Source organism: Arachis ipaensis, chromosome B9, assembly GCF_059453495.1.
Source record: "Arachis ipaensis isolate K30076 ecotype BB chromosome B9, ASM5945349v1, whole genome shotgun sequence".
NCBI classification, from domain to species: domain Eukaryota; kingdom Viridiplantae; phylum Streptophyta; class Magnoliopsida; order Fabales; family Fabaceae; genus Arachis; species Arachis ipaensis.
The window spans coordinates 42,480,994-42,553,082 of record NC_142444.1 but is presented as its reverse complement, the minus strand read 5'-3'; the positions used below and the strand labels follow the sequence as shown (position 1 = coordinate 42,553,082).

Below are 72,089 nucleotides of genomic sequence, written 5' to 3'. Positions count from 1 at the left end.
TCTTTGTTTAAAGCCTTGGATGTCCAGCCTTAGCTGTGTCATCCTTTTTGGAGGAAAATACTGATTCAGGAATTTTTCTGTCAGCTGTTTCCATGTTCTTATGCTGGCCTTAGGTTGGTTATTTAACCACCTCTTAGCTTGATCTTTTACAGCAAATGGAAACAGTAATAGTCTGTAGACATCCTGATCTATTTCCTTATCATGTACTGTGTCAGCAATTTGTAGAAATTGTGCCAGAAACTCTGTAGGTTCTTCCTGTGGAAGACCGGAATACTGGCAACTTTGCTGCACCATGATAATGAGCTGAGGATTCAACTCAAAGCTACTAACTCCAATGGAGGGTATGCATATGCTACTCTCATATGAAGCAGTAGAGGGGTTAGAATATGACCCCAGAGTCCTCCTGGACTGTTCATTTGCACTTATGTCCATGATGGACAAAGGGATATAACTTGGATTGATTTACCTTTTTAATTATTTTATTTTATGGAAAGAGGACAACTTAACCAAAAATAAAAATAACAAAAATTATGATTTTCGAAAAAGTGAGGAGAGAAAAAGTGGTTAGAAGGTTTTGAAAAAGACATGATTTGGAAAAGATTTTAAAATTTTTTTTTTGAAATAAAAAATCTGAATTTTATAAATATATTTCGAAAATTGTTTTTAAAATAGAGAGAAAAGATATTTTTGAATTTAAAGAGGAGAGAGAAAAACAATAAGATAGCACAAGATTTAAAATTTTTTAGATCTAATGTTCCCTATTTTCGAAAATTTTGGAGGGAAAACACCAAGGAACACCAAACTTAAAAATTTTAAGATCAAGTCACAAGGAAAACTCAAGAACACGAAGAAAGAATACCAAACTTAAAATTTTTAGAAAACCAAACCAAAATTTTCGAAAATTTTAAGGAAAATCAATCAAGAGAACACCAAACTTAAAGTTTGGCACAGGATCTAATAGAGAAATTATTTTTGAAAACTATTTTAAAAAATATAATAGCCAATTACCATGAACATAAACACCACGTTCTAACTAACTGAGCTATAAATTTAAAGTGTTTTAACAAGGGATAAATAATAAAAGACTCTAAACCAAAAAAGGAGAAATTTTTCCTAATCTAAGCAACAAAATAAACCGTTAGTTGTCCAAACACGAACAATCCCCGGCAACGGCGCCAAAAACTTGGTGCACGAATTGTGAATCACACTTTTCACAACTCGTACCACTGACCAGCAAGTGCACTGGGTCGTCCAAGTAATACCTCACGTGAGTAAGGGTCGAATCCCACGGAGATTGTTGGGTTGAAGCAATCTATGGTTATCTTGTAAATCTTAGTCAGGAAGTCAATTATGTTTATCAGTTGAATTGCAAATAAACAATAAAGCATGGATTAAAGGTTACTTGTTATGGAGTAATGGAGAATATGTTGGAGTTTTGGAGATGCTTTGTCTTCTGAATCTCTGCTTTCCTCTGTCTTCTTGTTCACGCACGCACGTCCTCCTATGGCAAGCTGTGTGTTGGTGGATCACCGTTGTCAATGGCTACCTTCCATCCTTCCAGTGAAAACTACGCTCACGCGCTCTGTCACAGCACGGCTAATCACCGGTTGGTTCTCGATCCGGTTGGAATAGAATTTACTATCCTTTTGCGTCTGTCACTAACGCCCAGCCTTCAGGAGTTTGAAGTTCGTCACAGTCATTCAATCCTTGAATCCTACTCGGAATACCACAGACAAGGTTTAGACTTTCCGGATTCTCATGAATGCCGCCATAAGTTCTAGCTTATACCACGGAGATTCTGATTAAGGAATCTAAGAGATACTCATTCAATCGTATATAGAACGGAGGTGGTTGTCAGGCATACATTCATGATTTGAGGAAGGTGATGAATGTCACAGATCATCACCTCCATCACAGTTAAGCGCGAATGAACATCTTAGATAGGAACAAGCGTGTTTGAATGGAAAACAGAAATACTTGCATTAATTCATCGAGACACAGCAGAGCTCCTCACCCCCAACAATGGGGTTTAGAGACTCATGCCGTCAGAGAATACAAAGTTTAGATCTGAAAATGTCATGAGATACAAAATAAGTCTCTAAAAGTTGTTTAAATACTAAACTAGTAGCCTAGGTTTACAAAAATTGGATAAACTATGATGGATGATGTAGAAATTCACTTCTGGGGCCCACTTCTGTGTGCTGGGGCTGAGACTTAAGCAATTCACGTGCAGAGGCCATTTGTGGAGTTGAACGCCAGTTTTTGTGCCAGTTTGGGCGTTCAACTCCAGTTTTTTATCCTTTTCTGGCGCTGGACGCCAGACTTGGGCAGAGGACTGGCGTTGAACGCCAGTTTACGTCGTCTATTCTTGTGCAAAGTATGGACTATTATATATTGCTGGAAAGCCCTGGATGTCTACTTTCCAACGCAATTGGAAGCACGCCATTTCGAGTTCTGTAGCTCCAGAAAATTCACTTTGAGTGCAGGGAGGTCAGAATCCAACAGCATTAGCAGTCCTTTTTCAGCCTGAATCAGATTTTTGCTCAGCTCCTTCAATTTCAGCCAGAAAAATACCTAAAATTACAGAAAAACACACAACTCATAGTAAAGTCCAGAAATATGAATTTTTCCTAAAAACTAATAAAAATAGACTAAAAACTAACTAAAACATACTTAAAACTATATGAAATTATCCCCAAAAAGCGTATAAAATATCCGCTCATCACCTCGCCACCTCTGTTTTACATCCTAGGTGTAAAGCTCTGTGTGGTAGGGTGTTATAGCAATCAACTTTTTGGCACTGCGGCATAAGATTCATGATATGTGGCCATGCATAACACATGTATGGGAATTGGGAGCATACAAAATGATGTTAATATTTGACAATGTGCTTAGTGCTGAAACTGCATTCACTTTCAGAACGAATGATTTATTAAAATTGTTTTGCATGGTGTGGCGATGGGACAAGAATGAATGGGGTGAGTCTAAAAGAGTATGGTTAGGGTGCTATGGTGTACCAATACATGCATGGTCAATGGAAACTTTTCGGATCATAGGGGAGCAGTGGAGGGAGTGGTAAAATATTATACTTTAACGAAGTCGTGCAAGTCGTTCAGTGTTGATCGAATTCTGATTGATACATGTGTATTTGATATCATTCATGAGTGGATTCACATTACAATAGATACAAATAGATTTGATATCTTAGTGAAAGAGATGGATGGAGATGTGTATCGGGAAGAATGCTTTTTCCAAAGATAATGGTTGATGAAAGCGGCAGACACATAGAGACTAGAGAAATTTTGCAGCACGATAACATGATTGGCATAGAAAACCATGGAGTGGAGCAACAAATGAATAAATGGGATCAAGTAGCAGTGCTAATGGCAGAAGAACGCAGGGAGGATAAACAAGACAAGGATAGAAATGTAATTTTATACATTAATTTGAATGAATGGAATTTTAATCATTCGAAGAATAATAATCAACGTGTGGATTCTGCGGCAATGAAGGAAAGAGAAAATTTTGAGGGATTTGTTGAAATCAATCAGCTAGAGGATTTAGATTGCATTATATCGTGATTATGAGGAATATAAAAGGGAACAATTAGAAACAAATAGAAGATGCACTATTGGGCTGAGAGAAAATAAACCCAATAACTTAAAGCTGAGAATTAATAAGCATTTAGAAGGGAAAGCCCATATGAGTGAAGCTGAGACTGGGCTCCCCAACCAGGTTGAATGTAACCGGAATGAAGATATGACCCCTCTGGGGAAGAAGACAATGTGCATCAATGTTACTAGGGCAAAAATTGCACGGCAGCCGAGCGGCGAAAGGGGTGCAAGGAACGGAGACACACGACGCCCAAGCAGCTCAAGGGGCAAATCAAAAGGAGGACCGATGATGGTCCAGGTACAAGCCAACACGATGGAGTAGAATGGTGTTACGGATGGAGGGGCTGATGCCGGTGTTGTTGCTACCAAAATCTTGAAGGCCAGCAAAGGAAAACAACATAGTCAAAAAGTGGTTGAACTAGGCACAAGCAAATTAAATAATACTTAACAAGAGGTGGGTATGGCACAAGATGAAACAGTGGGACGCCGGAGGTATGCAGCAACGACTATAGATGGTTTACTCATGAAGGGTTCCTAAAAATGGTAAAAGAAGAGTGGAGGGGATTAGGTGATATTCAATTCTTAGATAAGCTGAAGGCATTGTCAACACCATTGGAGAGATGACATAAATAGCATTTCAGGGATATAACTGAGAAGATAAAAACATTTGAGAATGAGATAAAGAAGGTAGATATGGTGAGCAGTGGAGTGTATGATGGCATAGTGGAATCAAGGTGAAAGACGTTAGTTAAGTGTTGTGAGAAGTGGTATGTTAAACAGGATATTCACTAAAAGAAAATATCTAGATCTCGACATGCTATGGAGATTGATAAGAACACAAGATACTTTCACAATATTGCCTCGGCGAGAAGAAGGAATAACCGAATTAAAATTTTGGTGGTTAATAGGTGGCTAGTGAGGAATCAGGAAAAAATTAAGGTTGCAATCAGGGATTTCTATAAAAACCTATACCATCAAGAAGCTTCTCCTAATATTAGCTTTTGAGATGGACTGGTTCATCAGATAGAGGTGGAAGATGCTAAAGCGCTTGAGATGATGCCAACGGTGGAGGAAGTGAAAGAAGCATTATGGGATTCTGAATCTTCCAAGGCCTCAGGTAGTGATAGATATAATATGAATTTTATCAAGAAGTGCTGGAAAAAATTGGAGCAAAGTTTACTGCAGCTGTGACGGGATTTTTTCAAATGACAAGGTTATCAATGAACTCTAATGTTACGTGGGTAGCTTTGGCTTCAAAATTTGTTTGAGCAAAGGAGATAAAAGATCTCATGCCTGTTAGTATGGTTAGATGTGATTATGAGATAATATCTAAAATATTGACTAGAAGGATAAGGAGCGTCAAGCCAAGATTAGTTAGGGAATCTCAGAGTGTCTTTATTAAAGGAAGAAAAATACATTATGAAGTTTTGATTACTTGCAAAACTGTGCAATAATGGTTGAAACTAAGAAAGAAGGCATCAATGATCATCACACTGGATTTCCAGAAAGCTTATAATAGGGTAAAATGGTTCTTTGTTGATATTGTGTTAGAAAGGATGGAGTTCGGTAGTAGATGGAGGGCATGGATTCAAGAGTGCATCAGGTTAGTGTCTATCTCTATTATGGTAACGGGTCACCATTGAAACCTTTTAAGATGGAGAGAGTGCTTCGTCTAAGGGATCCACTATCGCCATTTTTGTTTGTTCTTATGGTAGATGTGTTGAATAGGATGATTGTAATAAGGAACGGGAGAATATCTCCACTATTAGTAGGTAGGGATAATATAGAGTTATCACACTTATAGTTTACAGATGATACTATATTATTCTGTCCACCAGAGGAGGAGACAATTAGAAACATCCGCGACTTTTGAGGTGTTTTGAAATGATGTCAGGGTTGAGAATTAATTTTAAGAAGTCCAACTTGATACCAGTAAATTGTAATGAGGAGTGGGTTAGGCAGATGTGTCACTTACTAGGGTGTTAGGCAGCAGCGCTGCCAGTGAAATATCTTGGCATTAACCTGGGAGCGAATCCGAGGCTAGTAAAAATATGGAAGCTAGTAATAGATAAGGTGGAGCAGAGACTTAGCTTGTGAAAAGCAAAGGTCCTTAATAAAGTTAGAAATTGGTTCTTATTAAGCCAATTATCAACAGTTTACTTATATACTATATGAGCTTGTATAAGATGCTAAATGTGGTTGCGCAAAAGATAATCTCATTGGAGAGGAGATTCTTTTAGGGGAAGAAAGACAGGCGGCCTAGTTTAGCCCTAGTAAGGTGGGAGATGGTACAAGCACCGAAGAAATTAGGAGGTTTGGGAGTGGGAGATGCGGTGGTATATAATACTACTTTGGTGTTTAAATGGTGGTGGAGATTCTCTAAGGAGGAGTGTCCGCTATGGAAGAAGATTGTATGCTCATGCAACAACTTGAACCCAAATCAGATGTTATCAACTCAAAAATTACCAGTTAAAGGAGACCCATGGAAAGATATATGTAATCTGCAAATAAAGGATTAACATGTCAGACAAAAGATGATTGATGGTCTTGCTATAGAGATAGGAGAGGGTAGATCAACTAGATTTTGGGAGGATATATGGCTACAACTTGAAAAGTTGAAAGACTCCTTCTGAGACTTTTTTTTTATTTCAAACCAACAAGGATCTATAATTGGAGATTGTGGGTTAAATGGGTTAGAGTGGGTTTGGAACTTTCAAAGCAGGAGGAAGCTTCGTTAATGGGAGACTGAAATCGTAAATCAAATACTTGATGTTTTGCAATCTGTTAGATTGATAGCAGAAGTGCAGGACAGAGTGGTGTGGCAATTTAGTAAGGAAGGCATTTATTCTAATAATTTATTTGTCCAGGTATTGCAAGAGGAGACGCTGGCAGACGATGTAATCAACTATAGGTTCGTGAATGACATTTGGAAAGGACTAGTGTCGCTTCGAGTTGAGTTGTTTACCTGGTTTGTGCTTGTAGGCCGCATCAATACTAAGGAGCGATTGACTACATTGAGTATCATTGACTAAAGTGATAATGTGTGCGTTCTATGTAGGAAAGATGTTGAAACTATTACATATTTGTTTGTTACTTGTGAATTCTCTTGACAGGTGTGGTGTGCATGGTATACTGATTTTGGATGTACTTAGACTGTAAATCCCACAATATTAGCGAATAATTAATCAATAAATTAATTTTTAATAAAAAAATTAAAAATGTGAATTTTATAGTTTAATAGGATAGAGCTAATTAAAACAAGAATTTTGACACTAATTTCAAAGAATTTAGCCCAAGATTGGGTCGAACGGGCCAAACCGGTTGGACCGAGTCCAAACCGGGCCCGTGGACCCAACCAACTCATAAAACAAAATGAGCTCAGCTCATTCTGCCTCATACATGCTGTTCCACGCTGAAGCATTGATAAACCACTATTTTATGGTTTATCTTGTGCTCAATTGAGTGGTTTTTATCTACTCTTTACCCACTTATTCATACTATTTACATGGTTTTACATTTGCCTTCCTAATTATGTGCTTTGATTGAAAATATGTTTCTTTGGACTTATACTTGCTAATATTAATCCTCTCTTATTACCATTAGATGCCTTGATATGTGTGTTAAGTGATTTCAGATATTATAGGGCAGGAATGGCTCAGAGGATAGAAAGGAAGCATGCAAAAGTGGAAGGAATACAAGAAGTTGGAGAAATTGCTAAGCTGTCCAGCCTGACCTCTTCGCACTCAAACGGCTATAACTTTAGCTACAAAGGTCAAAACGACGCGGTTCCAGTTGCATTGGAAAGCTAACATTTGGGGCTTCGATTTTATATATAATATGCTATAGTTTCTCTGATGCTAGGCGATGCGACCGCGTGATCCATTCGGCCGCATCGCAGTGATGGAAATCCAGCGTGGTTGAATTTGAGACCAGCGAATTCTAGGCTATTTCTGACCCAGTTTGCGGCCCAGAAAACACAGATTAGAGGCTATAAAGTGGGAGAATCCATCCATTCATAAGGAGGCTCTCATATTCACAATTTTAGGAGTAGATGTAGTTTTTAGAGAGAGAGGTTCTCTCCTCTCTCTTAGGATTAGGATTTAGGACTTCTCTTAGTTTTAGGAGTGACTCTCAATCCCAGGTTCTTTATTTTTATTTATTTTTCTAATTTAATTTATGAACTTTTCCATGTTAGGATTTGAATATTTTATTTAATATAATTTGAGGTATTTCAGACTTATGATTGCTCTCTTTAATTTATTAATGCTCTGTGTTTATCCAAGTTATTTTCATTTAAGTAGATTTTCTTCCTTTTGGCTTTGGTTAAAGTAATTGGTGACGCTTGAGCTGTCAAATAAAACAGTGGTTGAAATTGGCAGATTCTGATTGAACTAGGATTGCTCTAAAGCTAGTCTCTCCACAGGAGTTGACTAGGACTTGAGAATCAAGCCGATCAGCCCACTTAACTTTCCTTTATTTAGTAAAGGCTGACCAAGTGGGATTAAAATCCAATTCTCATCACAAATTGAAAAGGATAGGACTTCTAGTTCTTATACTTTGCCAAGAGTTTATTTTATAGTTATTTATTTATCTTATTCTTCTTGTGCAACATACTGCTTCCTTACTTTCTAAAACCCCTAATTTACAAGACTCATAACCAATAATAAGAACATACCTCCGTGCAATTCCTTGAGAAGACGACCCGAGGTTTAAATACTCGGTTATCAATTTTAAGGGATTTGTTACTTGTGATAACCAAAACGTTTGTACGAAGGGATTTCTGTCGGTTTAAAGACTATAACTACAACGCGACTGTTTTTTATGAAATTCTTTACTGGCAAAAAATCCCAACGTCAAAATGGCGCCGTTGCCGGGGAATTGCAAACGTGTGCCTTATTATTGGTTATTGTAAATATTTTTTGCTTTTTGTTTGTTTATTTGGTTTTATTTTTGTTTTTATTTTTGCTTTTTCATAAATTAAGAGGTTATTGGTTTTTATTTAGTTATTAAAAAAAATTTTCAAAAATTTGTTCTTAATGTTCATCTTGATCTTCAAGTTGTTCTTCGCGTTCATCTTGACCTTCAAGCTGTTCTTAGTTGTTTTCTTCGTTTTGATCTAAAAATTTGAAATTTGGTGTCATTTTATTGTTTTTCTCTCTCCTCATTAAATTCAAAAATATTTTAATTAATTTTTTTCGAAAAAAAAAATTTCAGATTTTTATTTTTAAAATTTTTATCTTATCTTATCTTATTTCAAAAATCAAATTTCAAATTTCAAATTTCAAATATTCAAATTTCAAAAATTTAAAATTCAAATTTCAAAATTCAAATTTCAAAATTTCAAATTTCAAATTTCAAAATTTAATTTTCAAATTTAAAATTTAAATAACCTTTTAATTTAAATTTGTTTTTATTTTCATTTTTAATTTTTATTTTGCTACTATGAACTCTCACCCCTTTGGCTGAGTCTGGTTACAATTATGTTGCAGGAAGAAGAAATTACAATGCGAACAGGCATCAAGGTTGGAACAATCAAAGATGGGAGGAGTCACAAGGATTTGATCAAACCTCATGGCAACAACCACCTCCAGTGGACTATCAACAACCACCACCATATGCCTATGAACCTTTTCCTCAACATGACTTTGGACCACCATACTCACAAGCCCCTTTCCGCCATTCACTTCCATATGACCCTAACCCTCAACCCCCATACCAACCACCTTATGAGCCATATGAACCATATATAGAACCACCCCAATTCCAACCCAATTACTCACAAGAACCACCACTTCAATATTCATCATCTCCATATCCATCAATCCAAGAGCACTATGATCCTATTTATGAAAGTCGAGTGCATCAAGAGACAAAGGATCGTTTCAAGGAAACAGTGGATCGATTTCAGGCAACCATTCGACAACTGGAGCAAGTAGTAATTCAATGGGTGCGCTCAAATACACAAGGATCAGCCACAGCCCCATGTGAACAGTCTAACGAAGAGCGTAGCATGAAGGAGATATCAGAAACTCCAGTGGATAAGAAAGAGAATGAATTCGTACTAGAACAAGTAGAAGAAGCTATCATTATTCAAGAAGAAGAGTGGGTTGAAGACTTAGGAGATGCAGAACCTCCATGGAAAAGTCCAGTCATAGAACCCCCTTCCAAGACGTTTGAAATTGATGCTGAGGAGGGTGTACAACCTCCAAGGCATATCACAGTTGAAGACTTGGAAGAGGTTGATCAAGAGATAGAGATTCAAGAAGAAGAAGCACAACCTCCCATGCCCTTGGAAAGCAATGAAGAGGAGATTGAATTGGAAGAAAGCTGCCAAGAGGAAGAGGTTGAAATTGAAGAAGCTTGCAAAGAGGTGGTAATTATCAGAGAAGAGCACAAGGGAGTGGAGCTTGCAATTTCATTAAAAACACCTCCCCCTAAGTTGCCATCATCCTTCACAATATTCAAGTGGGAAAAATTCATATCCCTTAGCTTTCTAACCCCACTTGAATATGGGCTACTGGAGACGGATGGTCAACTTAGAGCTCTTTATGATATTAAGAGTAAGAGGAAGATGGCCAGTGGTAAGAATTGTCCTGCAAGGTTCATCATGGTTGGAATCTTTAAGTTCAAACGCAAAGGTTGGTATAAAGCTCAACTGAATGGGTCTAGGAAGCTGTTTGGTCGCTGCAGTGAGAATTCAGATCACCTTTCACCTGGCTGGAAAAATGCAGATCGAGACAAAAACGGGTGTAAAAGTAAAGTTTGGGATCCTGGAATCTGTTCTGGTATTTGTCACCCCGGGAGCCTAAGAATCTGTTTGAAGCTTCTTAAGGGCTTTACATGCTTAGTTTGGGATCCTGGAGGCCATTGGAATCACAAACATTGGTGGAGATTCCTGTATCAGTACAAGCACAAGGCACCATAACACAGGAAGCTCATCCAATGTCCAACTTAAGGACTTTAACTAAAAGTGCTAGGTGGGAGACAACCCACCATGGTATGATTATTCCTTTTTTATTTTTATTTAGTTTTATTTATTTTCAAGTTTTATTTTATTTTATTTTATTATATTGAACCTGGAGTTTTGCATCACATTCATATTAACACTGCATTCTTCATTTTTAAGATTATAAAAAAAAATGCCACGCGATGCGACCGCATCAACGATGCGTCCGCGTCGCAAGGAGAGGGGAGAAAATAAAAACGAACAGAGAGTCACGCTGGAGCGTGGCTGGAGGCGTGCCAATGGCACAAATCGACCCACGCGACCGCGTCACCGACGCGTCTGCGTCGCTGATGCGTCCGCGTCACGTAGGAACTTTGGCCTCCCACGCGGCCGCGTGCCCTGAAAATCGACGTGAAAAAGGGTACTTGGCCGAAAGTTGTGCTGGAGTTGGGCTGGACTCGTGCTGGAAGCCCAAGCCCTCCCACGCGAACGCATGCCCCACGCATTCGCGTCGTTTTCAAAAGATGGCCACCCACGCGACCGCATCAACCACGCGATCGCGTCACCCAGAATTTTGGCAAAAAGAGTTTCGAACAGAGAGTTGCGTGACCGCGAGGCTGCACTCGTGCTAATCGCACAAAACAGGCCACGCAATCGCGTGACCCATGCGTCCGCGTCACCTGACCTTCTTGCGCACCACGCGACCGCGTCACTCACGCGTCCGCGTCACAAGCGGCGCACAGAATATCCAGATCAGCCAATTTTCTTATCTTTTCTTCTCTAATCCTTATTTTTCTTATCTTTTCTTATTTCTTTCTTCTTCCTTTCTTATTTTCTTTCACCTCCATTCTATTTTATTTGCATATTTCATTCATTGCATCTTAATTTTGTGCATATTTTTATTTTCTTTTCTAAATTAATTATTTTTTCTTTGGTATTAAAATTTTCATATTTAACTGTTGCATCTTCCCTTGAATTATTTTTGGGTGTTTAGTGACTTGTTTTATTCTGGATATGTTATATTATTTATATCAATGCCAATCTTTTATACCTGTATTACTTTTTGCATTGACATGAATTTACATTACCTCTCCTTACCCACACTCTCTTCCCTATTGTTGCAAATTTATGCACTCTTGAATTGCCATGTGCTTTTATTTGTTTTCTCACGTACATGTTGAAGCTTCCATGTAAATGAGACCCTTATCATTTGGCATTAACCCAACCATACTTCATTTATTTTCTTATCTCTATTATTGGGTTACCTTTCTTCCCTTTTTCTTTCAGGATGGCCACCAGGAAGAGAACCGGAAGACGCTTAAAAAGGGAGACAAACAAGTTCATCTGCACAATCCTTGAAGAAAAGCATCAGTTGGAACAGCTCATCCACTTGCACATCTCAGCATGCACTGAGGACGGTGCAATCTTTAAGTGTGGGGAGGTCGATACCGATCTCCATGGGTTAGTTACTCTTCTATCTCAACACCAATATTTTATTTCCCTTGTTAGTTGTTGCATTTGCATATTTGATTGCATATTTATTTGATTTTGTGCATTTAGTTACTACTTGGTTAAAGTAATAAATTTCTTTTTAGGACTCTATTTTTGAAAAATTTCACTAATTGAAAAAATTTTTTATGTTAAAACTTGTTTGAAGTTGTATTTGGAACATGGTTTTTGAGCCAAAGAACACACAACCTGTGAGATTTGAGCTTATTTATATGGTTACATTATCTAACCATAAATATTTTATTCCTGTGTGTTTCCTTCTCTATGATTGTAATCTATTTTTTGTTCCATTCTATATGTCCAATATTTAGTTTATTTACATGCTTGCATATGATTGAGGCCATTGTTTGATTTTAGCTCACTTATCCCAAAATTAGCCTACCTTTTACATCACCCTTGTTAGCCCCCTTGAGCTTTTAAATCCCTTCTGTTTTATAACCACATTACTAGCCTTAAGTAGAAAAATAAAATAAGAATCCCAAGTTGAATCCTTGGTTAGCTTAAGATAGATATTGTGTAAAATTTAAGTGTGGGAAATTTTATAGGAACATGGGATGATATGAAAAAGTAGGGAATTAAATTGAATAAGTTATTTAAAAATTTGGGAAGCATGCTCATGTGAAATCAAAATAGTTAAATTACCATGTGCATTGAAGAAAAATATATTAAGTAATTAAATAAGGGGATACAAAAAAAAAAGAAAAAGAAAAGAAAAATGAAAAAAATATATTACCCCAAATGCAAAATAAAAAGAATCAATGCACATGGGACAAAATTCAAAAATAAGTTTGATACATGAGCATGTAATACAAAAGTGGGAAAAATTTGGGTAGTTAGGTAAAGTATTTTAAAATTGTATAAAGTATGTATATGTTAGGTGAGATCTTAGACTAATCAAGGATTCACTTTACTAGCTTACTTAGCCTTATATATACCCTTACCTTTACCTCAACCCTATTACAACCCTGAAAAGACCTCATGATGTTTGCATTGGTACATTAAATATTTGTTGATTGGTTAGATGAAGAACAAGGTTTAGAAAGCATGATTAAAAGAAGAGTAGAATGATTAACCCTATACACTTGAGAGACTAAAGTGATATACACTACCAGTAAGGGTTCAGTGCTTAATTCTATGTTCCCTGCTTTCATGAGCTATCTTCTTACAAGTTTATTTGCTTTTTATTGTATGATTTGGATTAGTGAAATCTGATTTATGTTTGTCTTGAAGAGCTTATTTACTTTTAACCAAGTAGGTAGAAGCATTTCACATGTAGTTGCATTCATATAAATAGGTTGCATTTCATACATTCTTACTTTCCTCTTCATTCTTTTATAGTTCTCTCGAGCTTAGCATGAGGACATGCTAATGTTTAAGTGTGGGGAGGTTGATAAACCACTATTTTATGGTTTATCTTGTGCTCAATTGAGTGGTTTTTATCTACTCTTTACCCACTTATTCATACTATTTGCATGGTTTTACATTTGCCTTCCTAATTATGTGCTTTGATTGAAAATATGTTTCTTTGGACTTATACTTGCTAATATTAATCCTCTCTTATTAACATTAGATGTCTTGATATGTGTGTTAAGTGATTTCAGATATTATAGGGCAGGAATGGCTCAAAGGATAGAAAGGAAGCATGCAAAAGTGGAAGGAATACAAGAAGTTGGAGAAATTGCTAAGCTGTCCAGCCTGACCTCTTCGCACTCAAACGGCTATAACTTTAGCTATAGAGGTCCAAACGACGCGGTTTTAGTTGCGTTGGAAAGCTAACGTCCGGGGCTTCGATTTGATATATAATATGCTATAGTTTCTTTGACGCTTGGCGACGCGACTGCGTGATCCATGCGGCCGTGTCGCAGTGACGGAAATCCAGCGTGGTTGAATTCGAGACCAGCGAATTCTGGGCTATTTCTGACCCAGTTTGCGGCCCAGAAAATACAGATTAGAGGCTATAAAGTGGGAGAATCCATCCATTCATAAGGAGGCTCTCATATTCACAATTTTAGGAGTAGATGTAGTTTTTAGAGAGAGAGGTTCTCTCCTCTCTCTTAGGATTAGGATTTAGGACTTCTCTTAGTTTTAGGAGTGACTCTCAATCCCAGGTTCTTTATTTTTATTTATTTTTCCAATTTAATTTATGAACTTTTCTATGTTAGGATTTGAATATTTTATTTAATATAATTTGAGGTATTTCAGACTTATGATTGCTCTCTTTAATTTATTAATGCTCTGTGTTTATCCAAGTTATTTTCATTCAAGTAGATTTTCTTTCTTTTGGCTTTGGTTAAAGTAATTGGTGACGCTTGAGCTGTCAAATAAAACAGTGGTTGAAATTGGCAGATTCTGATTGAACTAGGATTGCTCTAAAGCTAGTCTCTCCACAGGAGTTGACTAGGACTTGAGAATCAAGCCGATCAGCCCACTTAACTTTCCTTTGTTTAGTAAAGGCTGACCAAGTGGGATTAAAATCCAATTCTCATCACAATTGATAAGGATAGGACTTCCAGTTCTTATACTTTGCCAAGAGTTTATTTTATAGTTATTTATTTATCTTATTCTTCTTGTGCAACATACTGCTCCCTTACTTTCTAAAACCCCTAATTTACAAGACTCATAACCAATAATAAGAACATACCTCCCTGCAATTCCTTGAGAAGACGACCCGAGGTTTAAATACTCGGTTATCAATTTTAAAGGGTTTGTTACTTGTGACAACCAAAACGTTTGTACGAAGGGATTTCTATCGGTTTAGAGACTATATCTACAACGTGACTGTTTTTTATGAAATTCTTTACTGGCAAAAAATCCCAACGTCAAGCATGCAAGGGGGAGAGAAAAAAGAGAGCTCAAACCCTTGAATTCACTTCAATCTCACATAACTTTTCGCTCCGAGCTCCGATCGTCACACCTTTTGCAGCCATGTGACCGTAGCGTCGAGTTCTACAAAGTCCAGTCAATAATTAAGTAAGAAAAACAATTATGTGTTCTAATTTCTTCCTTCCCAATTTCAAAAATTATGAGCAATTATATTGAAAATTGTTTAATTCCGGTGTTTAGGCTCGAATTAGCTTGAGAAAAATATTCAGTCTTGCTAATATGGTACTTGGATAAGGTGAGAATTCTAGAACCCTAGCTAATTCACTGATTTTGTGTGTTAGGTAATAAGTTTTGGATATATATATGTGTGTGTGTGTGTGTGTGTGTGTGTGTGTGTGTGAAAATATGAATTAGGTGTGTATATATGTAAATTGGATCTTGGTTGCAAACATTGGAGATTTGGTGAAGTTTGAGTGTCATTGCTTTGGAGATTTCTAATCCTTGGGGCTGTGCTTGGTGCCTTTTGGTGGTGTTTCGGGTTATACATGGAAATTGGCCAAGGTATGGTTTTGATTTCTCGTATTTAATATGTAAGGTTTTGTGAAAACATTAGGCTAGATGACCATAGGCTAGGTGTGAATGTATGAATGTGTTAAATGTTTAGTACCTTGATAATAATTGTTGAAATTGGTTTATTATTAGCTTGGTAATTGATGTTGGTGATGGAATATAATGCTATATGATGAATTAGTGATAATTGATAAGGTATTAAGAAATGAACATGATTACGTGATGAATGATGATGATCTTGTTGGTTAGTTGAGTAATTTGTGCATGAGATTGTATATATATGGGTATAATTGATTGAGGTAGGATGTTGAGATTTTGGCATTTTAAATGGTGCACTATTGTGCTGAATATATGTATAGTTAGGTTGGATTTGAGTTTGCTTTTAATAAAAATTGAGGTTTGAGGTTTTTGTGTGAAATGGATTTTTGGCCGAACATCAGCGAGCCATAATTTGAATTTCTGATCAAACTGCAGTGTATGCGTACGCATATCCCTCATTCGCAAAGGGTCGTTTCTGTCCAGTGTACATGCGTACGCGGATAAGGGTATGCGTACGTGAGATGGGCTAAACTGCATTCCCACGTGTAAGCGTGGCCCACGCGTACGCGTGGCCCCTATTTCATCACATGTGGATTTTGTGTTTTAAAGCCTAATTTCAAACCACTAAACCTCTATTTTTATTCCTTTGGTCCTAGATCTTGTTAGTAAGTCTAGAAATGAGATGAAGCTAGGAATAGGTGGTAACTTAGAGATGAAGAAATTTTGAGAAGTGATGATCTAAGTATAAGGAGGTAGGGTGCATATATATAAATACTACTTAAATTATGAAACTGGCTAAAGAAAGGAATAAATATTATATCTGAGTACTCTTTCTTGAAAGTGCGACCCCAGGAGATGGTGGAAGGTGAGGATCCCCTTTTTTGTTCCTCCTGGTATTGTAAAATTGCCCCCAACGAAACGGTGGGAGGTTAGGATCCCCTCCTTGGTTTCTCCTGGGCACATGAGGACGTACCTCCTGCGTAGACGCAAGGGTTGTGGTTTCGCCCTACTTGCTCTAGGTTAGTTAGTATAGAGGCTCTCCGGGAGACGCAAGGGTTGTGGTTCCACCCCGCTTGCACCGAGTTATGATGAGTTATGTATAAAAGTGCAAATATATTATGTATAAGTGATGATATGGCCATAATGAATGATTATGAAAATTTTATGAATGAATATGAAATGATTATCTGAGATACGAGTTTCCCTGAGTAAAGTACCGTGGCTTGCCACCATGTGTTCCAGGTTGAGACTCGATACTCTGTTGAGACTCGATACTCTGTTGACCCTATGACGTAAGAGGTGACCAGGCACTTATAAATTCCTGGGAAGGTTAACCCCCATTGAGCAATTTTATATATGAGAAAAAGCTATACATAGACTTTTGGGGATACGCGTCAGGGGACAGTCCAAGGTTTAGTAGCCGGACTTGTCGGGTTGACTTGATAACCAACAGATGAGACTCATCAGCAATAGGACAGGCATGCACCATATGCATATTGTTTGAAATGCTTGCTTGTGCATTAATTGGGATTGCCTAAGGGATTATAATATGCTATTTGTTATATTTGCTATCTGTATTACTTGTATTCTACCTAAGTTTACCATTGTCTGTTTGTTTGTCTTTGTAATTTCACCGGAGATGGAAGAACGGAGGAAAGGCGGAGAGAATTAGGGTTCTAGTTAAGTTTTAGTTAGATTTAAGGAATTGGTTAAGTTTAGAAAGCCTTAGAAAATCACCCTGATTCATGGTTTTTATTTTAGTTCTTTAAGTTTTATAATCAGAGTGTCAGCATTCTAGGATTGCCTTTGGCATTCCCATGACCTTATATCTTATGTACGTGGCACCTTTACCATGCTGAGAACCCCCAGTTCTCATCCCATACGATATTGTTGTTTTTCAGATGCAGGTCGAGATATACCTCGCTAGGCGTCTGGAGCTCTATAGCGAAGTGGATTTTAGGGCTTTATCTTGATGTATAGTTTATATTTATGATCATATGTATAGAACTCTCCTAATAACTTGTTTTATTTTGCACCTCTTAGAGGTTTATGGAGAACCAGGATTTATTATATATGTATTTTGGGTTTTGGGTTAAGTATATATGTATGTAAATATTCTCCGGCCAGCCTTAGCTTCGCAGGCTAAGTTAGGAGCTTGTTATTTTGTACTCTTGACCCTCTACTCTTGTTATTTATATATGTATGTTGGTGAACCTTAGTTTTCTTCGTTCGCAAGTTACGTTATTTCTGAGCGTTGCACTTTTAATTTTACGATTTTGCTTTACCTATTCTTCAAGGCTCATCGTATATTATATTCTTTCTAGTATCATATGTATAAATATTTTATTTTAGAGGTCGTAATACCACACCACCTTTGTTTTATGACTTAAGCGTAAAGCACTGTGTGGTAGGGTATTACATTATAATATTGAGCAGTTCTTTCCTATAGAGCCTGAGGGACGGACTGACTATGCTTCTGGGCATACTCTGAGTATCTATACATGCTATTTAGGATATCTAACTATTATATATGGCATGAATTCTCATGAGCATGCATTTGGGACTTTGAATCACTAGACTTACGATATTGAGACTAATCACCTTGATATCACTTGTTTGGTGTGAACAGGAACCAAATGGCGTCTTGTGGGCGCGGTCGTGGGCATAATCGAGGTCGAGGACAGAGAGGTAACGAGGTAACCATACCGGTAGGTAGTTTGACTGACTTCGTGACCGCGATGATGAGTGCTGCTGCTGCCATTGGTGTTGTTGTTGCTGCGACCAGCCGGGCGATGGGTAGGATGGAAACACAAGCTAGAATTGGCAATGAAGATGGTAATGAATATGAAGGTGAAAATAATGTTCCGAGTACAGTGCTAACAGTGGATTATCCGGAGCAAGTGAACAAGGGACCAGCAACGAGAGAAAGCTCAAGGAGGATCGAGGTGGCAAGGAGTGATCGCAGGAAATCTTTCACAAAGAAAAAGGGAAAAAAGATTACACCTAGGAGCCAAAGTTTTAAGAAGGGTCGTTATGTGACTTCACGTTCTCAACGCCGGAACAATGGTCGAAGGAGCGACAACCGTCAGGAGCAGGATTCAGAAGAGCAGACTAGTACTCAATCAGAAGATTTGAAGTGATCGAGATGCAAAAAGTATCATCCAAACAGACCATGCAGGGCCGGACTAGGCGTATGTTACAAGTGCGGGAGACCAGGGCAGAGGTCTTGGAACTGTCCACACAGGAAATGCTGGGATGCAGTTGAATCTGATTCTCAGACCCGAGGTAATTGCGAGCTGGCAGTTGAATTTCTAACTACCTTGCATATCATTAATATGTAATATTCATTCGTGACACATGACAAGTTGTGATAATCGTGAAGTCCAAATGGATGATTAGCCAAGTACTACCAGTTATTAAGACAGAGCGATATTTGATTAATTTAGAGGGGTAGCTAGGATCTGAAAGGTTAAGCATCAGAGTGACGTAGCAGAAATAGGTTGGATTATATCTAAGGAATCCGAAGTGTTGAGAGCTACGTGGAGTTATTGTTTGAAATCCAGGGACGATAAACTATGAGGAAAAGGAATAGAGCGGATTCAACCTTTAGCTACAAATTGTTTAAGAGGTGAGTGAAGATAAGGACAAATCCCTATTACGAGAAAATTTTGAAGTAATTCTTAAAGGTGTACCAGAATTTCAATCTCAGAGAGAAAGTGAGTTTGCGATAGACATAGTGCCGGAAGCCGGATTAACTTCGAGTGCACCACAAGCACAAACACCATTATAATCGGTAAAACTTAGGATCGAGTTGAGGGAATACTGGAAGGGAGAATCGTCCAACTAAGTGTTTCCTTGTGAGAAGTACCGATTATGCCAGTGAAGAAGGAAGAGAACGGCAAGAGACTTTATGCGAGCGGGAGTGTGCCAACGGATCTTCGTGATTCAACCTAATCTTTCTTTTCTTTTGAAACCTGCATTGAAACTCTATCTAGAGTTCTTCTTAAATGACTTGATCATCTTTCCAGTTTTACTCCTTACGCACATGAATCTTGTTTCTTCCAGGATGAGCCTGAGCTTTTCCTACTATAATCACGTAATCCTTGGATCTTGGGAACTTGCTGCGAGTGGTGTTACTCTCAGTCACAAACCGAGTTCTTCAAAATTAGCTGAGATTTCTTTGACCTTTATGCTCTGTTCTTTCTACTAAAGGTCCTTGATTTAAACTCTTTTTTTGAGATGTACCTAAGTTTCTCTTCTTGTGCATTCTATTATTTCGGTACAACTCTATTTGACCATATACAAGACTTTCTTTCTGATTTCTCACGAACACCATTCGTATTGTTCATTCGTCTTTCGAGCTTAATGTCTTCTTGAAAATCAACTCGAGGCTGTATTAATATCGCGTATGAATCCTAGCTGTAACCATCAAGACATTGATTCCTTAGAGCAAGACTTTTGGACGTGGAAGGTGAAACATTTAAATGTGCACCATCAAGAGGAGTTTTGGAGCTTTAAATTCTTGCCGACCCTAATGCCTATGAGTAAGTTAACACGCTAGAATGCACTGTCTATATGGATGCCTAAATGTGAAGAGAGCTTTCGAATCTCAAGAGAAGGATTAACCTTAGTGCCAGTAATCATGATACCCAAACTTAATTAACTACTCGGAATTATTGCGATGCATTATTAAGGGGTTTAGGATGCGTGCGAATACAACATCGTGAAGTGGTAACGTACGCCTGAGTAGGAAGTCTCTGAGTATTGTTTGGATGACCAAAGAGGAAGAACTGTTAAGTAAGTTAAGGTCTTAAGTTGGGTGTTGAGAAAGTGGATGGAGGTGTCAGATTGAACCAATTACAAATTACCAGGGATCGTATAGTCGAGAAATTAGGGAGCGCAATAATGGTGATAAGGAGCCACTAAGGGTATTGAAGCCTATTGAATCAAGAAGATATCAAGAGAGAATTTTATGTCGAAATCGGAAGTTGAGATGAAAAACTATCCTCCCGAGTTCACAAGAGAGGATTTTCAAACTTACCCTGAAATTATTAAAACGTACCACGAATCAAAGAAGATATTTTGAGCGACCAGAAATGAAGATCGAAGTGGCGATGCATGTGATTGCGTGTTTGATGCATGAGAAAGAAAAGAGTGACCACCAGAAGTCATCTGGGATGTTGCAACCATTGAAGGTTCTACACTGAAAGTGAGGAAGGGTAGCTATTGATTTCGTAATAGATTGCCGAGGTCTAGGACAGAAGGTGATACTATTAGGTAATTGTAGATTAAGTGACCAAGTCCATTCTGTCCATCAAAGTAAACTAGAGCATCAAACATTTTAGTTCCTGAATTTGATAGCGGAGCCAACGAAGAAAAGCTATGCAAATTCGACGAAAAGCCGACAGAAGAGTTATGCAGACCTGAAAATAAAACTTTTTAAAGTTTGAAGAAGGAAGACTTGTATTCGTGAAGGTTACTTCAACAAGCTGGAATCAATGAGGAAATCAAGTCTAAGGGATTGAAGCCGAAGTGTTTTAGGACCTGAGTTAATGGCAAGGACGGACTATTTCAGATTCTGAAGAGAATTGGGCCAGTGGCGTATCGAGTAACTCTATCCCCACATCTTTCGAACTGATACGACGTATTTCACGTCTCACAATTTCAGGAGTACACTCCTGATGCCAATCACGTATTAGAACATGAACCAGTGCAACTAAGAGAGGATCGAACGCTTCAAGTAACCACGGTTGGAATTTATAATATGATACCTTTGCCAAGCAACTATGCAGAGGAGGAGTTATGTTAGCAGAGGATACTAAGAGTGGAGATGGAATTTGGAAACATACTTGGAAACTTGAATCAGATATGCGGAAGGACTACCCACACCTCTTTTCAGGTAACCAAATCTGAATTTTGAGGGCAAAATTCTTAAATAGGTGGGTAGGATGTAAATCCCGCAAAATTAGCAAATAATTAATCAATAAATTAATTTTTAATAAAAGAAATTAGAAATGTGAATTTTATAGTTTAATAGGATAGAACTAATTAAAACAAGAATTTTGACACTAATTTCAAAAAATTTGGCCCAAGATTGGGCCAAACGGACCGAACCGGTTGGACTGAGCCTAAACTGGGCCTGTAGGCCAAACCAACTCATAAAACAAAATGAGCTCAGCTCATTCTTCCTCATTCATGCTGTTCCATGCTGAAGCATGCAAGGGGGAGAGAAGAAAGAGAGCTCGAACCCTTGAATTCACTTCAATCTCACATAACTTTTCACTTCGAGCTTCGATCGTTACGCCGTTTACAGCCACACGACCGCAGCGTCAGGCTCTACAATGCCCATTCAATAATTAGGTAAAGAAACCACTTCTATGTTCCAATTTCTTCCTTCCCAATTTCAAAAATTATGAGCAATTATGTTAAAAATTGTTTAATTCCGGTGTTTAGGCTCGAATTAGCTTGAGAAAAATACTCATTCTTGCTAATATGGTGCTTGGGTAAGGTGAGAATTATAGAACCCTAACTAATTCTTTGATTTTGTGTGTTGGGTATCAAATTTTGGATATATATATATATATGAAAATGTAAATTAGGTGTTTATATATGTAAATTAGAGCTTGGTTGCAAACATTGGAGATTTGGTGGAGTTTGGGTGTCATTGCTTTGAAGATTTTGGATCCTTAGGGCTGTGTTTGGTGCCTTTTAGTAGTGTTTCGGGTTATACGTGGAGATCGGCCAAGGTATGATTTTGGTTTCTCGTATTTAATATGTGAGGTTTTGTGAAAACATTAGGTTAGATGACCATAGGCTAGGTGTGAATGTATGAATGCATTAAATGTTTAGTACCTTGATAATAATTGTTGAAATCAGCTGATTATTAGCTTGGTAATTGATGTTGGTGATGGAATATAATGCTATATGATGAATTAGTGATAATTGACAAGGTATTAATAAATAAACATGTATATGTGATGAATGATGATGATTTTGTTGGTTAGTTGAGTTATTTGTGTATGTGATTGTATATATAGGGGTATAATTGATTGAGATAGAGTGTGGAGATTTTGGCATTTTAAATGGTGTGCTATTGTGCTGAATATATGTATAGTTAGGTTGGATTTGAGTTTGGTTTTTAATGAAAATTGAGGTTTGAGGTTTTTGTGTGAAATGAATTTTTGGCCGAACTTTGGCGAGCCATAACTCAGCTTCCAGAACCCTAAATTGTTTCAAATCTATTTTATATGAAAATTGGATCCTTGAAGTTTACACCGTTCAAAGAATGGATGAAAAATATTTTAAAACGAGAAAGTTATGCGCATCGGAAGTTCGGTATGTAAAATTGAAATTCTGCAGACTTAGCCATTTCTGATCAAACTACAGTGTATGCGTATGTATACCCCTCATTCACGAAGGGTTATTTCTGTCCAGCATACATGCGTACGCGGACAAAGGTATACGTTCGCGATATGGACTAAACTACAATCCCACGCATACACGTGACCCCTATTTCAGCAAATGTGGATTTTGTATTTTAAAGCCAAATTTCAAACCTCTAAACCTCTATTTTCATTCCTTTGATCCTAGATCTTGTTAGTAAGCCTAGTAATGAGATAAAGCTAGGAATATATGGTAACTTAGAGATGAAAAAAGTTTGAGAAGTGATGATTTAGGAAAAGCTACGAATATATATATATATATATATAAATACTACTTAAATTATGAAACTGCTAAAGAAAGGAATAAATGTTACATCTGAGTATTGTTTCTTGAAAGTGCGACCCCAGGAGATGGTGGAAGGTGAGGATCCCCTTCTTTGTTCCTCCTGATATTGTAAAATTGACCCCAAAAAGATGGTGGGAGGTTATGATCCCCTACTTGGTTTCTCCTAGGCATATGAGAACGTACCTCCTAGGTAGATGCAAGGGTTGTGGTTTCGCCTCACTTGCTCCAGGTTGGTTAGTATAAAGGCTCTCCGGGTAGACGCAAGGGTTGTGGTTCCACCCCACTTGCTCCGGGTTATGATGAATTATGTATAAAAGTGCAATTATATGATGTATAAGTGATGATATAGCCATAATGAATGATTATGAAATGTTTATGAATTAATATGAAATGATGATCTGAGATACAAGTTTTCCTGAGTAAAGTTCCATGGCTTGCCACCATGTTTTCCAAGTTGAGACTCGATACTCTGTTAACCCTACGATGTAAGAGGTGACCGGGCACTTATAAATTCCTGGGAAGGTTAACCCCCATTGAGAAATTTTATATATATGAGAAAAAGCTATGCATAGACTCTTGGGGATGCGCGTCGGGGGACAATCCAGGGTTTAGCAGCCGGACTTATCGGGTTGGCTTGATAACCGACGGATGAGACTCATCAACCGTAGGACAGGCATGCACAATTTACATCTTGTTTGAATTGCTTGCTTGTGCATTAATTGGGATTGCCTAACTGATTATAATATGTTATTTATTATATTTGCTATCTGTATTACTTGTATTCTACCTGTGTTTGCCATTGTCTGTTTGTTTGTCTTTGTAATTTCACCGGAGATGGAGGAACGGAGGAAAGACAGAGAGAATTAGGGTTCTAGTTAAGTTTTAGTTAGATTTAAGGAATTGGTTAAGTTTAGAAAGCCTTAGAGAACCACCCTGATTCATGGTTTCTATTTTAGTTCTTTAAGTTTTATAATCAAAGTGTCGGCATTCTAGGATTGCCTCTGGTATTCTCAGGACCTTATATCTTATGTACGTGGCACCTTTACCATGCTGAGAACCCCGATTCTCATCCCATACGATATTGTTGTTTTTCAGATGCAGGTCAATATGCACCTCGCTAGGCGTCTGGAGTTCTACAGCAAAGTGGATTTTGGGGCTTTATCTTGATGTATAGTTTATATTTATGATCATATGTATAGAACTCTCCTAATAACTTGTTTTATTTTGCACCTCTTAGAGGTTTATGGAGAACCATGATTTATTATATATGTACTTTGGGTTTTGGGTTAAGTATATATGTATGTAAATATTCTCCGGTCAGCCTTAGCTTCGTAGATTGAGCTAGGAGCTTGTTATTTTGTACTCTTGACCCTCTACTCTTATTATTTATATGTAAGTTAGTGAACCTTAGTTTTCTTCGTTCGCAAGTTACGTTATTTCTTAGCGTTGCGCTTTTAATTTTGCGATTTTGCTTTACCTATTCTTCAAGACTCCTCGTATATTATATTCTTTCTATTATCATATGTATAAATATTTTATTTTAGAGGTCGTAATACCACACCACCTCTATTTTATGACTTAAATGTAAAGCTCTGTGCGGTAGGTATTACATGGACTATCTCAGTAACGATAAAAGAGTACTTCGAGAGTTTAAGGACTATGCCTTTGAGAAAAGACATGTGCAAAAAGTGGTTAGTTGGGTTCTTTTCTGTCATATGGTATATTTGGTTATACCGGAATGATATAATATTTTAGAATAAGACAACAAATTTGGTGGATTGTGTCACTAGATCATTTAGTTGCTTTAGGGAATGGTGTAGTAGTTAACTTATGTTGTTGATGGCTATGCCAGAAATGACATAAGAGTTGAGTTAATTGTATTTTAATTTTTATTTTGGTTTGTTCTGTTTAATCATTTGCTCCACCTAGTGTGTTGAACTTTGCCAAATAAAAAAAAGTTGGCTAACAAGTAAGAATCACCACGAAGAGAGGTTGTTCAAATAGCGACATTCACAACTAGAAAATGGATTAATACAGACAGATTTACAGACGGATTTGGTCTTTATTACAGACGGATTTTTGGTTACCGACGAAATTACCGACGGATTTTGTCCCTCTGTAAAAGCCCCGTCGGAAATTATTTACTGACGGATTTTTTTTCCGTCGGAAAATTACCGACGGATTTTTACTAGTTACCGATGGATTTTCCCTCTGTAAATTCTCCATCCATTTCCCAAAGGCGACGAAATTTCTGATGGATTTTCCGTCTGTAATTACAGACAGATTTTCAGACAAATTTTTTGTCTGTAATTACAGATAGATTTTCAGACGGATTTTCCGTCTGTAATTACAGACGGATTTTCCGACAGATTTTCCGTCTGTAATTTGAACTTTGGAAAATTATCTCCCACTCTAATTACAGATAGAAAATCCATCTGTAAATCCATCAGTAAGATAAAATATTTTTTTTTATTTTTCCAATTACAAAATAAGCTTGTTTTCATACAAAATACTATAAACAAACAAGTCAATATAATTCAAAACATAAACAAAGTGTATTGATACATCAACTATAATAATAAATAACAACCATACATCAACAAAGTGTATTGAGTAAATTAAAAGTTGTTAATGGGTATCCAAAGGGCTCTAAATAATTTTCCTCATACTAGTAAATTAAAAGAACTATGTTACAAGCAACTCCTATTCAATTTCCTAACTCATTTGAACAATTTTCTGCTGCTGCTGCTGCTTCTTCTTCATCATCCCAGCTTTCCTCACACGGTCACAAATGTTCTCTAAAACCAGATCATCCATGTGCTGAAATAGTGGTATATATCTTACCAATCATCAGGGGCGCTTTTAACAGCTTGATCAAAATAGCCCCCAGCACTATCAGCCTCCTTCTCCATTTGCCAAATTAAATCCGCAGAGTCACAAAACAGTTGCATCACCAGGATTAGCCAAAATGGCTCTTTCAAGATACTCCTCGGCTTTAGGATAATCTCTACGAACCTATATTTGCAAATTGAATATTAGTGAACCATTCATAGACAGAGCACAATAGTTTTCTTAGATCTTCCATGTATTGATAAGTTTCAAAAACAAGCTTTACCTCTTTTAAGAACTTAGCATAATTTCCAAGCAGAAGCGCATTGTTGGGGTTAGCTTGAATCATGGTTTGGTAATAAGCATGAGTCTTATCTGATTCCCAGCCACCTCCATCTGGGACTCTTCCACTGCCACCACATATCTTGCCACCATCACTCCCCTATTACCTCTCTTCGTTTCTTCACCACCATCTTCATCATATTCTACTAGGACTTGCCTATCTAAACCTGAGACTGAGAAGAGTTATCTGATTGAAGGTTTCCCTTTTGTTGTGTGAATCACTTGGTCACTTTCTTTGATCTCGGTACCATGCTGACTCTTGAGCACGTTACTACGTGGTATGCGACTCTTGTTGTCGTGCTTTGTTGGGCTTCGATGATCTGATGAGTCAGGCAAGTTTTGTCTTGGACTGGCAAACGATCTTGTTCTAGAAAATTGAAGAACCCTTTCTGCTTCAGGGGAGGATGGTTCCCTAGAATGGGGTATGAACGAGGTTGGTATTGGTGTCGAGGAGCTTCTTAGTAACATTGTTTTGCTGTTTAGAGAAACAAACACAAAAGACAATGAGAGAAAGAAGTAGTTCAAGGTATATAATAAGATCTGTTAGGAAGTGTGGAATGGTAGGCTGCTGAATTCTACGGCCAAGAATTGTTGTTGCATGTGACAGAAATGGAGTCAACATCATCATTCAATTCTTTCCAATAGTGGGATAATAATCATATTCTCTCTTTGATGTATTGAGACTACCAAAAAATAGCAACTGTCACCAAGCAAAACTTTAAATCCAATAATTTACAAATCGCACACCCCAAAAAAGGGGGAAAAAGGAAAGGCACAATCATGTTGTTACGCATCATGATACCTGAAAATTTTGAATTTATATGAGAGTCTAAGGTGCCTATGCCTACAGCAGCTATGGTGGCTAAACAATTTTTACAACACCTAAAATTAATCACTGAAGAATTGGATCCCAAAGGCAGACACTATATGAAAAAAAATTAGAATTCTTACAGATGAATCAGAGCCATTTCCGAGCTAAAAAGTTGAGGAGGAATATTGCCTGAGATTATTCTTCCCAAGATGACTGCATGTAACACGTATTAGATGGATTTTTCTACATAAAAGTAGTAAGCCATTTATTGCAGAAAATAAAAGAGTTGACTCACAAATGTTTGGCATGGTGCAACTTATCAAGACCAGGTACACTGCCACTAGAAATTGGTATAGGTCCTTGAAGCTCATTGTCAGCTAAATCTAACCAATATAGGTTCGATAAATTACCAATAGAATGTGGAATCCTCCCAGTGAAGCTATTGGAATTTAAGAGGAATACATTTATGCAGACAAGCATCCCTAAAAGAAATTATTAGTAACCATGAAAAATCTGAACATTGGGGGATTAGCTACAGAGATCTGCAATTGAAGTTGTGACTGAATCGCTAATTAGCTTCCAAAAAGTAATCATTGAAAAAATGAATTTTAAGTAATAAATATTTTTTCTACATCACACACACGGTACAGTCACTAGTTATATAGCTAGCAAATATTCTATGGCTAATCTCTATTGCAAAATTCATGGTGCAATAATGTACTAAAGTTGACAATGATAACTGCACAATGTTAATGCTTTTAATACAATCCCACTAAAAAGTCAACCTTTCATTGGGCAACACTACCAATTTCAGCTAGTTTTTTAAATAATTTTTTTAAGTTTTTATTTACAATCACTCTTCTCGCTTCTGTCTCTTTTTTTCTATCCACCAGCCATCCGCTGCCGACCTTTAAACTTTAACCTTAAATCTTAAATTCTAAATTCCAAATCTTTTAAAAATAAAAATTTAAAAATTAATTAATTTTAATACAAGAAAAATATAATAGTAATTTGGCAGTTATCAAACTTATACTCCAATAATTTCCTGTCAATTATGTATAATTAACATGAAATGATTGTTGAACATCTAAATTCATGACATATTTTATATATTGATATTTACTTCTACCATATGAGGCCTAGAACAGCTGTTTCTGGTACTCAATAAGAAAAGATTGAATTTTGGATTTTACTATCTACCAATATATGTATGGATACTATCTAGAATTTCTATTTTATAGCGAAGGTATGGATGATGATACACCCATATAATCCTGAACAATTTTCACTACCTGCGAAGCATATAACACCCATCAAATTAGAGTAGAATCAATGTAGCATCTAAGCTTCCAAAGCAACACAGTGAGATGGGTAGCAGACTTGAATGCATGCTGCCATCATTGGTGGCTCGTTCTCTTCTGACTTGCTCCATTCACACCATTAATGAAGACGATGACACTGAAAGAGTTTATGCAGTTTCATACTATTACAAAAGAGAATCAAACAAAATATTCATGATGGAAAGAGGGAGAAAAACTGCAAGGGCAAGTTAAAAACTATACTTTTTTTCTGCTGGACCTCCTATGGACAATTTTTGGCTTCAATACAATATCACGACGATGAGATATTTAAGGCATATTGCAACCCAGTGAGCACCGAATGAAATGCAGATACTATTTTTTCCACCTTAACTTCATGCTAAAAAGCAGAACCTCTACAAAATTCTAGTATCTAAAATTCTAAATAGCAGTAAGCAAAAATGAGTACAAACAGTGAGCATTTAACTATAAAGCAGCATGGAAGCTATATCCAACTATAAAGCAACAAAAATGAAGGCATGATCACCATGAAGCTGTCACCAAATTCTTTGATCAGAAAGCTCTTTTCTCAATATTTATTCATGGAAGCTATATCCAACTATAAAGCAGCATCAGGATCCAACCTTCTCTGGATTGCAGCAGCAGCTTATAGTGACAAAATTACAAATAAACAAGCAAAACCATTAAAACTAACCAAAGAGCCTCAAATAGTTTAATTTGAGATTCTCACCTCAAAGTTACCAAGCTTGTATTGGTATGCCATTTTCTCCCTCAGTTGAGCTTGCTCTTTCATTGCCTGTGCCTGTAAATGACAGCCTAGAAGTGTGAGAAGAAAAGGACCTTGACATCAAGAAAATAATCTAAGGATAGGGGCCACATCAACATAAAAAAGCAATCTGGTAAAAACTAATTATTCCACTTTGCATAGAGTGCTTCAAAGCAATCACTTGCTCTTCCTTATGCTTTTCACATGCTTGCAACAATTCTTGCCTGCAGTGGCAATGAAAAAATGATCATGCTATAATGAAAATAAAGGAATTTAATGTTAAATCATATAAACTACTATATGCCTTGATGGTGTAGATGTTCTGATTTTGTGCAAATGAAAAAGAGTTGAAAAAGTCAAACAAACAGATTGAGAAAATCCTATGCATAACAAATTTAAAACAATGGGAGTGTAAGTTCAGAGGAAAAGCTTAGACAAATGGAATCAATTTACAATGCCAATAACAAAATCCACATGAAGAATTAAGAAATTTGAGAAGAAATTGTTGTAACCTTGAAGAACTCATCTGAATTGCCAATAACTCTCTCAACAACCAAGTCTGCATTCTTAAGCTCGAATTCGTCCTAGTTTTGTTGCCACAAACAGCCTTGTCCCCTGGCCCTGCATACTCATCAAAAAAGCTATAATTTTCAGACCTCATGAAGCATCCATCAAGAAATATTTGAGACGTTGTGGCTTAAAGCAAACATGTTAAGGAACTAGTTTGTTGCTCAACAAAAAAATACTATCATTAACTAAAGTATTATTGTAATAGCAGTTATCATGCAAATTGAAATGAGTTTAAAATGAAGATGTAAATTAAAGGATACAATGAGAAATATCCATCAGGCCTCAAAAAAGTAACTCTCTGACCACCATTGAGTATGACTTTGACATTCGACACTTTTCCGGGAATTATATAGTCTTTTGTTCCTAAATCTACTAACAAATTTATGCACACCATTAACAAGAAATGGATGCAAGGAATGGGTGTACACCACAATAAACTCTAGCAAAACCTTGCTGAATTCCACTCAATTAACATTATCAGATACACCTAAGTAAATGAACCAAAGATGCTAACAGGTTTTGATAGCCATCTTTCTAAATATTTCAAATTACAATTGATACTATAAACCAACCGAAGCTTCAAATTAGATGAATTCTGAATGACTAAATCAAACTTGATTTTGGTGTGAACTCCAAAACAATATGAACAACTTGAACTGATATATGACCCCAAGCACCATTACCAGTCCCATCAACAATTCAAAGTCAATCTCACATATTAAAGTGCTTTAGTGCATCTACATATTAAAGTTGAAAGCTTTAGTTCATCTAAAGTATATTGAACAAAATATAAAAAATCTGCCAATTCAAATACAATGGTTATTCGCATCAGTCACCATCCAACAATTAGATTTTGAATTAACTAAAAAGTAAGAAAATAAAAATCAGAGTGACAAAAAAGAAAAACAAAGCATACTGCTGGGGATCTTCACTCGACCATAAATGGTGTAACCTTCAGTGGACCTGAAAAAAACAAACTAGGATTAAAATCGATCCACATAACATAATTCTAAACCAGAGAGAACAAACGGAAAATTAGGGTTAAGGGACGAGAATTAGGGTTAAGAAAAACAGGGAAGGGACAGGGTTAGGGCTAGGGATAATAAAATCGGAAAAGAATCACAATGGAAGGGTTAGGGCTAGGGACGAGAAGGAAGCGGAGGCCTGCCTGAACTAACAGTGACGAGAAGAGACGATGACAAACCTCCGGCGAGGAGAGAAGAAGCAGCGCGAGAGTGGCGGCGGAGGGAGCTCGTAAGACAAGTGCACGGCCGAGAAAGCTCGTGTGACGACGAAAGGAGCAAACGCATTGAGAGCGGCGGTGGAAGGAGCTCGTGTGACGCGAGCCGCGGCGGCGACACCGGAGGATGTCACATCTTCAATGGAGAGAGAGAGAGAGAGGGCATGGGAGTAATTCAAGGAAACGTGAAAAAAAGTGAACTGAAGTATTCGGGAGTAGAGTGATCCATCTCCTTATTCTAATATATTTCCGACGGAAAATTTAAATTACAGACGGATTTTCCGTCTGTAAATATTTTTTACGGAAAGAATTAATTTTTCCGACGGAATTATCGACGGATTTTCTTTTCCGTCTGTAATTTATGCTAATTCATTTTTTTTGTTTTTCGACAAAAAATCCCTCTGAAATTCCCTCTATATTTCAGTGGGATAAAATCCGTCGGAAATATCCGTCTGTAATAACTAATTTTCTAGTAGTGACATGGTAGACATTTTGGAACTGGATCAAGTTAGTTATGAGTTTAATTTTTCAATTTCATTCTATTAGTTTATTTGCACATGTCTCACGTGAATTTGTTGCTATGTCTTATGATTTTTTTTTTTGTTTCGATAGACGCGATACGATAATCGCGTTCAAGCCAAAAAATCTGAAATTGAAATTGTTGATTTTTCAAATCTATTAAAAATTTATACTCGACATTTTTAATATCTTTTCGACCAAGTACCCTCATATTCATCAATAATAATATGAGATTTTTCAACCTATCTAGAAAACCCACACATTAATTGTGTATCAATGCAAGAGTTGTGCATTCAAATATGATCATTTTTATCCTTTTTTTATCTGCATTTGGATACACACTAATAAATATAAATTGTTACTAGCTATTTTTGTTTAGACGAAGAAGAAGAAAATGAAAAAAAATATGATTATTTAGGCTGAATGGATCTATTTATATAAAGTTCACTTTTTTGTTATTTTATATATATTTTGTTTACATAATAAATAATATAAATTAGGAGATATTTCATTTACCGTGAGAATGAGATAGCAAATATGTAAACGAAAGGCTTAATTTATGTAACATAAATCTCATTTATAAATGAAATATGTACAAAAAAAATTATTACTTATCTTAATTACAATATAAATAAAATATATGTATGTCTATCTCATCCCATTAAAAGCATCTATATTCACCTATTGTCACACAGAGTCTTATGCTTAAGTCATAAAATAGAGGTGGCGAGGTATTACGACCTCCAAAAATAAAATTTAGTATGTATAGTAGTATAAAAAATGTTTATAACTAGGAGCCTTTGAAGAAAAAGGGATAAATCAAAACCGTTAAATCGAAAAGTGCAACACTCCGACCGATAACGTAAACGAAACAAATAAAGGATAAGCTAATGCGGAAAGATATACAAGAGAGTGCCAAAAATACAAATATCAAGACTCAAGACTCAGTTTGCGAAGATAACCGGTCCGAGCATAGAAGTATACATACATATATAAAGTAGGAGAACCCAAAAGACAAGTTACAGAACCTATTTCTCCAAAATAACCTCTAAGAGGAGTCAATACGGCATATGTATATACAATGGAGATAATAAGTATCTAAATAAGTACATAAAATCAAAATAAAGTCCCGAGAGCCAAGGATCTTTGCTAAAACAGAAGTCTCCAGCATGCCTCAGCGAGGAGCCTCACATCCTGCATCTGAAAACCACAAAATCCGCATGGGTGAGAATTGGAGGTTTTTAGCATGGTAACAGTGCCCAAATATCTAACATATAATGTCCTGGAAAAAGCCGAAGGCAATCCTAGAACTCCCACTTTATAATCAAAGAGCATAAATATAACTAAACCATGAGAAATGAAAATAGGCAACTAACTAAGGATCTTCAGTCTAACTAAGACTCCCCTTTCCAAATCCTTCGAACCTCCCAACCACCACCAGTAATTTGATATCGCAAACACAATTATATCAACAAAGAAATGCACAATTAGGAAACAGATACGGCAAGTAGACAATTAGAAAGTAAATATGCAGTCAATTAGGCATTCCAAACAAATCACATATAATGCATATGATGTATGCCTGTCCTAGTGGCTGATGAGTCTCATCTGTCAGTTATAAAGCCAATCCGATAAGTCCTGGTAGCTAACCATTAGACTGTCCCTCTGTCGCGCATCCCCAACTCGAGTTATTCAAAACATAATCATAATCATAATTCACATACAACACCCTCACTGGTGTTTATTCACGGGGGCGAGCTCATCCGAAACTTTCATAGTGTCCGGCCACACTTACGACATAGTGTCAGCAGAGTATCGAGTCTCAACCTGGAGCACGTGGTGGTTAGCCACTGCTTTTATCCAAGGAAACTTGTATCTCAGATAGGTTGAGTGCAACAATCATAACATCAATAAATCAGCATATATGCATTCATTATCAGCCATCTTTCAATATGTATCTCAGCCATTCGGCTTAAAATCATAATTCATAATCAGCCATAAACCATCATGACACATAGCCATTCGGCTCATATCATCCATAGCACTCTACCATCCTCCTCAACAACTCATAACATCATCATTAGTCATAATCCATCAATACTTTTATTTTCTTCATCCACAAGTTACCCCTTCCCTAGCTTCTTCTTGACCACTAGGCATTTGATATTGATTTAAGACTTAAAGGATGAAAATGTGGATTCAGAAGCTTAAAATAGGGTCTCGAATTACAAGCTTGTTGGGAAGGTGCAACATGTAAAAACAATGTTCTTATAAGAAAACAGGGAGTGTGCGTACGCACAGGGGTGTGCATGCACACACCCAGAAGTATTTTCAGAAAGTGTGCATGCGCACAGGGTTGTGTGTACACACAAAAAGCAAAATTTTCATTGTTCAGTGCACGCACAGGACGTGCGAATGCCATCAATAGAATGCACCTCCCAACGTGTGTGCGCGCACAGAGCGCGCTAGTGCTCCCAGCAGTAGCCATGTCCCCCGTGTGTGCGTGCGCACAAGGCTGTGCGTACACACAGCTTTAAAAATCCACGGGGTATGATCTGATAAACCCCGATTTCGTGGTTTATCTTGTGCTTATTTTAGGAAATTTTACCACCTTTTCCCACATTTATTCAATAAAATAGCATGGTTTTGTAATTCTCCATTGAATTGTGCTTAAGTGTAAAAAACATATTTTTTAGGCCCTTAAATTGGTGATTTTGATTCACTTCAAATCCATTCGATGCCTTGATGTGTTTGTTGAGTCATTTCAGGTTCATAAGGCAAGTATTGGATGGAAGAAATGAGGAGAAAAGCATACAAAGTGGAGAATGCATGAAGAAACAAAGATTGGGAATGCATCAATGGACGCGCACGCGTACAAGGCGTGCACGTGCAGAAGTGATTTTGCATAGAGACGCGCACGCATACATGCCGCGTCCGTGCGGATGAAGAAACAACCAATCGACGCGCACGCACACATGGCGCGTACGCGCCGATACTAACACGTGACCCACTTAAAGGCAAAATGCTGTGGCGATTTCTGAGCTGCCCAGGACCAAATCCAACTTGTTTCTGAGTGTATTTCATGCAGAATTGAAGTCCAAGCAAAGGGGGAGCAATTAGTTAGTCAACATGAGCCTTTAGTTAGTTTTCTAGAGAGAGAAGCTCCCTCTTCTCTCTAGAATTAGGTTAGGATTAGGTTAAATTGTCATAGATCCATGTTTAATTCTTTGATCTCATCTTGTTTCTTTTATAATTTTTCATGTCTACATCTTGATTTTCTTAGTTGTAATGTTAATTTCCCTCTTTGCTCTCTTTTGTGATGATGAACTCATGTTGGATTTGGTTTACATTTAATGCAAATTGATGTTGATGTTTCTTTCATTGATGAATTAAGTTGTTGATTTACTCTCATTGCAATTGGTAGTTGTTAGATTTTATTATTCTTGCAAATTTACCATGCTTTCCTTTATTACCCACCAAGTGTTTGACAGAATGTTTGGTTGGTTTTTAGAGTAGACCTTGAGCATTCTTGGCTTAGAAAGAGTAATTAGGCAATCTTGAGTTATGAAAACCCAACCTATTTTGGTGATCTAGAATTGATAGTTAATATCATTCTCAATGACTCTAATCTCTTGCTAAATTAATTAGCGAGTTGATTAGGACTTTTGACTTGAGATTAACTAGTCTTGCTTGATTTTCTCTCACGGAAGATAACTACACCTTCTTCCAATGTTGGAGATGACAAAATAAGATAAATTCTTGTTAAGCATTGCTATGATTAATGACTAGGATAGAAAGCTTATGATCTCAACCCTTTCCATGAATGTCTCTTTACTTATTGCTTCTTTTATTGCTCTCCTTACTCTTCTTGTCATTTATATTATTGTTCCTCTTATCAACCAAAACCCCCTTGCCCCTTTATAGCCAATAATTAACCACTTCATCGCAATTCCTAGGGAGACGACCCGGAGTCTAAATACTTCGGTTAATTCTTATTTGGGGTTTGTTACTTGTGACAAAACCATATTTTAATTTGATGTGAGAGTTGTTTGTTGGTTTGGAGCTATGTTTACAACGAAGTAATTCCTTTCTTTAAGAAGAAAATCTAAACCGACAACAATTTTCGCCTGTCATGTGCGTGCACATACAAACCAGAAATCACAAATTCTGCAGCATTCATAGAATTCAGATTTCAGGCCCTAACTTTCAACGATCATATCTCTTTCCACAGAATTCAGATTTCCACCAAATTTAAACCATTTTAAAGCTTGTCAAATTATCTTTCATTTGATATAAAAAATATTAAATTTCAAAAACGGTAACTCAAGATATGATCCGTTGAAGTTCATCAAAATTTCATTTTTATCAAAGTTCATAACTTCCAATTTTCAGAACATACACCTTCAAACTCATTCAAAACCAACCAAAACTTGCCAAAATCAACCTCAAGCCTCCTCAACTCATACTTTGACATCTTTATTAAGTTCACAATCCACCAATCCACCATTTTAAACAATCTCAATCAAATAACTCAATTTCAAACAAAACATCATATCATATATCTTTCCTCATCCTAAGTTCCAACAATACCAATTCCATCAACCATCAATACATGCAATCAATATCATCATCACCATCAACATAGTTTCACCCGCAATTCAATCTCAACCAATCATTAAATATCTATCAAAACACGCATATCTCTCATACATCTTACCATCAAAGCATCCAAAATCCACTAATCACATACACACAACAACACAATTCATCTCAACCAATCAACAACATCAATAGTTCAAATCTTATCTTAGGGTCTCTAGCCTAGATTTTCACACCACATTATATTTTAGATACAAAAAACCGAAACCATACATTGGCCGATTCCCGTTCAATCCGGAACACTTCCAAATTCAACTTTCAAGGTCCCAAAACTTCACCAACAGATTTTAAAGCTTATTGCTCCACTCCAAAGCTTTCCAAAACCATCAATCAAGCTCTAATACACATATATACACTACCTAAACCATAATATCACATGCAAACACAATAACTCAATCACTAAATCATAAAATTCCAAGTGTTTAACTTAGGGTTGAGATTCTTATTTTACCTAAGGATTAAGGAGGCAAGACTAAGCCTTCCCTTCAAGTTAAAACGTGGCTTACCTCTTGCACAACCTTATAGGCTTTGTAGAGCTTGACGCTGCGGTCGCGTGATCACAAACGATACAACGATCAGAGCTCCAGATCAAAAGTTATGATTAATTAAAGATTGAAGTGAATTTGGGAAAGGGTTTCAAGCTTTCCCCCTTTTCCTTGCTGTGTTTCTAAGTTCATTTGGCAGCAAATAAGACTGTTGCCTTTACTTATTTGTTATTGGGCTAGACCTTGGGCCCAATACAGGTCCGATTGGCCCGGTTTGGCCTGTTCGGCCCAATCTTGAGCCAATTTTTTTTTAAAATTGGTGTCAAAATTCTTGTTTTAATTTTCTCTATCATATTAAGCCATAAAATTCACATTTTTAATTTTCTAGAATTAATTTTACTTTATGGGTTAATCAGTCATTAATCAACCGGGTTTTATAGCTATCATATATGAATTCTACTACTTTGATTTAAGAGTGAAGTACAAATTTAAATTCGGACAATTTTCGCAAAAGACAATGTGAATCCTGATAAAAAGGGAGACTTCAACCCCTAATTATATTTTCTGTAAGACATACAATTATTTTGTCATTCCACCATTTACTCATAATAAAAATCGTATAGATATTATGTAACACCCTGCCACACTGAGCTTTACGCATAAGTCATAAAACAGAGGTGGTGTGGTATTACGACCTCTAAAATAAAATGTGTACATATAATAGCAGAAAGATTATAATATACTAGGAGTCTTGAAGAATAGAGGGAATAAAAATCACGAAATAAAAACGTAATGCTCAAGAAATGAGTTAACTTGCGTGCTAAGGAAACTATAACCATCAAACATAAGATTATAAAAAGTAGGAATAGAGTGCCAAAAATACAAAATAACAAGCTCCAAACTCTGCCCGCGAAGTCAAGGCTGGTCAGAGGATACACACACACACACACACACACACACACACACACATATATATATATATAAACATATCCAAAATCCAAATGTACGTAAACAAAATTCTGTCTCTCCATAAACCTCTAAGAGGATAAAAAAGAATAAGTTATGCAGAGAGAAAGCTAAGTACATATAAATATATATATAGATCACTGTACAACAAAATAACCCAGTAACCACTTCGCTTCAGGAGTCTAGACATCTACGAGATGCCTCTCGACCCACATATGAAAAATAACAACATAGTATGGGGTGAGAACCAGAGGTTCTCAGTATGGTAAAGGTGCCACACAAATAAGATATAAGGTCCTGGGAATGCCAGAGGCAAACTCAGAACGCCGACACTCAGATTATAGAGCTTAAAGTATTAAATAGAAAACATAAAAGGTGGTTTTCTAAGAGTATCTAAGCCTAACTTAACTTAACCTTAAAATCTAAGTCACATACTTCCATTCCTCCATACCTCCATCTCCGTCAGCATTTCACAGACAAATAAACAAATAAGGGCAAGTACAAGAAGGTTACAAATACTACAGGTAACAAATATACATTTAACATGGAAAGTACACTTAGGAACACCCAGTTAATGCACAAACAAGTAATTCAAGTAGTATGCATATGATGCATACCTGTCCTATGGCTGATGAGACTCATCTGTCGGTTATTCAACCAACCCGACAAGTTCGAAAACCTTAGACTGGCCCTCGACGTGCATCCCCAGGAGTCTATGCATAGATTTTTCTCAAATAATCAATATTACTCAATGGGGTTAACATTCCCAGGAATTTATAAGTGCCCGGTCACCCTTACGTCGTAGGGTCAACAGAGTATCGAATTTTCAACCTGGTACACAAGGTGGCAAGCCACGGTACTTTATCCAGGGAATCTCGTATCTCAGATCATTTAATCATTCAAGCCAAGTATCATGCATAATCATTCATTTGAATATCCAGCCAAGTATCATATATGATCATTTGTAACACTTCATAATCAATTCATCACTTTTCAGCTTTACTTTACCTTCAAGTTATCCCCATCTCTTAACTTCATCTGATTATCAGGTTTAATACTACTATTTATGACTAAAGGAATGAAAATAGAAGTTTAGAAGTTTGAAATAAGTTTTAAAACTCAAAAATCATGTTTGCTGGAACAGGGGCCACGCGTACACGTGGCTCACGAGTACGCGTGGGAGTGTAAAGGTGCAGCTTGCGCGCGCGTCCCTTTGTCATGCGTACGTGTAGGTGAAAACTTCATGTCATGCGTGCGCGTGGGCCAGGCATATGCGTGAACACGCTTACCAGCTCCTCATGCGTATGCATAAGACTAGTCGCGTACACATCGCCAAAATCCAAACCACGCGTACGCGTGGGCCATGCATACGGTGGACGTACGTTCTTTTTAAAAAAAAAACAGATTCAGTGGCAAGCTGCAGAATCATAAAATGTCACCCTGCATAGTTACATAATCGACACCAAAATTTCCGACGGGCATAACTTAATTGTTTTAAATCATTTTTCTTCTGTTCTTCGAACGGTATAAACTTCACGAACTCAATTTTCATTTAAAACAAGTTGGAATAAATTTGAGGTTCCGAAAACCAAGTTATAGCTCGCCGAAGTTCAGCCCAAAACCAAAGTTTTGCAAACTCTTTAAACCTTATTCTCATCCAAAGTTTCCATTCCATTCATTATCAACCTATCAATACCAACACAACACAATTTCCAGCAACAACACTCAACCATATTTCTTTCTAAATTAACATAATAACAATCTCCATTCCATAATCAAATCACTAATTATCCAACAACCACCTACCAAACATATTCATCAACAAATTGCTAAACTTTAAACATACACCTGCATTCCAACTTATCCTATGGTCACACTACAACAGAGGCAGAGCATAGTGGCGAAGAATTAGGGACCTCACACAGAGCCGCCACAAAACAAGGTTGTGAAGGCATGACTTCTTCGCGTGCCACAAATCAGCGACGATTGCATCACAAAATGCCACCAGGTGAGGATTTGTTAACTCAATTTCTCCTTTACCCCTTTTTAATTTTTCCTATATATTCTAACTCATTCTTCCCCAAATTAAGTAGAACCCCACAAAGATTCCTTGGAAGCGCGCGAACTCTGCCGTCGCTGCTCCACTGCGAAGGTGCTGCCGATCCTGGGTCCTCTGCCCGCCGTGCACGAAACTGTTGAGCCACTCTCTACCGTTCGCCATCCTGAGCTATCGCAGCCTCTCCCTGTCCCTGGTTAGTTCTAACACTTTGAACTTTCATTAGTGCTTTCACCCCTTGTTCGGAATTTTGAACAAGAATTTGTCCATATCTTCTATTAATTGGGGCTAACTACTGCTGTTTAGAGTTAGGAATTTGATTTATGTGACTTGGTCCCATATGAGCAAGCTAAGCTGGCTAATCATTATTCTGTTTCTGTCATAACTTTAACTACTTGAAACGTATGTATTGATAAGCAAGAATGAATTGCTCTGTTATTTTGTTTCTCTTGAGTAATGAGACTTGATTGATTTTAATTAATCTCATCTATCTCTCATGTAGAATCGTGAAGATAAATATAGAATTTCATGAAGATTTTATCATGACGTTAAGATCATTAAAGATATTGCTAAGTGAATCAGATAAACTTTATTCCTAATACGTAACCTTAGTTAAACAATATGAAAGAAAAAAAAACATATGGTTTGTTCAAAATGATCATAGCCTATATGAAAGCATTTTGGCTTCAATTTCAGATCCACATCCACTTGCAGATACAAGATCATAGGTACATCTGCTGTCTAAGTCAAACTGAATTGAACCCTCTTTAATCTTAGGCTTTTGATCAATATTTTCTTCTCCCCTTATTACTTCATGGTAATTATGGAAACCTAAACCATAGACTTAACTATAAAAATCATTCATGTCTGATATGCTTTGTTTGCTATCTTTGTTGTTCATGTTTTCCCTGAAATTAGACAAGGCAGAGTTGAATTCGGTCAATTGAGCATTTGAGATGGTTCTAGATTACTGCCTGAACCTTCCATGGAAAGTGTCCTCTGAGCTTTCTCTAACACAACTTGCAAATACTTTTCTTGAGCCTCTATTCTTATCTACAATTTCTTCTGTACCTATTGGTTATGAAGCATGTTTTATTTTTAATATTTCAATTTTTTCAGTTAAACTATGTCAAATTATACTATTTTTATTCCAAGGTTTGATAAAAATACCAAAAATAAATGCATAAAAATACCAACTGTACTATTATCTGAATCGTATAAATGGTAAATACATCTAGCTGTTCTTCTAGTCTCTTTTGGATTTCAATTTGATGTCTCAATGTCTCTGCTATTGGGATTTCTCTGTTTTGTTGAAGAATAAATGCAGAGAAATCTCATCTATCTCTCATCTAGAAGCTCTGTTTTAATTAGTCTCATCTATCTTAAAAGTGGGCATAATTGGAGATAATGGAAATCATGGTCATGTATATAACTAAAGAAGTGACATTAATTCTTAACATATTAACATACCCTCTTTCATTATCACCTCTGAAACTAGTGCTAAACTCTGAAGAGCTATTTTATTTATTATAATTCAGACTCTTAAGTCCAAATTTTCTAGTTTATCTCCTTTTCAGAAAATATTATCATATCAATTGAGGTAGAAAGAACACCATCATCTTTCCACTTTATATCTTTGGCCATTAGAACTTTTTCTATCAATTTTAGAGGAGCCTCTAATGGAGGTAGATTCTGCATGAAAATAAGTAACTCAAAGGTTGTTAGTATAATAAACCTGCTACGGGTGTATAGTTTTGAAATATTGATCTTGAGTTGAGGGTTTAATAATTTATTTTTTTCACTAAACCAACTATTTATATTTTTTCACTGAATCAATTATTTTAAGTTGTGTGTTTTTGGCTTTTTCCTCTTTAATTTGTAGCATTATTCTTGCTCCACTATAATTTCATTTTTTTAATCCGGAGATTGTATAATATTAGCGAGTTCTTTCAAAAGATACTGGGAGTATGCACTGAATTGTTATGCTTACGACCTCTCTCATCAATCTTGTGCTGTATGAGTTATTTTTCTAATACTCAAAATATCTAATCAAAGAAATCTTTATATACTTGACGTAGACATATTTGGATTTTATATTTTCTATCATAGGTAGGATATAGATGCTGTTAAATTAGAGTTTAGGTAGATCTATGTCCATAAAAAATTGAAAATAATTGGAGATGGTAACATATTCTCAAATTAAATTTGAATATACGAAAAGTTATATATCGACGCAGTTGTAATTTTTTTTTAGAAGAGTTTGTCGTAGTTTACTTGGTATTTTTCTTAGAAGCATATCTAAGATAACAGATCTACAATTTTAAGATTCTATACTCCATCTGTTATAATTGTTTATTTATATATTTTTTGTTGTCTTTTAAATCTGTCTATCATTCCTGTTATGTTTTCCATTTTTTAAGATATTTTGAAGATTTTATTCTCTGTCATTATGATTGTTTAGTTATATTTCTTGATTATTTTTTTTAATTTTAACAGTTTTTCCTGTTTTCTTTTTCAATTTTTAAGGAAGCTTTTCTTTATCTTTTCATTTTTTGGACTTGGAACCAGCAATTCTTTATAGAAGTATTCTTTTAAGAAAGCACAGAATTTTGCAATGAGTAAGCCTCCTCCTCAATACTTTTCGTGAGCTACATGTTATCTGGGATGCAAGTAATTTTTATTCTGTTTCCATTGAGTTATTCCGTCGCTTGCTACATTGTTTTGCTTGCAATATATTGTCGAGTTTATTACGTATGGTACTCTCCCCCAGTCTTGTATGACCAGCTTTCCTGAATTGATGTCGAAGGCTTGCAGTTGACAAGAAATGAGGTTTTAGAGGAATCCACTGATGACGGGGTTCAGGATTGTGATGAGGCCGCCGATTCCTAAAATACATTTCTCCATCATGGATGTAGCTCATATTCACGGGATTTCATGCATATATACTACTGTATTCACCTATGATAGATAGTGGATTGTATTCTAGTCATATCAGTATACAATAGATTGAATTGATTGAGAAATTTTTTATTTTTTAAAACCTATACTCTCATATGAAGCTCTTTTATTTGACTGGTTTCTCATATAAAGCTCTTTTATTTAACTCTTACCTCTCATATAAGACTTCCTACAATCGTATATTTTAATTGTCCCTGCACATTCTTTCTATGTCCGTGGCCTATCAGGGAAATTGGAGACACGAAACTTCTTTCTCATTACCAGAAGCCGTTGGTTCGCAGAGAAGATGATAGAGGCGTCTCCATTCTCTTCTTCGGACCACGCAACATCCTTTGCAAGGTAATTGTGGTTCAAAGAGTCTCGTATACAGTCATGGCTGGATGCCTTCTCTGGACACAGTCACCTCTATCGAGCCATTGGTCATGCTCCGGCTTCAATGATGAGGGTTTGATTGCTGATCCCCAATTTCATTATCAAAATCCTTTTCATATTCGTTGATGAAACCCATTTCAGACGGTTTTTTGTTTTATTTTTAGGAACTGCTTCAATGGGACCGAAAGTACCGGGCTAAATTTGGGTTTGAGTTTATAACAAGTACGGAAACGTGGTTCCCACAGAAAATACTTGACGAAGTGAAGGTAAAAAACTTCCTATTTTACTTTTGTATTTATCTAATGTATAAAACAGTTCTCTATCTATGTAGCTAAATTCTATCTATAAATCTCTATGGATTAGAAATGTTGTAGTATCATATAGTAAATATATTTACAGTCCAACTATTAAAATCTAAATTTTTCTTCATTATTTTACTTATAGTTTTTCTTAATTTCCCAATACCTCTAGACATAGCTACCACCAAGTAAAAACAAACAACTACAGATATAATGTATATTATTAACCATTCAAACTTCAAAGACACAGGACTATAGTAGCAGCTTGTTTTGTTACAAACTAAATACCCCAGCTCCGCTATTAGTAAGTTCATCTGCTTCTCAATCCTTATACCCTAGCCCTAAATCAAAAAATTGAACGAAGGCACCCCCAGCCAATAGAAGCTCTCGCAACTCGCGCTCTAATGAGGGATCCTCAGCTCGCGCCGGACCTGGGTCTCCAGAAGCTGCCGGTCGCTCAGGTCTCTCCGCCAGTGTGGTCGTCTTCCGGTCGAGATTACTGTTGACCCATCCTCTCTACTTCGGTAACCCTCCTCTTTCTATCAATAAAATGGTTGATCTTAAAATAATTGATTACAGTAGTAGCTCATATATTATAAATGAAATCTATATTGTTCCTTTCATCATAACCTATTTTTCTTTTGGGTAAGAGTTATAATTCCAGTCATCACCTCAAGCTTGCTTTGGTTACTATTCTGACTTGAAGTTTCATCAAGAATTGGTGGAAACTTATTAGGTAATGGGAAATTAGCTGCCTAGGATTTTAAATAACTAATTAAAGAAAATTAAATATGGTATTTTATTACCTGAAACAATTAAAACTGATGATTAGTTCCCTTGGGCAGTGATGAATAACATAAACCCTAATAAAAGGCTTGAAATCATGTTAATAATGAGCTTCGTTTGATGAGTGTTTTTTCTTATATGGTCTTGTATCTTTTTTTTTTGTTGAACAACTATATCAAATAAAGAGAGAAAACTTAACAAGGAGAACATGGTTTTATAGAGAGTTAAAAGCAAAGTAGTTCAAACATAGGTCAAAGCTTGATTATTTAGTTTATTTATTATAGATTTAGTTCTTTTATTTTGGTATATTTGATTATTTTAGAAGTTAATTATTTAATTAAAAAATATAACATATGATTATTGATTTAGTTATTAATTTTTTTTGTGTATATTATTTTTTGAGTGTATAATAGTATAGTTAGGATTGATTTGAGATGTAAGAAACTGAGTAAGTATCCATAAGAGTCATAACTTGATTTCCACATAATCATCATGTGTGCCTGCTAATAAGGGTGAAAAATAAAACTCAAGGTCCGCTTGATCTTTTGTATTCTTTATATATATATATTATTAACACCACATATCAAAAAAGTAAAATTGAGAAATTCAGCATATAAAGGGTACTCCTTAGTACTCTGATTAGTAGGTGTTATACAAAGAATGTTTTTTATTGCTAAGCCATGTTGCCAATATAATAGAAAACAGAGTACCCAGTAGAAGCAACAACAACAAAAAAAGAAAATTTGTATGTGAAGTGAAGTGCACTGTTTAAAAAAACACTTAATTATTCGATGGTTATTATAAAATAACATTTTTTTTGGCCTCATATACTCGTTATAATGATTATAGCTATATAAGACAATAATGCTAGACAGACTATTGGAGTTGCCCTTTGCATTTGAAACACTCTTGAATGTATGTGGTGCTTTTTCATATTGAAATGGTTGGGAGTAATTTAGATTCTTGGGCAGAAATTATAGTTTTTCATTTATGTAATCTTATATCTATATGGAAACTTGTTTTTTTCTATGTGAATTAGTCAATGAATTATAATTCAATTTTGGTTGTAACAAATTTACCCACAAAGCATGAATGTGCTTTGACTCCTCTTGACTCTAATTTATTTTTTTCGTTCAAACAGGCACCCTTTATCTTCTAAGATGGCTAGAAAATGTCGTTTCATGAAAAAACCAAAGTTAGGACCAGGATGTCAGCAACCACAAACGGCTCCACCTCCGGTCTCGACTTCCCACCACAATGACTTTGGAATTCTCCCAGACAGTGGTGATAGTGTCCCTCCAACTTCACGCCCATTCCTTCTGCCGCGCAGTGTACCAAGGCCTGCTCCACAAACGAGCACAAATAATATTCAGAACTCAGAGCCAAGCCATGTAAACTCCGTGGATAATGCCAATGATGTAGATTCTGTTGATCAACAAGTTGATGACTCCTTTATTGATTCTAGAGCTCAAAATCGCAAAGGACGCAAGACTATAGAGTTTTGAGAAGTCAGGATAATCGGTAATTTGTTTAATAATTTTTATATGTTCAACATGATTTAGACTCTTGTTATGTATTGTGATTCTCGCATGCTATCCACTACGGATACACATAAGGTATTATGTTTGGCTTATAGATTCCGATGGCACAATCAAGCCGGCAAGACTAAGCATGAGGGAGGCTATGGAACGGCCTAACGGTAGAAAGATCATGCTCAGGTTCAACAATGCAAAGCAAGCAATTGAAAACGAAGCTGGACTGTTGAGTGGCGTGCTTGGTCTGCTAGGATCTGACTTTGAAAAATTTCCTATTTGTGAGGAAAGTTGGCGTAAGATTACCACTAAGGACAAAGTTTATAACAAATGTGTGAAGGTAAAAGTTTATATCCCTTTTGAAATAAATATGCTTATTTTTACAATTTTTGACAAATTATTATTATCTATATAGCAAATTTTCCACTTTGATGAAGATAGCGAAGGAACTATCAAGAAAAATATTTTGAAAAGTATGGGGAAGTCTTGGAAGAAAATAAGGCTGAGGTTGTATAATGCTTATTTCGAGCCAACGTTCATGACTGAACAAAATATTGAGAACCGTCCGCCGGGAATTGATCAAGAGCATTGGAGATGGTTCCTTGACTATCGTGCCAAAGCTGAGATGAAGGTAATCTAGTAGATCATTGGTACACAGCAATAGTTTTTATGTTGTGTTGAGTCTTTTTAAATCAGTTTCTAATCGCCCTTTGCCTCTAATGGACCAATAGGAGAAGTGCAGGAAAAATGCGAAGAATCGATCAAAGCAACTATATACCCACACAGGCGGTTCAAAAAGCTTTGCACGACGGATGGAAGAAGATGTACTTTACATTTTGTTATTCATTCTTTGGACTATTTCTGTGACTTAAGGTTGCCTTGATTGTGTTAATTACGGTAATGGCATAAAATTTGTTGATACAGTCGGAACAACAAAGGAGAATAGTCGGTAGAGGAGAGTTATAGATCAAGTGCACAAAAAAAAAAAGATGGCTCCTATATGAATGATGAAGCAAGAGCTATCAATGTAAGTACTACTACTTATAATTGATCAATAAAGTTAAGACCTCTAGTAGTCTACTTTTCTATGTTATTTTGTTTTTTTACCTCTTTGGTGAATGGTTTACTCCCCTATGTCATAATGGACCAAGAGACCTTTACAATTTCTAATTCAGCTTACTTTAATTATCATTGCAAATTTACCTGTTATGTTTATAGACATTTTGAACTTCGATATAATTTGGAAACAGTTGGGGTAGAATTTGAATGATTGAGTTTCATTTATCCCTTACTTCTTTTTATAGTGGTTGGCATCCTATGTTGTTATCTTTTGGTGTGTTCTTGACATGAGATGGACCCATCAACATATTTATTGTATTTGCTAATTCGTGTCTGTAGGAAAGAATTGAGGAGATTAAGCAACATGATGAGTCATCTAGGGTGTTGTCTCAAAATGATTCCATCGCTCAGGTTTTCGGAAAAGAGAAACCAGGTAGAGTACGTGATGTGGGTTTTGGACCGACTCCTAGTTAACTCTTCGGTCTAAATTCACATGCGCCTGGCAACGGAGTCCAACTAGAGGAGACTCAGAGGAAACTACTTGAACTGCACGCAGAGCTGAAAGGCGAGAAGTTGAAGAGGAAGGCGATGGAGGATGAGGCAGCAGCAGAGAAGAAAAAGATGAAGGCGATGGAAAGTGCTCTAATTTATCTGTTTCAACGGCAAGGTGAGGAGCTGCCACCAGACATTGCTGCAAGGGATGAGTTTCGTGGAGTGATAGAGTGAAAAATAGAATATTAGGTTTGGAGATATTTTGTATTGAAGCAAACATTTTATTGAATTAGACTGAGCAACTCTTTGAAAGAGATTTCTTTTTGTTCGTATTTTGATGGATATATATTTCTTGTTTTGCTTATATTTCAATTTTGTTTTTGCTACAAGTTTAGATTCTAAGGTTAAAAATATTCACTCTTAAAATAATAAAAAATATAAAACGAATTTAAAAATAATTGAATAATATTTTAAACCAATTATGCGTGTTTTATTGGAAAACCCAAATTTTTATTTTTTTTAAATTTCACTTAAATTAGCGGCGGTTTTAAACCGCCTCTGTTTTGGTTCAATGAGTATAAAAACTATTATATCTGGCGGCGGTTTGCAACCGCCGATATCCCTGACAGAGACTATATTAATATTTAGCGGTGATTTGAAACTGCCGCTAAATGTGCGGAAACTTGGACACTATGGATAAACATTGCGGCGGTTTTCTAATGAAGTGCTGCGAAATTTTGATTTAGCAGCGGTTATACCAGCGGTTGCTGGAAACCGCCACTAAATCCAATCCCGGCGCCCATTCCCGCCTCTCTTGTAGTGTCATCTAGCCTAAGTTTTCAGTTTTCACAGAACATTATATATTAAATGCAAGAAACTTAAACCAAACATTGGCCAATTCCTATGTAATGATCAAAGCAATTTAATTAAAACCAAGACAGCCCCTCAAAAGCTCAATAAACTCTAGGCTATGCTTCCTCCAAGTTCCAATATTCACTATTTCAAACCCCAATTATTTATTCACAACCTAATACACATTTATAACACATATATACCCACTTTAATATCCAAAACATAAATTCAATAAAATTAAAATGGAATTATGGTATCTTCACCTTACCCAAGCTTCACATAAGCAAGAGTAAATGTTTTTCTCAAGCTAATTGGATCCTAAAACATCAAAGAGTAAAGAAATTCAATATCTCCGCTTAATTTTCCAAAAACTGGGGAAGAAAAGGCTGAGGTGAAATAGCAGGTTACCTATGAAATTGTTCCAGTAGAAATGTAGAGCTTGACGCGGTGGTCGCGTGGCCGCAAACGGTGCGGCAATCGGAGCTTGGATCGGAAAGTTATGGCATTCGGAAGTTAACGCAAGGGTTTCGTGCCCTTCTCTTCTCCTCTCTGCATTCAGCTCCGCTTTTGCTGCATTTTGAAGAAGAAAATGAGCTTTGGCTCATTTAAAGGTTGGTCCGGTTGGGCCCACGGGCTCGGTTTGGGCCGGTTCAACCGGTCCGGTCCGTTCGGTCCAATCTTGGGTCGAATTTCTTGAAATTAGTGTCAAAATTCTCGTTTCGATGAGCTCTATCCTAATTTGATATAATATTTACATTTCTAATCTTCTTTATTAAAAACTAATTTATCGACTAATTATTTACTAATTTAACGGAGTTTATATATTAAGTTAAAGTGTTGAATTGACCGTTGTTAAGTGACATGTTGATGACCAACTCATCATTTTAACTTAGCAATTATACATTTTTCATTAGGAGTTAACTATAAAAATGATAAAATAATCATATTGTCTCACCAAAAATAGAATCCAAAAAATTTTAGGAATCAATAATTTTTAGTAATTTTATTTTATATTTAGTCAGTATAAATACTAAATTATTTTTAATAAATAAATTTTATTAATTTATATGTATAAATTTTAACAAATATAATGTAAACGGTATTAATTTATATAGGTAAATTTTTTAGCTAATATATATACAAATTATATATTTTATATGTATAAATTTTTATAAATATAAATATAAATTATTATTAACCAAATACTAATTAAAAATAATAATATTTACTGAATTAGTTACCATTATACCAAAATGTTCATCTTTGGTATATTGACTCAATATTGGGAAGGGGTGTTTTGCCGCATTGTGGGTGTCAGGTTCAACACGCTGGGGGCATGGTGATAGGGCGTCAGAGGCATGGCAGGTGCTGAAAACATGCATGGAGGCGTGGTGAAGTGGCTTGCAGTGACGGTTGGCACAGCCCTGGCAACACGCAGGGAGCGTGTTGCCTCTGAATTCTAGCAGCGAAGCAGAGTCTTCGCTCATTTTCGAGGAGCCTGGAGCAATACGGGAGGGCATGTTGCAGGTGGTCTGCATGTAGGGGACAGCCTCTTATTCCGGTAACCAGCAACCCTCAAAGAAGCTCTATAAATTGAGCTTCTGGGGACCATTTTCATCCATAAGTGTTGTTGTTGAATGCTTCACAATTTTACCGTGAGAGAAGTTGAGAAGCTGAAGAAGAGTGTTAGAGTTAAGGGTGTTTGTGTTGTTGTTGAATGCTTCACAATTTTATCGTGAGAGGAGAAGTTGAGAGACTGAAGAAGAATGTTAGAGTTAGAATTGCTTGAAGGAAAAAAATTATATAAAAAAATTATTAATTTGTAGTGATTAAAAATGGTACGTAATTATATGGCACTCGAAGAATATATCATCAATTATTTGGATCATCTAATTTATGTAAGTTCATAAATTTTATTATTTTATGTATTTAAATTAAATTTTTTTAATTTTTGTTATTGTTAGTATTATATAAAAATATAATATTATTATTTTAGTATTATTATTTTTTAATAATATTTTCGAATAATATTTTTAGTTGTGTATTATAATTATATATTTTGTTTTATATAAATGTAAATATTATTTACAGGTTTTTTTGGAATATAAATGTTATTTATACTTATTTATTTTCGAATATAAATATTAAAAAATTGCAAATCCAAACTGATCCAAATCGCTTGTAATCGGATCGAATCGCATCGAATTTCCAACAAAATTTCATCCAATTCAAACCGCACCGCTTCGGATTGGATGATTTTTTAACCGAACCAAACCGCACCGCGAAGACCCCTATCTACAACCCTGTCTCCTCCTCATCCGGTCATTCCCTCGACCCTAACCCTAAAACTCAAGCCACGTCAGCTTCGCCTCCGCAGCAGCAACTCCATCAATTATCACAAGACCCCATCAGAGCAAATGCTGCTTCCCGCAGTGGTGGTCTCAACAAAATGACGTGCTTAGTTTCCACAAGCTTCGCTTTTCCGGTACGTATTTCTCTGCCGCGGCCACCACCCCCAATCAAGGTACTTTCACTTTGTAAACTTGTCTGTCTCTTCGAACCCTAGCTTTTCTTTCAAAACGGCTTATGTATTTATTTATTTATTCACTCCCTCTATGTTTCAATTTAATTTTGAATGATTTTTGTCTTCAGGAAGTGCAGCGATTAGAATCTTCTCTGGTTCGATTTTCAAGCAGTGAAACTGTTACTGCAGGTTAGATTCTTCTTTTCAGGGCTATGCATTGTAACTGTTTGTGATTATATCTTGCTTATAGAGGGTTTAACATTGCAATGCTCATGGCTTGTTTTTTTCATTTTTCTCTAATAATAATTCATGCAATTTGAAATTTATCAGGTAACATTAGTTAATTATCAAATTGTGTTCAATTTTAAATTTGGGAGCCTATGTAATTTAATTTGTTGGAATGCCCATGTTGGATTTTTGTATGAGAATTAGTCATTATTATAAGGGTGGAACTGCCGAAGATATGTTTACTGCTGGTTAAGTAGGACTCGGATTTTACGTAGCATAATAACTTTGGTACCTAATTTTAATAAATTAGTACATTGTTCTAAGCTGCAGGTTAGGTTGGGAATTTTGTCCCTTTGGGCATCTCTAAATGCTGGCAAATTAGTCTTTGGAAAATATTTTTTAGTTTATGGTATCCCAATCGTAATTTGTAATGATGAGTAATGAGCTTTTGAGGACCAAATTGGTTGTTCTACCTCTTTATTTGTGTGGTAAATATTCTGTCTGATGGTAGATAGAGGCAGAGTGCAGTTGTAGCTAAAGTCACTTACGATTAATTAGTTAGTTGTTACAGGTGGTAGCTCCTAACAGGTTCAGTTTGTTAGGTCTATGTGCTAAGTTAACTAACAAGTTAAACTTGGAAGCTGACTTGTATATAAGCTAGGATTAAACACTGATTAGGTAAGAATTCAGAATTCATATTGAAGCTTCCCAAACTCTGCTCTTGAATATTCTCCATCCTCACCACCTTTCTTTGCTTCTCAGAAAAGTTTTGTCACTGTAAAATGGTATCGAGCTTGCAATTCAAATACCTTGCAAGAGCAAGCTTGAAGAGAAAGGGATTTTGGAATGATTCAATTAATTCAGAGAGTCAAAGCTATATGCAGTATATATAGCTGTACAAATAGGAAAAATTAAATAGCTAACTAGTGGTGTAGGATTTAAATCTAACAAACTAACTAACCTGCCAGCTATACAAAACAAACTCTACAGCTATACAAAGGAAACTCTAACAGATTGCTATTTTGCTGCATTTTAGTTTCATTTGGCAATACAAAGTATGCAGCTGTATTATGTTACAGTCACTCTCCCCCCTCCCCCCCCCCCCCCCTTCTCTCTCTCTCTCTCTCTCTCTCTCTCTCTCTCTCTCTCTCTCTCTCTCTCTCTCTCTCTCTCTCTGTGTGTGTGTGTGCTTGTTGCTGCAAAAAGCCTTAAACATAGTCATGCAGCAGGTGCAAGTATATGGTATATGGTAGCTTGAATGTCAACATCAGAATTACACCAGGCAAAATTTGGAAGTTATATTTAAAGCAGAGTTTGCAGCATCATGGTTGCATTGAGTTTGCAGCATCATGGTTGCGTTTCGTGTTTTTTTTATTTATTTATTTACTGTGTGACAGGATATATTTTATTTTCAGCTCAAAAGACTCTTGTTGCTTGCAGTTCAAATCGTCACATTTTATCCGTGAAAGGAAGGTTTCAACATTGCTTCATGTCATGCACAAGATTTATATATGAATCTTTCTCTTATAATATGAATAATGTACAATGCATGGAAATATTTTTATGTGGTTATTGGGTAGGACCTGATGATGATGATGGTTGGGGATTTGTGGAAGCTGTGATTAATCAAATTACTTGATTTTGTTTGTTTGATTTCTTCTTTTTCTTCCTTTTTTTTCTCCCGTAAGCTCAATTTTGCTTCGTTCATATCAATTATCAGATGTTTTAGTAACAGCCAGGAAGCTGAGTACAACTATTATTTATTTGTAAGTTTACAGGTTAAAGCCTTAAACAACTTTGCTAAAAGACACTATAAGAGAATACATATATTACTTTGGTAAGTGTAATGTTGATGTGAGCGGTTAAATGTTACTTTGGTACTATAAGACTTATTTGGTTTTGAAAATATGACAAGATACTAAAAATAAGATACAAATGATAGAGACAAAAAAATGAGTGTTTTTGTATTTTGTTTAGTGATAAACTAGGATAAATTATGAAAGTATAATTTATTTTTATTTTTTTCATTTAAAAATTTTGGGGAAAAAAATTTAATAATAAAAAAATATAATTATAAAAAATTAATAAAAATAATAAAAAAATAAAAAATAAATTGTGTTACTTGTTAATTGTTTTTATATTTTTTTTGTTAGGATAGATATAAAATATACTAATTCAGTGTCTTTGAATACAATGTTTTTGTCTATGTTTTATCTATTAAATACCATTTTATGTTTTTGTGTTTCTGTTTCAGTATTCTGTGCCTGTAAACAAATGCAGTCTAAGATACTTGATGAAATATGATATTTGAAAATAGTTTATAAGATATATTGACCCTAGTAAAAAAGTACGAACTAATTTTTGATATAATATTGGTCACAATTAAAAAGTGTTTATTAACACTATACTAACAATTGTTCAAACAGAAATTTGTATACATGAACTAAAAGTTGTGATTTTGAAAAATAAGGAATTTAGTTTATCATTTTACAAACTCATTGATCAAATTAATTCATTAAGCTAATTTCATGTGCAAGTTCATGGAAATTACCTCTGTAGCAAAATATTACTACAGAAAATGTAAAAGTGGAAACTAATATGCTAATTAGGTCATTAAATTAAGATATAGGTAATCGAGATACAATGAGATACCACGTGCTATAACTGTAACAATTCTAATCTGATTTTCTGAGTCTCAATAGGGTAGGTACTTCACTAAATTCCATGGAATATTAAAAATTTTAGTTAGGTGAATACTTGTCAGTAACTAACAGCGCAATAGATTGCAGTCTAGTGAATATGCTACACTTCAAATCGCCATTGATTTGTTGCTACGCTGCATATAGAATATAGGAAGCGTTTTAGGTGAGGCAGGTTTTTGTACTAAAAGTTCAGTATATCAGTTATTTACATCATTGAGATATATTGTAAAATATTTGAATGGTTCAGATAAATAGATATATAGATACTGTGATGACTGATTTAATAAGGTATATAATAGGACTCTAACCGTATTTATAGATGTAAAATTTTTAGTTGTTTGAGATGGTGTTAATGTCCAAGTTGGTGTAAAGTAATGGTACTTCCCAGTTTCTATGTAACTGACTTGGCAAGCTGTACAGAAGCGAATGCAATGGGCTGTAAGTAACATCTTATGTATTTAACTCTGTATACTTGAAAGGGAATGGATTTTTTCAATTGTTAAAAAAAATTGAGACTGTAAAGTGTGATTTTTAACTCTTTATTGTTTTCTCTCTCATATTTATTTTTTGTCCTACTTATAAAATTAATGGTGAGAGATTACACTTTACTCCCTCAATTGTTAAAAAAATTGAGAAGATCCATTCCCGCAATTATGCTACGCTGTATACCAAAATCAACCATCAGTATAGAATACAGGTTGGAATACAAATACACATTAAAAATAAATTAAACCAACACATATTTTTATATATAAATATATTGATGGTTAATTTTAGTGGCTGATTTTGGTATACAAATAATATTTTTGATTATGTTCTTGTATACAATGTTTTCTCTTACTTTAATGTGTTGTTTTGTTTATCTTTTCTTCACGTATTCCTAGTTATATCATTGTCCTTCGAATACTATGTATATATTTTTGCTTTTAGGTGTCGTAATACCTCACCACCTTAGATTTATGACTATAGCGTAAGGTTTTGTGTGGTAGGATATTACAAGTTCCCATGACAGAAGATGCACGAGAAACTACATTAGTGCACTTTTTTAAATTTGAAAGACTAAAATGTAGCAATTAACAAGTCAAAGACTACTAAATCAGTACAACTCGCTAATCCCAAAAATTAAAGTAGAGCTTAACTCACTTTTTACGCATTCTCAAATATTCTTATATAAAAAAATTTAGTTGTGTTAACTTATCTTTATCATAAATTGATACTTGATTATATAATAGATTGATAAGTCACAAGTGGATCATTATTATTAATGTGATAATAGATAGTTATTGGTCTTTATTTATAAAAAAAAATCAAAGTACTTAATTATAACTTTTTGATAAATCAATCATTGTATTTGTGAAACTCTTTTTTGGGCATCTAATTGGATTTTGTGTTTTAGTCTCATTGTCTTAATTAATCTACAAAAATTGATTACCATTTTATTTAAAATAATGACAAAAATAATATATTTTATTTAGCATTAAGATAGAGAATTTTACTTTTAAAATAATTTTAAATAATTAAAATAGTTATTTAGTAAAATAAAATATGTTGTTTTTTTACACTTGTTCAAAATATATATTAATATTTTAAAAGTATAAATTAATTAATGTTAATTCAAATATAAAATAAGTTAAAAAATATCTTGATATTTTTTTATATTTAAAAAAATTATAAGAAGTTAAGTAATTGTTTAAATAAAAATATTTTATTAAAAATAATAATTAAGATATTTACTTGTATCATATTTAATAATATAATTAAATATAGTCAATTTTTAATTGTTAAACTCATCATTTCTTTCTTATTAATTTTGACCATAGGAAAATGCTTCATATAACATAAACGGAGTCATTATAATCATAGTAACATAGCTGACTTTCACCACACTGTGGTGCCCTATGCCTATTTCTAAAGTTACCTAATATCATCTTTTTAAACCTTTGCTAAGAGTTATTGTTATCTTTTAATCCCTCACTACATAACAAATAGACATAATACTACCTGATCGTATTTGGTATATCCAATTTCCACGAAAGTACCACGTTTCCTAGAATATAAATGTGCTATATATATGGGGCTGCTTCTCGCAATGCTCATGCTTAATATGCCAAGCCTTTAATATTGGAAATTAAACGAGGAAATGGTAGGATTTTTAAATAAATAAAATAAAAAATTTATTATTATATACAATTTTCAGATTATTTAGTATTTATATTTTTAAATTCTATTATTTATGTCGTTTATACTGCAAACAATATAAATAATAAAACTACATCACTTATCTACGATATTAACAAAATATGTATATGCATATCATGTGACAAAAGGATCATAGATAATCTCGTTTACTATTGTAACAGTAAAAAAATTTATGGTTATGTAAGTATAGATCCATTAATTCCATATCACACATCAATATCTATCCTCTTCTTTTCTTCTTACAAATTGCCATAAGCGAGTGTATATCGAAATGCACACATGAAAGATGGTGAGAATGAGGTATGCTTTGATTGTGTGCGTTCTATACTAATGCGAACTCATTGTATGAAATTTCTAGTTGACTTTAAGAACCTCATATTTATCGATGGAGCTCAATGTTGAGGTTGGGAATATCGGAGAGTGTGTTGGACCTTTAAACTCCAGGCAGCATGTTCTATTAAAAAACGACGATAGTTCTAGAGGTTCGGCACCGCGTGCACAACCTCATATCTAGCACCTTACTCCAGTCAACTATATAGAGGAGGACTCTGAGTTGGAAGAGGAATAAGTAGTTGAGACAAATACACGCAAGAGGATAAGTAGTTGAGTCGATTATATAGCCAACCAGACAGATGATATCATCAGTCATAGGACAGACATGCATCATGTACATTTATGCGATTTGTTTGAGTATGCATTTGTATTGGTTTGTCTAATTGCTTATTTGTAATTAACTGTTACTTGTTCTATATGTTGTACTTGCTATCCATAATTGTGCTTTCCTTGTATGCTTTGTATGTGTGTGCAACTGAGAGATTTCTTGTGTGGTGAAAGTGTGACAAGGGTTGTTCCACCAGTGATTCGGAGGAGACAGAAGGCGGGGTGTCGGGTTAAAGATTGAGTTAGGACCTAACTACCTTAGACAACCACCCTAACTTATGGTTTAGTATATTTCATTAAGTTTAAATCTAAGTATCGGAGTTCTAGGATTGCGTCTAGTTTTTCCGGGACTTTATACATTATGTACGTTGGCACCTTTACCATACTGAGAACTCCCAATTCTCATTCCATTCATATATTGTTGTTTTCAAATGTAGGACGCGAGACACCGCACTGAGCAATCTGGGGACTCTTGGAAGTGAAGAACAGTCTTAGGACTCGGTGTTTGTATTTAGTTTATGTTTATATATGTATATAGATTCTCCACCTTGTGTATATTATGTTTTGTCTCTCTTAGAGGCTTACTTGGAGAAACAGGTGTTTTGTCATATATTTCGGGTTACTCTTGGGATATATATATATATATATATACATATATATATATATATATATATATATATATATATATATATTTGTATACTCTAGCCGGCCTTTGTTTTGCAGGCCGAACCTAGAACTTGATAATTGTATCTTTGGAACTCTGATCTTATATATACTTTATCTTTTCCGCCCGATCTTATCTACCTTTCTACGTTTATCTGATTATGAGTGATGCATTTTTCTGTTTGCTTTTCGTTTAACTTTTTCTTCAAAGCTCTTAGATATTTTCCTTTTTCAATATATCTATTACGTATTTTTACTTTTAGAGGTCATAACGTCTCATCACCTCTGATTTATGTCCTAGACGTAAAGCTTAATGTGATAGGGTATTACATGCTTCTCCCTCGGTAACAACTAACAAGCAATGGTATCAAGATGATCAGAATTTGATTTCATGGATGTTAGCCTCCATGAGTTCAGAATTTACGCCTAAAATGGTTTCTTGTGCATTTGCCCATGAAATCTGGACGAAGATATAAGAATATTTTGAAAAATCTACCAAATTTAGGGTTAAGCAGTTCAAGAATCAATTGAAGTCAATAAAGAAACATGGTCTCTTTGCTAGTGATTAATCCACAAGATCAAGCTTATTGCTGAATCCATTGCCGTACTTAGCAGTCCCCTAACATCAGAAGAACACATTAATTTTTTTTTGGAAGGTTTGGATGAAGACTATCAAAGGATTGTTAGCATTATGAATGCTAAACTGGAGATTTATTCCCCGCAAGAAGAGAAAATCTAAATTTGACTCATGTAGAGTCGGTGGATAAGCATCGAAAATCTTAGACTTTGGTTCCTCAGGCTCACTTTACGCTTCATTTCCTTCAATTCCAAATGGTAGAGGTACGAGGGGTAGAAGAGGTCGAGGTGGAAGTCAATTTTAGTGGGGAGGTCGATCTTTCTACTAGTCACCGAGATCACAGTGTCAGGTATGTGGCCACATTGGATACATAGCTTGACACTGCTTCCAAAGGTTCAATCAAGAGATACCTCCTCCTTCTCAACCACAATCTCAGAATGCAAGATTTAGTCAATCCAATTTTACCTCTTCAATCACTTCCCAAACCGGTTCACGTTCATCCACACCTCCACCTCTCGTGCCATCATTCCACAACCCTGCGACTTATGTTGCTGTGCCATCTTCGATTACTGATCCTACTTGGTATCCTGATTTAGGTGGCTCATATCATGTGACACCTGATCAGTATAATCTGACTTCTGGCCTTGAGTATACAGGTCCGGAGCAGGTTCATATTGGAAATGGAGGTATACAGATTTTGCATGTTGGAAATTCATATCTTTATGCATTGTATTCAAAAAGATGATTTTCACTTCAATAATTAATTCACACACTAGGAATCACAAAAAATCTTATTAGTGTTTCAAAGTTTGCAGAAGATAACAACGTCTATTTTCAATTTCATGCATTTCATTGCATTGTTAAATCCGAATTTTCTCACTAAGTTCTTTTCCAGGGTTTTAGAAAAGGAGGACTTTATCAATTTGTTAATATCACTGTTCCACATCCTGTAGCTATAGCCTGATGAACGATAATTTATAAGCTTTTTGGCATTGTTTTTAGGATGTTTTTAGTAGAATCTGGTTACTTTTAGGGATGTTTTCATTAGTTTTTATGTTAAATTCACATTTCTGGACTTTACTATGAGTTTGTGTGTTTTCCTGTGATTTCAGGTATTTTCTGGCTGAAATTGAGGGACTTGAGCAAAAATCAGATTCAGAGGTTGAAGAAGGACTGCTGATGCTGTTGGATTCTGACCTCCCTGCACTCAAAGTAGATTTTCTGGAGCTACAGAACTCAAAATGGCGCGCTTCCAATTGCGTTGGAAAGTAGACATCCAGGGCTTTCCATAAATATATAATAGTCCATACTTTGGCCGAGTTTAGATGACGTAAAAGGGCGTTGAACACCAGTTCTATGCTGCTGTCTGGAGTTAAACACCAGAAACACGTCACAAGCCAGAGTTGAACGCCAGAAATACGTTACAAACTGGCGTTCAACTCCAAGATTGACCTCTACACGTGTAACATTCAAGCTCAGCCCAAGCACACACCAATTGGGCCCCGGAAGTGGATTTATACATCAATTACTTACTTCTATAAACCCTAGTAACTAGTTTAGTATAAATAGGACTTTTTACTATTGTATTAGACATCTTGGGACGTCTGGTTCTTAGATCATGGGGGCTGGCCATTCGGCCATGCCTGAACCTTTCACTTATGTATTTTTAACGGTAGAGTTTCTACACTCCATAGATTAAGATGTGGAGCTCTGCTGTTCCTCATGAATTAATGCAAAGTACTACTGTTTTTCTATTCAACTCAACTTATTCCGCTTCTAAGATATTCATTCGCACTTCAACCTGAATGTGATGAACGTGACAATCATCATCATTCCCCCACGAACGCGTGCCTGACAACCACTTCCGTTCCACCTTAGATTGAATGAGTATCTCTTGGATCTCTTAATCAGAATCTTCGTGGTATAAGCTAGATTGATGGCAGCATTCATGAGAGTCCGAAAAGTCTAAACCTTGTCTGTGGTATTCCGAGTAGGACTCTGGGATTGAATGACTGTGACGAACTTCAAACTCGCGAGTGCTGGGCGTAGTGACAGACGCAAAAGGAGGGTGAATCCTATTCCAGTATGATCGAGAACCTCAGATGATTAGCCGTGCTGTGACAGAGTATTTGGATCATTTTCACAAGAGGATAGGATGCAGCCATTGGCAAGGGTGATGCCTCCAGACGATTAGCCATACAGTGACAGTGCATCGGACCATTTTCCAGAGAGGATTAAAAGTAGCCATTGACAACGGTGATGTTCTTACATAAAGCCAACCATGGAAAGGAGTAAGACTGATTGGATGAAGACAGCAGGAAAGCAGAGGTTCAGAGGAACGAAAGCATCTCTATACACTTATCTGAAATTCTCACCAATGATATACATAAGTGTTTCTATCCTTATTTTCTATCTATTTATTATTTATGTTCGAAAACTCCATAACTATTTTATATCCGCCTGACTGAGATTTACAAGGTGACCATAGCTTGCTTCATACCAACAATCTCCGTGGGATCGACCCTTACTCACGTAAGGTTTATTACTTGGACGACCCAGTGCACTTGCTGGTTAGTTGTATCGAAGTTGTGAATGAAAAACGATTTATTAAAACGTGCGTACAGAGTTTCTGGCGCCGTTACCTGAGATCACAATTTCGTGCACCAAGTTTTTGGCGCCGTTGCCGGGGATTGTTCGAGTTTGGACAACTAACGGTTCATGTTGTTGCTCAGATTAGGTAATTTTCTTTTTGTTTTATTTTCAAAAATTTTTCAAAAACCTTTCAAAAATTTCTCCTTTGCTTTCGAAAAAAAAATTTTTTTAAAATAAATGTTTTCAAAAAAATATTTTTCTTCAGAATTTTTAAGAATGAATTCTAGTGTTTCATGAAGCATGTTGAAGCCTGGCTGGCTGTAAAGCCATGTCTAAATTCTTTTAGACTGAGGCCTCCACATGTCAGGGAATTGTTTATATCTTCTAAAGCTTGGCTGGCTATTAAGCCATGCCTAACCCTCGGATTGGAGCTTTAGACTAAGAATACAAGATTCCTGGAATTCATATTAAAAAATTTTGAAATCCTTATTTTCTTTTTCCTATATGTTTTTTCGAAAAAAATATACAAAAATCCAAAAAATAAAAAAAAAATAAAAAAAAAGAAAAAAAAGAAAATCATAAAAAATCAAAAATAATTTGTGTTTATTGTTTGAGTCTTGGGCCAAAATTTTAAGTTTGGTGTCAATTGCATGTTCATCTTGCATTTTTCGAAAATTCATGCATTCATAGTGTTCTTCATGATCTTCAAGTTTTTCTTGGTAAGTCTTCTTGTTTGATCTTGATGTTTTCTTGTTTTGCATCTTTTCTTGTTTTACATGTGCATTTTTGCATCCATAGAGTCTAAACATGAAAGATTTCTAAGTTTGGTGTCTTGCATGTTTTCTTTGCATTAAAAATTTTCAAAAATAAGTTCTTGATGTTCATCTTGACATTCGAAGTGTTCTTGGTGTTCATCTTGACATTCATAGCATTCTTGCATGCATTCATTATTTTGATCTAAAAATTTTCATGCATTGCATCATTTTCATGTTTTTCTCTTTCATCATAAAAAATTCAAAAAAATCAAAAAATATCTTCTCCTTTTTCTTCTCATAAATTCGAAAATTAGATTTGACTTTTTCAAAAATTTTTAAAATCTAGTTATTTTTATGAGTCAAATCAAATTTTCAATTTAAAAATCTTATCTTTTTCAAAATCTTTTTCAAAAATCAAATCTTTTTTATTTTTCTTAGTTATTTTCGAAAATTTTAAAAATCTTTTTCAAAAATCTTTTTCTTATCTTTATCTCCTAATTTTCGAAAATAACATCATCAATTAATGTTTTGATTCAAAAATTTCAAGTTTGTTACTTGCTTGTTAAGAAAGATTCAAAGTTTAAGTTCTAGAATCATATCTTATGATTTCTTGTGAATCAAGTCATTAATTGTGATTTTAAAAATCAAATCTTTTTCAAAACTAATTTCAATCATATCTTTTCAAAAATATCTCTTTATCTTATTTTTTTCAAAATTTGATTTTAAAATATCCTTTCTAACTTCTTATCTTCTTATCTTTTCAAAATTGATTTTCAAATTTGTTTCAACTAACTAACTAACTTTTTGTTTGTTTCTTATCTTTTTCAAAACTACCTAACTAACTCTTTCTCTCTAATTTTCAAAAATATCTTCCCTCTTTTTCAAAATTTCTTTTTAATTAACTAATTATTTTAATTTTTTATTTTAATTTTCGAAAATTACTAACCTTTTTCAAAAACAATTTTCGAAAATCACTAACTCTTTTTCAAAAATTATTTTCGAAAATTCTCTTTCTCTCTCATCTCCTTCTTTTCTTCTACTCACACAGGGGAACCTCTATACTGTGGTAAAAAGGACCCCTATTATTATTATTATTTTTCTGTCCCTCTTTTTCATATGAGCAGGAGCAAGGACAAGAACATTCTTGTTGAAGCAGATCCAGAACCTGAAAGGACTCTGAAGAGGAAACTAAGAGAAGCTAAATTACAACAATCCAGCAAGCACCTTTCAGAAATTTTTGAACAAGAAGAGGAGATGGCAGCCGAAAATAATAATAATGCAAGGAGGATGCTTGGTGACTTTACTGCACCTAATTCCAATTTACATGGAAGAAGCATCTCCATTCCTGCCATTGGAGCAAACAATTTTGAGCTGAAACCTCAATTAGTTTCTCTGATGCATCAGAACTGCAAGTTTCATGGACTTCCATCTGAAGATCCTTTTCAGTTCTTAACTGAATTCTTGCAGATATGTGATACTGTTAAGACTAATGGAGTAGATCCTAAAGTCTACAGGCTCATACTTTTCCCTTTTGCTGTGAGAGACAGAGCTAGAATATGGTTGGACTCTCAACCTAAGGAAAGCCTGAACTCTTGGGATAAGCTGGTCAAGGCTTTCTTAGCCAAGTTCTTTCCTCTTCAAAAGCTGAGTAAGCTTAGAGTGGATGTTCAGACCTTCAGACAGAAAGAAGGTGAATCCCTCTATGAAGCTTGGGAGAGATACAAAGAACTGACCAAAAAGTGTCCTTCTGACATGCTTTCAGAATGGACCATCCTGGATATATTCTATGATGGTCTATCTGAATTGGCTAAAATGTCATTGGATACTTCTGCAGGTAGATCCATTCACCTAAAGAAAATGCCTACAGAAGCTCAAGAACTCATTGACATGGTTGCTAATAACCAGTTCATGTACACTTCTGAGAGGAATCCTGTGAGCAATGGGACGCCTATGAAGAAGGGAGTTCTTGAAATTGATACTCTGAATGCCATATTGGCTCAGAATAAAATATTAACTCAGCAAGTCAATATGATTTCTCAGAGTCTGAATGGAATGCAAGCTACATCCAACAGTACTCAAGAGGCATCTTCTGAAGAAGAAGCTTATGATCCTGAAAACCCTGCAATAGCAGAGGTGAATTACATGGGTGAACCTTATGGAAACACCTATAACCCCTCATGGAGAAATCACCCAAATCTCTCATGGAAGGATCAACCAAAGCCTCAACAAGGCTTTAATAATGGTGGAAGATACAGGTTTAGCAATGGCAAGCCTTTTCCATCATCTACTCAGCAACAGACAGAGAACTCTGAACAAAATACCTCTAATTTAGCAAACTTAGTCTCTGATCTATCTAAGGCCACTGTAAGTTTCATGAATGAAACAAGGTCCTCCATTAGAAATTTGGAGGCACAAGTGGGCCAGCTGAGTAAAAGGATCACTGAAATCCCTCCTAGTACTCTCCCAAGCAATACAGAAGAAAATCCAAAAGGAGAGTGCAAGGCCATTGACATAGTCAACACGGCCGAACCTGGAGAGGAAGGGGAGGACGTAAATCCCAGCGAGGAAGACCTCCTGGGACGTCCAGTGATCAATAAGGAGCTTCCCTCTGAGGAACCAAAGGAATCTGAGACTCATCTAGAGACCATAGAGATTCCATTGAACATCCTTATGCCATTCATGAGCTGTGATGAGTATTCCTCTTCTGAAGAGTATGAGGATGTTACTGAAGAGCAAGTTACCAAGTACCTTGGTGCAATCATGAAGCTGAATACCAAATTATTTGGTGTTGAGACTTGGGAAGATGAACCTCCCTTGTTCACTAATGAACTAAGTGATCTGGATCAACTGACATTGCCTCAGAAGAAACAGGATCCTGGAAAGTTCCTAATACCTTGTACCATAGGCACCATGATCTTTGAAAAGGCTCTGTGTGACCTTGGTTCAGGGATAAACCTCATGCCCCTCTCTGTAATAGAGAAACTGGGAATCTATGGGGTGCAAGATGCTAAAATCTCATTAGAGATGGCAGACAATTCAAGAAAACAGGCTTATGGACAAGTAGAGGACGTGTTAGTAAAGGTTGAAGGCCTTTACATCCCTGCTGATTTCATAGTCCTCGATACTGGGAAGAATGATGATGAATCCATCATCCTGGGAAGACCCTTCCTAGCCACAGCAAGAGCTGTGATTGATGTTGACAGAGGTGAACTAGTCCTTCAATTGAATGAGGACTCCCTTGAGTTTAAAACTCAAGGACATCCTTCTGTAAACATGGAAAAGAGGCTCAGCAAGCTTCTCTCAAAACAGAGTCAACCAGAGCCCCCACAGTCAAACTCTAAGTTTGGTGTTGGGAGGCCACAACCAAACTCTAAGTTTGGTGTTGAACTCCAATATCCAAACTCTAAGTTTGGTGTTGGGGAGTCTCAACAATGCTCTGAACATCTGTGAGGCTCCATGAGAGCCCACTGTCAAGCTATTGACATTAAAGAAGCGATTGTTGGAAGGCAACCCAATTTCTATTTATCTAATTCTATTTTTCTTGTTCTTTCATGTTTTATTAGGTTCATGATCATGTGGAGTCACAAAATAAATATAAAAATTGAAAATGGAATCAAAAACAGCATAAGAAAAATCACACCTTGGAGGAAGACCTTACTGGCATTTAAACGCCAGTAAGAAGCATCTGGCTGGCGTTCAACGCCAGAACAGAGCATGGTTCTGGCGCTGAACACCCAAAATGGGCAGCATCTGGGCGTTTGAACGCCAGAATTGTACCCTGGAGAAGAGCTGGCGCTGAACGCCCAGAACAAGCATGGTTCTGGCGTTCAACACCAGAAATGGGCAACAAATGGGCGTTCAACGCCCAGAACAAGCACCAATCTGGCACTGAACGCCCAGAGTTGTGTGCAAGGGCATTTTGCATGCCTAATTTGGTGCAAGGTTGTAAATCCTTGAACACCTCAGGATCTGTGGACCCCACAGGATCCCCACCTACCTCCACTCACTTTTTCTCACCCTTCTTTCACACAATCCCATAAACACTCTTCCCCAAAACTCTTCACCAATCACCTCAATCTTTCTCCCCTATCACCACTTCACCACTCACATCCATAAACTACCTCATAAACCCCACCTACCTTCAAAATTCAAAATCAATTTCCCACCCAAAACCCACCCTTATGGCCGAACCTTACCCCCCCTTCCCTGTATATATAGCCCTCCATTCTTCCTCATTTTCACACAACACAATCCTCTCTTCCATATTTTCTTCTTCTTCTTCATCTATTCTTTCTTTTCTTGCTCGAGGGCGAGCAATATTCTAAGTTTGGTGTGGTAAAAGCATAATTTTTTTGTTTTTCCATTACCATTAATGGCACCTAAGGCCAGAGAAACCTCAAGAAAGAGGAAAGGGAAGGTAAGTGCTTCCACCTCTGAGCCATGGGAGATGGAAAGATTCATTTCACAAGCCCATCACTAAGAAAAGGATGGAGCAAACAAGAGAGCCCATTCATGGAGCTCAAGAGACGCATGAAGCTCATCACCATGAGATCCCGGAGATGCCTCAAATGCATCTTCCTCCACAAAACTATTGGGAGCAAATCAACACCTCCCTAGGAGAATTAAGTTCCAACATGGGACAATTAAGGGTGGAACATCAAGAGCACTCCATCATCCTTCATGAAATAAGAGAAGATCAAAAAGCAATGAGGGAGGAGCAACAAAGACAAGGAAGAGACATAGAAGAGCTCAAGGACATCATTGGTTCCTCAAGAAGGAAACGCCACCATCACTAAGGTGGACTCATTCCTTGTTCTTATTCTCTATTTTTCGTTTTCTCTATGTTAAGTGCTTATCTATGTTTGTGTCTTCATTACATGATCATTAGTATTTAGTAACTTTGTCTTAAAGTTATGAATGTCCTATGAATCCATCACTTCTCTTAAATGAAAACTGTTTTAATTCAAAAGAACAAGAAGTACATGAGTTTCAAATTTATCCTTGAACTTAGTTTAATTATATTGATGTGGTGACAATGCATCTTGTTTTCTGAATGAATGCTTGAACAGTGCATATGTCTTTTGAAGTTGTTGTTTAAGAATGTTAAATATGTTGGCTCTTGAAAGAATGATGATAAGGAGACATGTTATTTGATAATCTGAAAAATCATAAAAATGATTCTTGAAGCAAGAAAAAGCAGCAAAGAACAAAGCTTGCAGAAAAAAAAATAGAAAGAAAAAGAAAAAGCAAGCAGAAAAAGCCAAAGCTCTTAAAACCAAAAGGCAAGAGCAAAAAGCCAATAACCCTTAAAACCAAAAGGCAAGGGTAAATAAAAAGGATCCCAAGGCTTTGAGCATCAGTGGATAGGAGGGCCTAAAGGAATAAAATCCTGGCCTAAGCGGCTAAACCAAGCTGTCCCTAACCATGTGCTTGTGGCGTGAAGGTGTCAAGTGAAAACTTGAGACTGAGCGGTTAAAGTCAAGGTCCAAAGCAAAAGAAGAGTGTGCTTAAGAACCCTGGACACCTCTAATTGGGGACTTTAGCAAAGTTGAGTCACAATCTAAAAAGGTTCACCCAATTATGTGTCTGTGGCATTTATGTATCCGGTGGTAATACTGGAAAACAAAGTGCTTAGGGCCACGGCCAAGACTCATAAAATAGCTGTGTTCAAGAATCATCATACTGAACTAGGAGAATCAATAACACTATCTGAACTCTGAGTTCCTATAGATGCCAATCATTCTGAACTTCAATGGATAAAGTGAGATGCCAAAACTATTCAAGAGGCAAAAAGCTACAAGTCCCGCTCATTTAATTGGAGCTATGTTTCATTGATAGTTTGGAATTTATAGTATATTCTCTTCTTTTTATCCTATTTTATTTTCAGTTGCTTGGGGACAAGCAACAATTTAAGTTTGGTATTGTGATGAGTGGATAATTTATACGCTTTTTGGCATTGTTTTTAGTATGTTTTTAGTAGAATATGGTTACTTTTAGGGATGTTTTCATTAGTTTTTATGTTAAATTCACATTTCTGGACTTTACTATGAGTTTGTGTGTTTTTCTGTGATTTCAGGTATTTTCTGGCTGAAATTGAGGGACTTGAGCAAAAATCAGATTCAGAGGTTGAAGAAGGACTGCTGATGCTGTTGGATTCTGATCTCCCTGCACTCAAAGTAGATTTTCTGGAGCTACAGAACTCAAAATGGCGCGCCTCTAATTGCGTTGGAAAGTCGACATCCAGAGCTTTCCAGAAATATATAATAATCCATACTTTGGCCGAGTTTAGATGACGTAAAAGGGCGTTGAACGCCAGTTCTACGCTGCTGTCTGGAGTTAAACGCCAGAAACACGTCACAAGCCAGAGTTGAACGCCAGAAATACGTTACAAACTGGCGTTCAACTCCAAGATTGACCTCTACACGTGTAACATTCAAGCTCATCCCAAGCACACACCAAGTGGGCCGCGGAAGTGGATTTATGCATCAATTACTTACTTCTGTAAACCCTAGTAACTAGTTTAGTATAAATAGGACTTTTTACTATTGTATTAGACATCTTGGGACGTCTGGTTCTTAGATCATGGGGGCTGGCCATTCGGCCATGCCTGAACCTTTCACTTATGTATTTTTAACGGTAGAGTTTCTACACTCCATAGATTAAGGTGTGGAGCTCTGCTATTCCTCATGAATTAATGCAAAGTACTACTATTTTTCTATTCAACTCAACTTATTCTGCTTCTAAGATATTCATTCGCACTTCAACCTGAATGTGATGAACGTGACAATCATCATCATTCCCCCACGAACGCGTGCCTGACAACCACTTCCATTCCACCTTAGATTGAATGAGTATCTCTTGGATCTCTTAATCAGAATCTTCGTGGTATAAGCTAGATTGATGGCAGCATTCATGAGAGTCCGAAAAGTCTAAACCTTGTCTGTGGTATTCCGAGTAGGACTCTGGGATTGAATGACTGTGACAAACTTCAAACTCGCGAGTGCTGGGCGTAGTGACAGACGCAAAAGGAGGGTGAATCCTATTCCAGTATGATCGAGAACCTCAGATGATTAGCCGTGCTGTGACAGAGCATTTGGACCATTTTCACAAGAGGATAGGATGCAGTCATTGGCAAGGGTGATGCCTCCAGACGATTAGTCATGCAGTGACAGCGCATCGGACCATTTTCCAGAGAGGATTAAAAGTAGCCATTGACAACGGTGATGTTCTTACATAAAGCCAGCCATGGAAAGGAGTAAGACTGATTGGATGAAGACAGCAGGAAAGCAGAGGTTCAGAAGAACGAAAGCATCTCTATACACTTATCTGAAATTCTCACCAATGATATACATAAGTGTTTCTATCCTTATTTTCTATCTATTTATTATTTATGTTCGAAAACTCCATAACTATTTTATATCCGCCTGACTGAGATTTACAAGGTGACCATAGCTTGCTTCATACCAACAATCTCCGTGGGATCGACCCTTACTCACGTAAGGTTTATTACTTGGACGACCCAGTGCACTTGCTGGTTAGTTGTATCGAAGTTGTGAATGAAAAATGATTTATTAAGACGTGCGTACAGAGTTTCTGGCGCCGTTCAATATTTTTCTTATGGTTTGTGGCATAAAAGATTAGGCCACTCAGCATACAAAACAGTTCAGTTAATATTGAATCAGTGTAATTCTTGTGATAAACGTATGAATAATACTGTAACTCATAATTCTGTGTGTGAAAATTGTGCTCATGCCAAAATGCATAAAACTACATTTTCTAAACCAATAACTATGTATATATCTCCTTTGCAATTAGTGTTTTTAGATGTTTGGGGTCCAACTTCCTTAATATCTCATCTTGGTTTTCATTATTACGTTACATTTTATCGATGCATACTCTCGCTATGTTTGTACATACTTATTGCTCAATAAATCACAAGTTTTTCAAGCATTCAAACAATATAAAGCTTATATAGAAAATCTGACAAGGTTGTACAATAAAACAATTTCAAATTGATAATGGAACCGAATATACATCTCATGTTTTTAATGATTTTTTAGCGAAAGAAGGTATTCATTACAAGTATTACAGGTATTACTACGTCAATGCCACTACTGTACTAGGATGAGGCTGTCACAAGCAACTTACTTGATTAATAGACTTCCATCCTAGGTTCTATCTAATAAATCTCCCTATGAATTTTTATTTTCATAAATTCCTGATTATAGTATGTTGAGAGTATTTGGTTATGCATGCTGTCCTTGGTTAAGATCTTACAATAGACATAAACTTGAAAACAGGTATCAAAAAATGTGTTTTTCTTGGATACTCCCTAGATTTTAAGGGTTATAGGTCTCTTTCATCCAGTAGAAAAATTTATGTTTCTCGAAGCGTTCATTTTGATGAAACACATTTCCCATATTCTGAATTATTCACTAATAATTTTTCTGTTAAGAAGTTAGCTCAGCCCATAAATAGTCATGATTTTGCTCCTTTGTTCACCCGCCATAACTTATAGCTACTCATGTTCCTATTGAGAATAACACTTCTCAATCAGCTAGTGCTACTCTCTCTTTTAATACTGATCGTTTGGATAATCTTGCCCATGAGCCTCTTAATACCACCCTGAGTTCTGATTTACCCCTTAACTCCACTTCTATCCCTATTTCAGGCATAAAAATTTAACTCCCTCACTTAGATACTCATGTCACTATAGCTCATTGACCTTCTATTAAACATTCAACACTCAATACTAATAGACATTTTATGGTTACTAAATCTAAGGCTCAAACCCATACTCCCAATGTTTTAAATTCTGTTGTTGCATCCCCTGATTACACCCAACAACCACCAAAATCAGCTAAATTAGCTATTACTCTTTCTCACTGGCATAGGGCTATGAGAGATGAATATCAAGCTCTTATGAAAGCTAATACCTGGACTGTAGTGCCACCACCATATAATGCCAAAATTATAGGCAATAAATGGGTCTTCACTATTAAGAAATAACTGGATGGAACTATACAAAAGTACAAAGTACGATTTGTTGCTCAAAGCTTTTATCAAGAGGAAGGCTTTGACTTTGAACAAGTTTTTAGTCCTGTGATTAGGCCAGCTACAATTCGGTTAGTCTTGAGTATAGCTTTATCTAAAAACTGGGTCTTGAGGCAATTTGATTTCAATAATACTTTTTTGAATGGGGATTTAAATTAGGTCTTATATATGCAACAACCTGTTGGGTTTGAACAAATTCCTTCCAATTATGTTTGTAAATTGCATAAATCTATTTATAGATTAAAACAGGCCCTTAGACAATAGTTTACCAAATTAAGCTCTACACTTCATTATTTTGGTTTTTGAACACAAAATTTGATACATCTTTATTTGTTAGGTAAGATTGTGGTTCTGTTATGTACCTTTGGTGCTATGTCAAATGATATAATCGTTACACAAAACAATGCTACTAAAGTATAAACTCTAATTTCTTCACTGGACAGCATGTTTTCTTAAAAGGACTTAGCACTTTAAATTACTTTTTGGGTATTGAGGTTCAACGAACAATTCAGGACAACTGCATCTATCCCAAACCAAATATATCAATGATTTATTGACAAAATTGGGGATGGCAGCATCCAGTTCCATGTTCACTCTAATGATATCTTCTCTTCAATTTCTCTCTACAGACTCAAAAAAGTTTGACGATCCAAAGATTTTTAGAACAGTGATTGGCTCTTTACAATATTTAACTATCACAAGACCTGATATAGCATATGTAGTGAGCAATTTTAGTCAATTTATACATTCAACTCTTGTTAGTTGGATAATTAGCTTGTTAATTATAGAAATTAGTTTGTCATAGTCAGGTTAGTAAAATTAGTTATTCTCACTTACATGTATGTATATATATGTGACAGCAAGATTTGTAAGAGTTAAGAAAAGAAAATGAAAAATACCGAAGGCACTTTTTTGCTCCCAATTTTCTCTCTCTCTCGAACTGTCTCTCTCACCTTCTACAATCCCCTTCTTCTTCTAATCAACAATTGATTCAATCATGGACGCAGAACAGAGCAGTTTCAACATGGTGCGGTGAGCGTTCCATAGATTGAATCCTTCATTTCTTCTTTGTACTCTCTTTGTACTCCCACCTCTTAATTTCTTCTCTTTCCTTAAACTTACACTATAGAGTTTGATGAGAGTTTTTCACTCCACGATCTTGTGATATTGCTGTGGTGAGAACTCCATTCAACGGGATTAAGGGAAGAAGATTCTGAATCGGTCATTTACTAGATTCATTGATCAAAGATTTCAATTCCTACTCCAATGGATTCCAACCACACCCCGAATCTTGGAAGCATCGATCTCCAACTTTTGGCCCAAATTGTGGCGCAAATCACTAGTATGCAATCCGCATCGACGAAATCAACTGTGAGCCCTCATCTCGATTTGGCTAGTCCTTATTATTTGCATCCAGCAGACAGTCCAGGTAACCGCTTGATTTCTAGGGTTCTTGATCATCAGAATTATCACAATTGGTCGCACTATATGCTGTTAGCGCTTAAATCAAAGAACAAATTGGCCTTTATTGATGGTACTCTCCCGAAGCCACCCGTAGATGACCCGTTGTTTGAGGCTTGGGATCGTTGCAATACTTTCGTCGTCTCCTGGATTCATCTTTCTCTAAGCAGTGACATTGCTCAAAGTGTAATGGGAAATAGTATAGGCAAGGATTTATGGCAAGAACTCAAAAATCAATTTTATCAAGGGGATGTCTTCAAGATTGCTGAGCTCCAAGAGAAGTTGTTCTCAATCAAGCAAGGTGATCTGTCTGTCACTCATTATTTCACCAAACTCAAAGGAATTTGGGAAGATTTGGAAACTTTTAGATCCCTCCCACAGTGCAACTGCACACCGAAATGCACCTGTGTCTTTGACACGGTTAGCAATTATCAAAATGATACTTTTGTGGTGTGATTCTTGAGGGGCCTCAATGAACAATTTGGAAGTGCTCGATCAAACATTATGCTTATGAACCCTCTTTCCTCCATTGA

The 72,089-nt window shown here is 36.0% G+C and overlaps 3 protein-coding genes, 1 non-coding gene and 2 pseudogenes across 6 annotated transcripts; 3 read left to right on the top strand and 3 right to left on the bottom strand.

Annotated features, from left to right (window-relative positions):
• Positions 1–26,069: 26,069 nt before the first annotated feature.
• Positions 26,070–26,868, bottom strand: LOC107615524 (uncharacterized; annotated as a pseudogene).
• A 13,581-nt stretch (positions 26,869–40,449) lies between these two features.
• On the bottom strand, positions 40,450–43,173 carry LOC148544452 (myb family transcription factor PHL11-like; annotated as a pseudogene).
• Positions 43,174–45,877: 2,704 nt separating this feature from the next.
• LOC107617339 (uncharacterized) lies at positions 45,878–46,610 on the top strand. The gene is made up of 3 exons (XM_021111490.2): positions 45,878–46,078; positions 46,154–46,369; positions 46,470–46,610. The coding sequence occupies exons 1-3, from the start codon at positions 45,878–45,880 to the stop codon at positions 46,608–46,610; spliced, it is 558 nt and encodes a 185-aa protein (XP_020967149.1).
• Positions 46,611–50,440: 3,830 nt separating this feature from the next.
• Positions 50,441–52,562, top strand: LOC107617340 (uncharacterized). 3 transcript variants are annotated; one of them, XM_088498443.1, is made up of 3 exons: positions 50,441–50,665; positions 50,794–50,854; positions 52,309–52,562. In XM_088498443.1, exons 1-3 carry the CDS (start codon positions 50,591–50,593, stop codon positions 52,530–52,532), a joined length of 360 nt encoding a protein of 119 aa, XP_088354569.1. In that variant the 5' UTR covers positions 50,441–50,590; the 3' UTR covers positions 52,533–52,562. The 3 variants fall into 3 exon arrangements, 2 of the variants coding, with proteins under 2 accessions (XP_088354569.1, XP_016174570.1); XM_016319084.3 differs by having other exon boundaries at positions 52,291–52,562; XR_015899429.1 differs by having other exon boundaries at positions 50,585–50,665; positions 52,334–52,562.
• A 10,129-nt stretch (positions 52,563–62,691) lies between these two features.
• LOC148544451 (small nucleolar RNA R71) lies at positions 62,692–62,799 on the bottom strand. Its single transcript, XR_015900218.1, has one exon. It is a non-coding gene; the product is annotated as a small nucleolar RNA R71 (small nucleolar RNA).
• An 8,562-nt stretch (positions 62,800–71,361) lies between these two features.
• On the top strand, positions 71,362–72,012 carry LOC110266826 (uncharacterized). The gene has a single exon (XM_021111857.1). It carries the CDS (start codon positions 71,362–71,364, stop codon positions 72,010–72,012), a length of 651 nt encoding a protein of 216 aa, XP_020967516.1.
• The last annotated feature ends 77 nt before the right edge of the window (positions 72,013–72,089 follow it).

Excerpts from the sequence above, each read along its gene's own strand:
- LOC107617340 (XM_016319084.3), top strand. The coding sequence starts at position 50,591 with ATGACGTGCTTAGTTTCCACAAGCTTCGCTTTTCCGGTACGTATTTCT. Across the intron at positions 50,666-50,793 it reads GGCCACCACCCCCAATCAAG|GAAGTGCAGCGATTAGAATC; the intron begins GTACTTTCACTT and ends TTTTGTCTTCAG. Across the intron at positions 50,855-52,290 it reads CAGTGAAACTGTTACTGCAG|GATATATTTTATTTTCAGCT; the intron begins GTTAGATTCTTC and ends ACTGTGTGACAG.
- LOC107617339 (XM_021111490.2), top strand. The coding sequence starts at position 45,878 with ATGAGGGAGGCTATGGAACGGCCTAACGGTAGAAAGATCATGCTCAGG. Across the intron at positions 46,079-46,153 it reads TTTATAACAAATGTGTGAAG|CAAATTTTCCACTTTGATGA; the intron begins GTAAAAGTTTAT and ends TTATCTATATAG. Across the intron at positions 46,370-46,469 it reads GTGCCAAAGCTGAGATGAAG|GAGAAGTGCAGGAAAAATGC; the intron begins GTAATCTAGTAG and ends ATGGACCAATAG.
- LOC110266826 (XM_021111857.1), top strand. The coding sequence starts at position 71,362 with ATGGATTCCAACCACACCCCGAATCTTGGAAGCATCGATCTCCAACTT.